Source organism: Chanos chanos, chromosome 10 (genome assembly GCF_902362185.1).
Source record: "Chanos chanos chromosome 10, fChaCha1.1, whole genome shotgun sequence".
Classification (NCBI taxonomy): Eukaryota; Metazoa; Chordata; class Actinopteri; order Gonorynchiformes; family Chanidae; genus Chanos; species Chanos chanos.
In genome coordinates this window covers 27,705,967-27,773,340 of record NC_044504.1, presented here as the reverse complement: position 1 = coordinate 27,773,340, position 67,374 = coordinate 27,705,967, and the positions used below count along the sequence as shown (strand labels likewise).

Sequence of the window (67,374 nt, the reverse complement as noted above, 5' to 3'; positions counted from 1 at the left end):
TTTCTTAATTTGATTTTTTTTTTTTTTCAGTCACGTGATCTATGTAAGTTGTGGTGAACAATGATACTATACTATGCTACACTGTACTATGCTATATTAATATAATATAATATAATATAATATAATATAATATAATATAATATAATATAATATAATATAATATAATAATACATCTCAGCTTGACATCTCAGAATGCACAAATCCATGTCATTGCTGAAGCTGACTGCTGACAGGGGATTTAATATTCAGTATTTTGAGTTTTGGTATTTGGTTAATGAAGTAATGCGTCTGTGAAATCAGCTGAATATAATGTTATGAGATAGAGACTAAATCTCTCAAAAAACAAAACACCATATTTGTCAGCAAACCAAAAAATCTATCATTTAAATTGACACTGAGCACCAGGAGATGTTATTGTTCAACTACCATTTTCTGTGACTGAAATTATTAGCTAAACTGAACAGATGGATGCATTGTTGATATGCTGATATGCCATTATTCCTGCCATTGTGTATGGACATACTTTTTTTCCTTATTCTATAAGAACTAGACTAAGTCCACTGCAGGAGGGACACATAAAGTATCGCTTCATAATGTCTGGTCTAGCAATCACCCAGAGCTGGTGTTACATTTCAAGCCAGTTGCTCCAGAACTTTCTCATTTAAAGACTAAATCTTCTAAAAGCTGAGGATATGTACATTTGTTTGTGAGAATGTATTAAACCTTGTATAAAAGCTGGAAGATAAAGTGGGAAGAATTTATGAAAAAAATAATGAAAAAACATGCCAAGAAACCTACAGTAAAATCTTTCCAAAGCTAATAAGTGGTATTTTTTTCTATACATCACTGTTTGTAAAATGTCCATGATGTACGCGGTAGTTGTAGGGAGGAGTATACTGAGTGGGTAAAAGTGGAGTGAGTCACTTATTCTGTGTAATGTTACTTTACATTGTAAACACACAGCCCTATACAAAACACTGCTTCCTTCCTCTCTGCATAACCAATAATAGCTAGTTATCACATTTAAATCTCTTTTTTGCCTCCCAAGACTCCTTTGTTTTCCTTCTCGGTCTCTTTCCCTCTGTTTTACCCCCTCTTTCAGTTCTGGGAATCTCCTGCAGGGCTTAGTATGCTTAGCCCAGTATGGCTCTGTGTGAACTACACTGTACAGTGTGTGTGTGTGCGCGTGTGTCTGTGTGTGTGAGTGTGTGTATGAGAGAGAGAGAGAGAGAGAGAGAGGGAGAGAGAGAGAGAGAGAGAGAGAGAGAGAGAGAGTGTGTGTGTATGTGTGTGTGTGTGTGTGTGTGTGTGTGTACAAAGACAGGGGGGGTTAAGATTGCTGTAATTACCTAGTCATACCTGTTCATTAAGCGCACAGTTGGACCCTCACTCATAACCGTTTAGAAACCAATTAAAGCAATGTAGGCCATTAACAACTACTGCCTGGCTCTTCAGGCACAGTGAAAGACAGAGAGATAGAAAGAAGGAGCAGTGGAGCTGGAAGAGAGCAAAACATAATGATGAAAGATAAATGGCATGGAGGCATTGTACGTTAATCACATAGGCCCCTACAGCAGCACAGCAAGTGACTCTGAGAAGGACAAGAGAAAACAAGAACAAAATGGAAAAGTGGGTTTAAAGAACAAACAAATAGAGAAGAGAAGAGAAGAGAAGAGAAGAGAAGAGAAGAGAAGAGAAGAGAAGAGAAGAGAAGAGAACTAAAAAATAGTATGGTCTTCACTGAAAATATTTTTCTTAATCTAAGTACACAGTCTTGCTTTATTCAGCATATTAATGCCCGTCACATCACAGAAGTAAAAATAAGTTGTCCAGCAGACCTATCCTTCACACAATAAGTGAAATATTTATGAGCAGTGATGTGGAAAACATTACGCATAACATTGCTATATCCCAGAGACTTACAAATATTGTGTAATTTATCATTTGTACCAGCACCACCAATTCTTGAGTAGACGTCGAAAGACTCTTTCCTCAGGTGCCCTTTCTCTGGAGAGCAAATAGAATAAATAACTGACAGCTCAGGAGAGATTTAGCCTTCATGCAGTTCTGAATAGGAAACAGGACCAGTGCCACCCCAAACTCACCCTTACAAAAAAACATCAAATCTATTGATCTATTGATTTCTGAAGAGAAGAGAAGAGAAGAGAAGAGAAGAGAAGAGAAGAGAAGAGAAGAGAAGAGAAGAGAAGAGAACCTGAGTAACTGATATCTATGATAGGTAATCCTGAGATTAAATCAGGAGGGTTAAAAAAGAGAGAGGAAATGGATAAATGGACTATACGATAGGGGAGATAATGAATGTGGGAGAAAAAAAACACAAGCTAAAGTGAGTGAATGAGAGTGATTATGATACAATGAAGCCTGGTGTGGCATCTGATTGCACAGGTATCATCTCATCAGAAGGGGGTCCACTGGGCCATTGAAGGAGTCACTACAACACACTTTGATACTGAGAGACAATTATATTCTCTTTCCCATACCACTCACTGTCTAACACCATCTCATCCTTAAACAATGGGAAATGATTTTAGGAACAACATGGACAACCACTGGCAATTGCCTGCCTTTCTAAAACAGGGATGTACTTTGGATTTTGAGACTTTACTGCTCCATTTCAAAGCACTTTGAGATCAAAGACGTCTCCAAATCAGATCTCAGCTTATATATTACATGATCAGTCAGAGTGGATGGTCATTGCAGTGAAGATTTGTCAGCTGTCAGCACTGTTAGAGCTGATATGTCACTCTGCTTCAGAATCTCCATTAGTCAAAAATGATCGACCTGTAAACCTGTGAAAAAAGCATCTGCATAATGGACGCATGAGACGAAAGGATTTTGGGAACCCAAGGGCTGGTTCACCAGAATCGATCTTGTTACCTCATTTCCTTTTCAGTCTGTGTCTGCTTGTATGTTGATGGTCCTTGTCAGCTATATTACACAGTGCACCTAAATGGATAATTATAGTGGGTATATGGAGATGCTGATATGCAATGACTGTGCAGAGACCTTAGACCTCCTCCACAGCTTATGTTCAGACACCTTCTGAAGAGGCAGAAAGTTGGGCAGAGATTCTTCAGAGCCAACATGTAGGCTAAGAAAATGAACTCCAAAAAGAAGAAATGAGGAAAGAATGGATGGTGGATACTACATACAGTTCGTGGGGGAGAGACACAATGTTCAGCGATAACAACTTTGTCTGAACAAACTTTTCAATCAGGACTCATCAGTCCTCTGGTGCCGTCTTTAATACGGCTCAGATAATGGCGAAGGTAATTGGTCACAGAGCGCTTACTTGGGAGGAAACACGCCGCGCTATTGTCGCCTTCCCTTTTGTTGTAGTTAAAAAGAAGGAAAAAATAAGATGCAATTTAGACACTTTTAACAGGTGATCTTTTCTCGCGTTTTTCTTTTTTTTTTTTTCTATCATTCACTCTCTCCCTCCTCAATCACGGTGAAATTGCAGCTCCAGGAAGACTGTAATTAAACCCAAAGTGGCTCTCCTTAGAGCTACTCGGCAGGCTAAAATTAACAGGGCCCTATTAGCGCCGTATAGCGAATAGCTCCGGCATTGGTGAACGCTTTACTGCTAAACGATTTTGCAACGTGACTGCGGCGCAAGGGCTAACTAACCGCAGATGGCAGGGAAAGACTCCAGCTGGTAATGGCCAGTTGTGTTAGCACTAGCTGTGTTAGAGGCTTTGATTGCTTCTGCCGCTGTTTGGTAAAGAAAAAAAGTTGGAGTCACAGTATGTCCCATTTTGCCCCCTGCATGTCAAAATAACTGCAACATCTGAAAAATGCACACATAACACATACACAATAAAATGTCAACATTAAATGTAGGTAGTTTTTGTAAATCACTCTGGACCAGACTGCCGACTAAATGAGAACGTTAATGAAATGCAATGAAGGACAACACATTATCTTTATGTAATCAAAAATGCTGTGAATTAGGCTACATATCTCATATAGCCTATATGAGTAACCAGTAACCATATATATGTTTATATAGGCTTTTGCAAACCACATCTTGACATTTCCCACTTAATGAGAGTTACTTATTCTAAGATATTCTTGTTGGGTTGAGGGCTGAGCTCACATCGGTTAAACATTGAAACTGATTTGTGTGTACTCAGGCCTGCCTTGTAAACCAGTCTGACTCCACAGTCAAAGCAGCCTAAAATCGTTAAATAGCATACATAAAAAGAAGAGGGAAAAGCGCTGAAGTGTTAATGAGTGGGCGAGGGAGATTGGATGACCCAGCGGAAGCTCCGTGAGTGGCACTGTGGCCTCGGGCGAGATCCGAGCGCAGACGGGCATGCACTGACACCATGCAGCAGCGTCCAGATGCTCCCTGCATTAGGATCTGAGAGCCTGTCACGTCACTTTCATTCTTACCACAAACTTTCATTTCGTCACATCTGGTCCATCAGCCCCTCAGAGACACCAGCCGACCCAGGACTAACTGTGTGTGTGTGTGTGTGTGTGAGAGAGAGAGAGAGAGAGAGAGAGAGAGAGAGAGAGAGAGGGGGGGGGGGGGGGGGGGTCGCAAAAGACGTGTAAGGTGTTAATGTGTCATAATATGTATTTAGGGCGTATTTTTTAATTCACAAAAGGATAATTGTTTCGTGAAATAATACTTTCTTGTTCTTGAAAATAAAGTTCAGAGACGAGAAACCGTGAAATGGTCGTGAAAATACGATGCGTTTCATATATCGTAACTCTATGACAAGAGCTCCACCCTAAGGAGTCGCTGGGAATGACGGTAGTTTACAGGTACATAAATCCGTGCCGTTGCATTAATTGTCGCTACTGTTGAACTGAATAATCCCCAAAAATATGACCTTATCAAGAAAAACAGAAATAATTGTCGGAAGAAAACTTTGAAAACAATGTAATAAAATTTTAGTGTTATCTAAAGCTACATAACCTTTCTTGTTCCCACAATTCTCAATCTGGCCACGGGTTTGTATGTCGGCATACAGCATAAGTCGATACATTCATAGATATACCATTTTACTTTGACGGGGAGACCCTCACTACATTCAACAGTGAGCTAGTATTCAGATGTTGAACCAACACTTTCATGTGACTCATATTTATATCCCTAGAGATTTACATACTATTTTGTTTTCGTAATGCGCAATTTATCGCCCTCTGAGTACTACAGTAATTCCTCTAAACACTCCCTACTTCATAGTTTGAATTTTACCCAGTTGGTCGGTCCATTTCTACCAGTAACATCATGTATTTTACTCACTAATACATGTTAAATTCGTACCTTTGTCCTCCTCTGTCGTAAATAAGATACTTTTTTTCTTCATAAGAGCTCTTATTTTTGCAAAAATAGCTTTGTGTGTTTCCCTCACTGAGTAATTCACCACTTAGTCAGGCATGAAAATAACCGCAAAGATTCCGATTAATCTTCGGCTGTTTCGAGCATATATCGGAGGGCAAATAGTCCAATTACAGTGCAGTTGCAGACAAGAGCACATACAGTCAGTAAAAGATATCTTTATTTAAGTTGGGATACAATCTGTTAACACGTGTTAATCAAATAGAATACAAACTAGCTTTTCAAAATAAAAGCACAGTCGCTTTGAACCTTAAAACACGCTCGTGACCTTCAATAAATATTCTGTTTTTACAAGGACATCAAACGAGTCAGACAAAACAATAATTCAAATATTGGGAAAAAACAGAGGAAAATACACATAAAACGGTGCTGACACATCAAGGAAAGCAGATAATCTAGTGAAAATGTATTAAGACAGATGGGTCGTCTTCTTCATCATTATCATCAGCATCATCATCATAATTTTCATTATAAGTATGCAACAACAGGTTATCTTATCGTTCAATACAGTGACCTATACTTAATACTGCATGAATTCAAATGATAGGTCAAAAACACAGTCTAGGTCAGACAAGACTGGTCAGACTAGGGCTTTTTGAGTTAATATTCTTTGATATTAATGTTATGGTATTTTTAATGGTGCACATCAAACCAGGAACAGAAATATTTGAGAAGAGTGACATATGTGACGACACTTGACCCTTCAGGTCATCCTTTCACCAATGACCTTACCCTAAAGCATGGGCCCTTGTAGCTCTGATCGCAGCTCCAAACCAGGACAGAGAGGTAATGCTGTAACTCGGCATTCATTATTCATACTAAGTCCCCCTATCGGGTAAGCAGATCCTCAGGGAACATGGTGCAAGATTATAGTCAGAGTGGTCATTGAGAGAGAGGGAGCGATGTTAAACCAACTTAATGTTTTTACTAAGTAATCAATGTGTACAAATCTTAAAAGTCTTTGATGAGATTCCCCATACTGAAATATCAAGGCTTGGTTAGATTTCCCTTCATTACATAATCTCATATTGTCAGTTAAGAAGCACTTCAGGGGTAAGCATCAGACCCACACACACACACACACACACACATGCGCGCACGCGCGTGTGTGTGTGTGAAGCAGAAAAAGAGACATCGTAGCAGGGCAGAAACAGTAGGAGGTCAGGCATACGTCACAGTAGCCTGTGGGTATAAATCAGCCATGCATTCTGGTAACATAAACTTCTCACTCAGCGGTGATGTCACAGGGAAAAAAAGCTTTCACAACTGTCTGCTAATATCAGAAACAAACTATTAAACATGAGAAATAAACAGGGAAAATGTCATCAAACAGGGTTAAGGCCGAGGTGGCAAGGTTTAGGTGAGAGAAATAAGAGAGGTGAGAAAATCAGCAGTGGGGCCAAAGCAACATTCAGATTCCAGGAGTGACACCAGTTCAAGTTCTCGTTTGATTTTCGATTTTGTCTTGTTCTGTTTTTCACATTATGGGTTTATGAACACATTAATGGATGTTAATATGGAAGTTTTCACACTGAAGTTTTCATGTTAATCTATTTACAATGGTCTGCAGTGTTTGTGTTTTTGTTCTGTTTTGCTTTGTTTTTTTGGGGGGGGGGTAGAAAAACAATGACAGACAATTAACTCCTCCCACCCTCTCACCCCCCAGGAAACAGAGATTCCTCACACTCTATACATTTGCATTATACCTATCCCCCCCACACACACAAACACACATATGCATACATGTATATATACAAACACGTATATATACAATTACTGATACGTCTACTCGTCAGTCATAATGTAGGAAAATATGTAAGATATGCATTTTTTCTAGCTTCCACATTACTGTATTACTACAGATAGTTTAGAAAGGCAGATTATTGCACACAAGGTGAAAATACATGTACCTGTATGTCTTCCCTTTTGGCAGCTGACCAAAAGCTGCCCAACAAATATGTCTTTCTTTAAAAATCTAAACTTGGTTAACACTGGCTATCATACACTAGTTATTCGACTGGTGTTTCTAACACTGTACTTTGATGCTAAGTGATCACTGTTAAGATTTATAATGCTTTTATTTTTTCCTGGACTCTTTGAGCTCAGTGACAAATCCAGACATACATTTTGTGTTGGTTTTAAAGTTGTTGTTTTTTTAACCTCAGAGTGGTGAAACTACTGTTTCAGATCTTCTGTTTGTCTTTCCTTCACGACACCTAGCAAGCAAGCCAAAAGGCCAGCAACCAATATGGTCTCCATAGGACCATAGTCTGTTACTTTAGACTAACAGAATTAGATTTCACTTGACACTCAATTCTCAACTTAAAGCATGCAGGTAGGTTAAAAGTGACCGCTCTCCTTTGACCTGGTCACCCTCTGACCCCGGAGTGAGATGCAGTCACTGTGAGAGAGTGTCTGTTGGCTTAGCTCACACCTTAAAACACAGCTGATCTGTGTTTGAGTGCTCATGTTCGCACTGTAACTTTAATGACCTGGAAGTTTCTTCATCTCAGGTAGGTCAAGATGGGAGTAAGGTTCTCCTTCCCTACTGGGAAGAGACATTTGAGATTCCTGGAATAGCCATTTCCCCCAAAAAAGGAGATGGATATGACAGTGAGTGGTGTCTGAGAAGATGGTTTGAGTAGGTAGCTTTTGTAGTTCTTTTCATCTGTGGGGAGAGTGCCGGGCTCAGACCTTTCCTTTGACTGACATGTAGGCAACTGGGAAGAGAGAGAGTGTACAAGCAAGCACACACACACACACACGGACTAGTGTGTTGGTGTGGATCAATGTTCAGTGTTTACATTGATGACACATCTTTTTGAGGTTCAACTGAACTGCAAACCTCAAAAACAAGCAGATACCAAAGAAACAAGCAAATATTAACATCCAAACCATGACAGAACGACAAAAAAATTAGTAGTATCCACGACTGCCTTAAAAGAGAACAGTCAAAATTAGCCCTCAAATAAAATAAAATGAAATAATAAGAAGATAAACAAAGGCCAACATTGTAGGAATGTTACTTGTTAATGTCACAGTCCATCACAAATTCACACAAACATTCTAAGAGCGGACAGAGTCTATTTCAGTCCTAAACAGACACACTGCGAGAATGTTACTGTGCGCCATCCTCCTGTATGTTTTTAGTAGTCTCTCGTCGTGCCCTCATAAACACTGTGACTCTGGTTTAAAACATTTATAACACTGTCCACAAAGTACTGCAATCACATAGAACTCTGCAGGAATGAGACAAACTCATGAACTGTACTGGCTCAAGGACCGCAACATTCTTCTCTCTTTTCTAAGTGTGTCTCCATCCCTCCGTTTGCCTGTCTATCTATCTACCGGTGCCCGCTGGTGCGGCGTTGAGTGGTCAGATGCGGCCATTGCCATGGGAACTGCCCCTTCTGGAGAGGTTATGGGAGGTGTATTGGAGGTCAGAGGGTGCAGTCAGGCCACATGCCTCACAGGCTAGCGCCAGCTGCCTCAGTGCATCGAGAGCATCCAATTTAGCACTGCGCAGCAAGTCACACTGACCCTGACAGAAAGGAGGAGAGAGAGAGAGAGAGAGAGAGAGAGAGAATTCTGAATTTCAACAGTGATACGAATAAACTGAATAAAAGAAGATTCGAGGCCCTCCTGAGAGCCTTGGTCAGAGAACTCGAATTACAACATAAATTACAAAGAAAAACAAAAAACACAGAACATTAAATAAACATAAGATGTAAATAGATATGTGACTGCACCATCTGAGTTCAATCCAACTCAGCAGCAATCATGATCAAAAACAGAACAGAAAATAAGATGTTTAGTTCTTCTTCGGTAGTTTAGGACTTTAGACATGTTTTTTTTTTTTGTTTGTTTTGGTTTGTTTTGTTTTTTGTTTTGTTTTTTTTACAAATTTTGTATTGTTTCTTATGACAATTAGTGTGATCTGCGTTTGAGTTGACACTGATATCACTGAATGTGAAACTAGAAACTAAAATGAATAACAAAGCTGAAAGGGAGAGAAAGAGAGAGAGAGAAAGAGAGAGAGAGAGAGAGAGAGAGAGATGGAAGCTAAGTCAGAGGACAGATGTCAATACGAATGATACTGACAGACAGCTAAACTGTTGCTTTATGAAACAAAACCAAAAAAAATGAAGATGCAGCTCAGTGCGGGAAGTTGAAAGCAAAGTATTAATACAGCTTTGCTGCCTTTAAAAGGAAAAAAATGTGATCACTGAAAAATATTTCAAGGACTTTGCTTTCATTTTTAATGATAGCTCAAAAAGGAAGAAAAAGAGACAGAGAGGTGTAAACAGTGGTGTAGTGAGAGAGTTGAGGAGAGAGGGGAGAAAGAGCCTTTGACGCTGAGAGAGAAAGATACCTTAAGAACAGTGATGTTCCACGTGAAACTTTCAACGGCTTTACTCTGCTTCCGTCCCTTTAGATTCTCCTTCTCTGCTAACCGTGGTAGGTCCTCATGGAAAACCATACCTGAGTGAACACACACGCACGCACGCGCACACACACACACACACACACACACAGAGACACACACAATCAGTCCAAGTGACTTTAACAAAATGTCTTTCACTGTGGAGATGAGTTAGGATTACGTTATGCTGTTAATCCAACACATCCATAAGTATAAGAATTGCCCAGTGTAGCCAGATATTAGTAACAGTTGTGTATATAATTCTTCCTGCTGGTTAGTTGACAGTTGTGTTCCCCTTAATGGGTTTTGTGATGTTTTGTCATTTTAATCTGCCCTAATCTCTCATTTTTTTCTGTTGAATTCCACATCTGTTCTGATTTTGCTTTCCTCATTTCACCCTCATGCAAACACGTGGACAAACACATCCCTCAACCCTCTGCTTCATATCTGCTGCTTTTATTTGTTTTCACTTGCAAACATGAGAATACAGAGGAAGTAGGTTTCTCTTAATGAGAAACACCTGTAGATGGAGATGAGAAAAGAGACAGAGGGAGACAGAGAAAGAGAGAGACAGAGAAAGAGAGAGAGGGAGAGAGAGGAAGAGAGAGACAGAGAGAGAGGGAGAGAGAGAAAGAGCGAGAGAGAGGGAGACAGAGAGAGAGAGAAAGAAAAGAGAATCAGAAAGAAAATACAAAGGAAACTGTACTACCGTTACATGTTGCTTTTTAACTTTTTCATTCTTCTGTTTAGCGCTGTATTCCTAAATCATTGTCAAGTCTTCACATGATAATGATAAGTGTGAGGACTTAATATGAAGTGCGTGACTTGCCGCATTGCATTTGATGTTGTGTTTAATAAAAGTGCCTAGGAATCGACAATCTCTCTGCTTTTCTTCCCCCTCTTCCTCCTCTCCTCTCTTTCTGCTCACCTTCTTTCTGCACCTGAGCAATCCTCTCCTGCACTCCATCTGCATTCTCTATCAGCTGTTTATTAGCTGAGATCATCTGTGGACAAAGCATATCAAAATTATCAACATATCAACATCCACACACAGTGTGATCCATACATGAACACATAACGTTGGGAAATGAAGGATACATGAATAGTCGCGCGTATGACTTCTTTAAGACTCCTCTCAAAACGAAACTGCTCTGACATGATACATCACCATCGAGTACAGCTGTCGTAAACAATAAACATGTACAATAAACACAGTGGTCACACACACACACACATGGACACACACGCACACACCAACACATATGCACGCTGACTGGTCTAAAGGCATTGTCCTAACTGAACTCCATGTCTCCTTCTGACCTCTCCCACAGTCTGGATATTTATAACAGGCCAGGCCAGTCCATGCTGCCAAAATCTGCCTGTATCACACACAGACACAGCTCTGGAATGAACCCTGCTCAGCCTGTGGGGATTCCCTAAAGTCAATCTCATCATTCGCTTCATTTGGTCTCTTTCAGAAGACTACTGTCCCCAGATTACCAGTTGTTACATAACAAGCCCGATTGGAGAGGTGCAGACGAAGACAGAGGAGAGTGTGGGAGATGGAGAGATGGGAGAGAAAGGAATAGAGGAAAGGAGGGAAGAGATGGATGGATGGTGACTCAGGTTTGGATTTGTCTTAGTCACTCTAAGCTTAAACTCTTTCTCTAGGATATACACAAGCACACACACATACACACACATCACATTAATGAAACTCAGTGTCTCTCTCCTACTCTCTCTCTCTCTCTCTCTTTGTCTCACACAGAGGGCACGAGAGTGAGATAAAGAGAAGAGAGAGAGAGAGAGAGAGAAAGTGGAACGGAAAGAGAAAGATAGCGGGTGCCTGAGGTGATTAATAAAAGCAGAGAGGGTTCATGACTGCAGACCATCACTACATCTGTGTGAGCATGTGTGTGTGTGTGTGTGTGTGTGTGTGTTTCTCTCCTCTGTCTCTGGACAATTATATACTGTAGAAAAAGGATAAACTCACTGAACTACACCAAGAATCAACCAGTGATTCAAAAGCAATCTTCTAAGTATAAAAGCTAAATGCTTTCAGTACTTAAAGTGCACAGAACCTGTGACAGACTGGTTAGTGTTAAAGATGTATATTTGTGTGTGGCTGTGCGTGTCTCTCACCGAATCATAGGCATTAAGCAGTTTGCGGGTGGTGTCCGTCAGATTGCCGGCAGGCTCCAGGCATGGATAGCCCTCCTTCAGAGTGAGTGTGGCGCCTGGGGGGCCATCAGGGCTCTGTAGCCGTGTGGCCAAACTCTGGATGCACTGCTTAAGTTTGGCCACTGGGGGGAGCCCACACTGCTCTTTGAAAGCCACAGTAGCACTCTAGAGAGAGAGGGGTAATAATTGAATGCTTTTGTTAAAATGCACATACCTACGGCTGTAAGTAAAACACACACACACACACACACTCACATTTTCACAAACATATTTTGGGGTCTAGCCTTTGGCGTCCACCTTACTATAACACAAAATTAACAACTTAACTCTAAAATGAAGTAAACGCAGTTTTAACTACCATTTTCCCAAGTGGGGACCAGCAGAATGTTCCCACTAGGGCAATTTGTCAGGAGTTTATGTTTTCATGAGGACATCTAATCGACACAATGCAAAAAGAAAGTAAACCACACGTGCACACACACGCACACACACACACACACTCACACAGGCACACAAACACGTGCGCACACACGCACACACACACATGCGCACACACACACACACAGACACACAGGCACACAAACACGCGCACACACACACACACACACACACACACACACACACACACAGAGTCCCCAGGTGAGGAAACCTTGCTCTCTGCCTGCAATTAGCTCTGCTGGATAAAATCTGAGGATATGAAAGCCTTTGCTGATTAATGTCTGGCAAACAACAGGAAATGCTGATATGAAAAAGTTCAGAGAATGTTTTATCCCCACCCCCACCACCACCACCACACACACACACACACACAAATACACAAACACGCATTCACACACACACACACACACACACACACACACACACACAAATACACAAACACACATTCACACGCAAACACATGCACGGAAAGACTGTGATGTAAGAGTGGAGGCATTCTGTTGATCTCACTGCTTTACTGTGTGATTGTATCTGTTCCTCTTGCCGTGTTCTGTTAGAACACTGGTATATGCTAATCATACACATCAGCATAGCATCTTCTCTTTGCCTTTAGTTTGGTTAGATGTAATCCTCTGATTAAGCATGTGGCTGATGTCCTGAGGTCACTGATTAGTAATGTCAGTAGGGAAGTTGTTGGTTAGAGGCCGTTTGCTCATGGACTGAGGGACAAATACCTTTCTATGATCAGTTCTTGGAAAGGGCTTACAGCTACATGAGAGAGAGTCAATTATTTTTGTGTGTTTCTAGACACTGACAACCTCTTTGGATGTTTAGCAGAGGAGGATATCAACCTTTATTCTACACAGCATGCATTGTTTGATTTTTTATTTTTTCGTTGTATTTTTGGGATTATTTTGCAAATTCGGATTGCAGGGATTCAGTTATATGTTTGTACCATCTTTTCTATTCTGTTGTGTTACCAGACTCGACAACTTGCCATAAAGTGCAACGGGTTCAATGACTGATTTGAATATTCTCAGCCAGATCCCAAGGTGCACTGATTTCCTTCTATATTGATGAAGTATAGTTCCTCAACAGTGTTCCAAGCCTCTACAAAACAGCACATCTCACTACGCCTGAAAATCTCTCTCTCTCTCTCTCTCTCTCTCTCTCTCTGAATGTCTAAAAAAAAAAAAAAATTTTCAAATAAACTGAGAGACTCAGCTGGGGATATGCTGAGATCACATAGACACATGTTTTGTGTATTATAGATAATGTTTTTTGTTTGTTTGTTTGTCTTTAACTACAAATAACATGTTTCGTTTTTCAGTATATTGATTGAATTTGATTGCTCTGACTTAAACCAACTAAGCATGCCTCCCGAGTCTCTCTTCTGACTAATACATCTGAATTGTATTGAAGGGTCTGGCAGCTCTCTGTAGCCTGAGGGACAAGAAGTCTGTTTGAAACCAAATCTCTTGTAAAATGTTTATCATTCATTTCTTTAAGGAACTGAGACTTTTGGCCTTTAGTTCTGAAGAATAAGGAGTGCACCCCCTAGACGTTCCATGCTGAAATCCTAAATAATTGCATCTGTTTGTATTTTTTTCTGTCGTTATTTCAGAATTAAAGGATGTCTTTAAATGTCACATATATTCTACGGTTATTTGGAATTTTGCTTGATGCAACGATTTTGAATTGATATTGTTGGATCCGACGTAGAAAAAACACAAAATAATTTAAACCAGAGGTAAATGACACACATCTAGTAAGTCTGTGTCTATCTTTCCTCTTTCTCTTTTGTGCATTTTTTGGAAATACTCTTGAATTACAACTTTCTCTACTGAGGGTTAGTGCATTTGTATACTTAACAGAAAAGGTTTTGGACTTGTATATGTTAAAATAATACTCTTGAATTCACAATCAATTTTTCTTTTGTTTGTTTGTTTCTTTCATTTCTTCCATTTATTTGTACTTGTGTATTCTCCACTGCTTTATGTGGAGGTGGATGAAAGTCCTCCGGTTATCTGTTTTACTCCTCTCTTACCAGTCCTGCCTCTCATTCTCTCTCAGTGTGTCCTTCTTCTGTCCTTCTCCTGAGATTCACCCCGCATTTCTCCTGATTTCTTTTTCTCTGTGTGTGAGCTGTTCTAAGCGTTTCTCTTACCGTCCTCTGATTGCATATTTTAGTGTATTGTAGACATAGCTCTCATTTTAAAACAGCAAATTTAGCTATTATTCAAAGTCTCAAGCTGCTCAGCATCTGATACACACACAGACTCTCTCTCTCTCTCTCTCTCTCTGTATGAATGCGTGTGTGTGCGTGTGTGTGTGTGTGTGTGTGTGTGTGTGTGTGTGTGTGTGTGTGTGTGTGTGCATGCTGTGTGTCTGTGGCACTTATTGATGTTGACTAATCTCTATGTCTTTCATTCTCTCTCTCTCTGTTTCTGTGTCTCTCTCTTTCTACCTCTCTCTCTCTCTTTCCCTCTCTCTCACTCTGCTCACTTCCACACGGAGGGCACTTTCAGGTGCAGTGTTTGATTTCATAGCTGCCACTCAAATACAACACATACAGAGATTCCATCTCAAACAAACACACATACACAGCCACTCCATCTCAAACACAGACACACTTAAACATCTCACTGTGCCAGCCACATGAATCCAGGTTCATCCAACAAAAAGGTATCTCCTCATGGTACCAAAAAACCCCCAAAAAACACTCTTACAGTTTTATTTTTTGGATTGCTCTGACCTGGAAGGGGCTTAACCATCTAAATCTCAGAATAACCGCATTTGTCAAGGGTTTTTTAATGGTTTTAACTTTACTGGGACTGCATAATTCTCTGTGATTAAGGATAAAATATGTTTTCCTAAGTTGCATCAAGTAAAAATATATAAAATGCCCACAATGATCAAACAATGATGTAGATTTCTTTAATTAGCTTCATAGGATGATTAAGATGGAAGGATAATTATTTATACATTTTTGGTCCTTATTAAAGAGCAAATCATAACTGTATGTAAGCCTGTGTAAAGCTTAAAGAGGACATTACTCTTGTTCACTATGTGGGAGGACAGGTTTAACTGGGCTAGATTCTTGACTGTGGTATGAAAATATGTAAGAAACAGCAAGCCATGTAGTGAGCATGACTGGAATGTAGCATTTTGCATGTCCTCCAGTACTATCAATGCTACAGCAGATCTGAATCTCCCACCTAGCTTTCTCTCTCTCTTTCACTTTCTCTCTCTCTATTTTCTTTCTGATTCTCTTTCCGTCTCTCTCTTTCTCACTCTCTCTCAGTCACTCATTCTCTCTCTCTCTCTCTCAGTCACTCATTCTCTCTCTCTCTCTTTCTCTCGCTCCCTCACCAGTGCATCCTCTCGCAGGTCTGTGGCCTCTCTGAGCGGAGCAGTGGCCAAACGGAAAGCGTCATCCAGAATTTTGATGCTCGTGTGGCGCAAGGTGACATACTCCCTGCCCCTCCGGACCCCTCGTCTCACAGACAGACCCCGACGCTGCGCTTTACCCCCACCACGGCGATTAGTGACAGCCACATGAACAAAGAGGCTGGCATGAGGTAAGGGGTCTCCTGCCAACCCAAGCAGGGGCACATTTCTGTAGCCAGGCTGTAGACACTCAAAGGCCACGCTGTACTGACCAATAAAGTCATCTCCAATGTAGTCGTCATCCAAGACCACAAAACGCAGCAGGGCCAGTTCAGGCATGTTTACCTGTGGGTAACACACACACACACACACACAAAATACATATATACATATATGTATTATGCAGTAAATCTTGAATGCATGACAGCAACATTTAAGCAATATTTAACAAAGCCTAACTATAAATTGAGCGAAATGATATTTGGGATTTTCTACTTACTGATATGACAGCAATGTTTCCTAATTCAAACATATCATCATTTATTTATTTGAAACAATGAACTAGTCCATCTAAACCTGCAACATTTTCTCTCAGGTGTTGAACCACACACTATCACAGCAACCTTAATGTATCAAAATCACACGGTTTCAATGTAAGAACTTAATGCTAAAAAAAAAAAGAAAACAGCTGAAGAGTTTGGAATGTTACTTACGCTTATGCATTACGTAAATGCATAATACCACAGACTTATTCACAAATGTACCACACACATGCACTGGCCTATTTACATTATGCACAGTGAAATACCGATTGTTCACCATGTGGAATATGGATGGGAACACATACACACCCCCCCCTCCTTCTACACAAAACTTAATTATTTAGGACATACTTGACATCACGCACATGGGGGGCAAAGAATATATAGGACATGATAGTTAGATCACAGACACAAATAGACACATGCGCACACACACCCCATATTAATCACTGATGAAAAATCAAATACAAAAAAAACATGAAGCGTATATACCCTTGGGTCTTCGTGTCGACAAAATACAAAATATCTTGCTAAAATATATTTCCACTAACTCCCAAACACTCATTAAATACGGACACACATGTAGTTTACACACAGACACACATACACATGCACACACGTACGCACACACATACACATGCACACACGTACGCACACACACACACACACACACACACACACGGACACACCACACAATAAGATCACAGTGTTAAGATCACATGATGTCATCTCACTCATAATGTCTGTGTGAAGGAGAAGTGGCATTATTTAAACTGTGTAACATTCTCTGTTTTAAAACCTGTAATGTGTGAAAGAAAGCTGGCATTTAGACAGTAGCATCCTCTGTTTATGGTGTTTACTGTGTGAGATATAAATGTTATGAAATATTTGTGCTAAAACTACATGTGTCTCTTCATAGGAAAAATAAAATGCTGAACAACAGAAAAAAAGAGCAAGAAATAACTTTATATATATATATATATATATATATATCGTAAGCCAATGTGCCAATTCATCTACACAATGTGAAACACCAAATGAGAATAATATCTGTAATATTATCAAATATATCAAAATGATCTGAATGCTGAAAATACATAAATAAAACTTTCATGTTTTATTTATGAATTTATGAAAGTTATTTATGAATTTTCAGTGGTAAGGCACTGGGATATGTGTATATATATGGTCACACTCTCTGACTTTGTTTGTGAGTTGTGATCGCCACCCAGTTCCAGGCATCATTAGAGTGACAAGTTCACAGGCACTGGGCTGACTGAACTGGATGGATGCGAATAGTGAGGCAGACGGGTCATACATATGGTAAAGGGATTCAGCTGGAGGAGTTTGGGGTATTGTCTGAAAAATCTCCTTTTGAACCTTCATTTTAAATTGTACTTTTAGATAATGGGACACACAACAGCTGATTACACCAGCGTATGTATAATTGTAAATTAACATATGCAGGACACATAAATGTACATCTATGCACACATACACACACAGACACACGCAACACACACACTAACACACACACAATTAAACAGCCCACTGCCTGTGTCAGTCACGTAAATGCAAGTTCAACCAACTAAAAGAATGAAACACATGCGCACACGCGCACACACACACACACACACACACACACACACACACACACACACACATACAAACATACATGCACAGAGCAAGCATGATCATCATATTTTCAGTGAACTAATGTAAAGACAAGTCTTCCATTAAGTTGAGTTTGAATGCCTTCATTATGCTTTGCCCTTCTGCAACTGTTCCTTTTTCCATTTGTTTTTGTTGTTTCAAGGTCATTTACCAACAGAGAGAGTCATCTTAAACAGAAATCTCACCAACTATGTAACACATATTCCTCACTAACTATGCAGCACATATTTTATATCACTGTATTTACTAATTTATTATTCAATCTTTTAGCATATATTTTAATCAGTTGTGGATTTGTAGCTACATAACGTTGCCCTTGCAGAAACACACATACTCACACACACACACACACCTGCATATGCACACAAATACATGCGCACACACGCGCTCACACACGTACACACACACACACACACACACATCTTATCTAAGTGACAAGACAATAAATTGTGCTGCGGTGTGCACATGCATATTCATATTACAAAGAAAAGAAGTGACATAGAGCAGTTTGGACATGACCACACAAACAAAACAGATAAAAGACACACGCGCGCGCGCACCCAAGCACATACACACACACACACAGTTAAATGTGGTAGACTACACAAAGCAGAACTGATGTTAAAGGAAGTCAGGTGTAGATATAGATAAGGAAGATAGATTACACACAAATACAGAAAGGCAAACACACATACATACACACACACACACACACACACACACAGATGTGGAGGGATCATTAAGGCTGCAGGGTTCCCTCTGATAAATTGTTTGAGAGGAAAAGGGCACAGAAAAAGAAATGTTGTGAGTTGCAAAGAATAGCGAGAGCAATCATCTATCAAAACCCTCCAGGGGCCATGCACTTGTTGATGTGCGTGCGTGTGTAAGTGTGTGTGTGTGTGTGTGTGTGTGTGTGTGAGTGTGTGTGTGTGTGTGCGACTATGGTGTGTATGTGTGTCAGTGTGTGTGAGTGTGTGTGTGTGTGTGTGTGTGTGTGTGTGTGTGTGTGTGAGTGCGTATGCACCTGTAGGGGTCTCAGTCTGACAGGTGTACCCCCTCTCCCTCATTGATCCACACCAACACACTAGTCTGTGTGTGTGTGTGAGTGCATATGCGCCTGTAGGGGTCTCAGTCTGACAGGTGTACCCCCTCCTGTGAGTTATAATTGTCTGAGATCCTCAGGCACCAGGCAACGGGACACAAATAAACTCCACCAGTGACTCAAACCCAGGAGAGAGCGAGAGAAAGAGAGGGGGGGGGGGGGGGGGGGGGGGGGTGTATATGTGTGTGCAAGTGTTAGTATGTGTGAGGATGTGCATGCAAAATGTCTTTTATCATTTGATATACACATTTTTGATACTCATCTGAGAGACCCAGCAGACCTACACAAATACACAGGGTGGTTTGCAGCATTTATGTGCACTTATGGCTTTCTGAAAAGGGTTTCAGGGTAAGAGTTCCTTAAAGCACATATGCTGCGACTGGGCCAAGATTCAAGAAATGGCTCAAATCCAGAAAATAAACTCATGCTACCAAAGAAGGCTGCTGCTTGTGTTGTCTGGGCTTTGCTTTCAAACAACAGCACAATCATGGGAATGCCGTGTTCCGTAAACACTGCTTTAAGTCTGTCCCACCTTAAAGAACAAGCATGATCATCATATTATCTGTGAACAAGCGTAAAGACAAGTCTTCCATTGAGTTGAGTTTGAATGCCTTCACCATGTTTTGCCCTTCAATAACTGTTCCTTTTTTTTTTTTTCATTTTTTCTGTTGCTGTACCAAAGTCATTTACCAACAGAGAGAGTCATCTTGAACACAAACAGAAAACGGTAAGCAGATATTTATCACTGTATTTTTCCATTTTTATCAAATCTATCACATTCTAATCAGTAGTTGACTTTTGGCTACATAACCTCCTGAGGATACACACACACACACACACACACACACACACACTCACTCACACTCACTCACACACACACACACAAACTCTTTCGAAATGTAGAAACTCACTTGTAGAAACAGAAGTCAACAGATCCCTTTTCTCTTAAATATTAACAAAACACAAACATGATATCTGATCTTCCTCATAACCACACACTCATACACTCTTGACAATTCCACTAAAATCTACTGCAACAAATGGAGACCATGTGGGTGTGGGTGTGTGTATGTGTAATGTGTATCAGAATGAAGTATACATAATGGAATTAGGTTATCCTCATGATCTGCGTCTTGAGCAAGCTGAGACAACAGCTGGCCAAACGCTGCTCTGTATCCAGTGTAATTAAAAGCATGTCTGTCTAAAGGCAATGCTGCTTTAATTTCCTACGAAAGCTGTGTTATTCATAAAAATCCAGAGTCCAGGTAACAATAACATTTGAATCCCTCAACTGAACCATTTATCTGTGGATTTCAACAGCTCAACATGTGTACAACATGTGTATGTCTACTTGTGTGTGTGTGTGTGTGTGTGTGTGTGTGTGTGAGTGTTTATGTGTGAGGCATGATGGGAAGAGCCTGGCCTCATCTGCATCCCATAATTACACTAGGCCAACTTCACTATGCTGCTATTATCAGGCTTCCCTAAAAGAAAGGTCAGCACTGCCAAAAAAGGCAGCAGAGATAAAATTGATTACACTTTCAGAGCTGGAAGGAGGGAGAGGATCCACAAACCAATTCTGACCCCTGACCGAAGGAAGGAGCGGTGGAAGACTATCAGATCCTGGTAGAGCTGGTGCCTAATTACATATCTGTGAACATTTAGGCTTTTTACAAAAAGGTGTAACTGTAACCTTTTATTCTAAGAGCTTCTACTGCCATAGCAACAGCTCTGTCCTGTTAACCCCATTGTGGGAGGACAGGACAGAGTTTGCTTAATTACTTTGCGTGTAAAAAATCAGGTCGTATACATAGGTATCGTTTTCCTTGTGTTATTTATGAGCCTCCAAGCCTCCGGTCCTCCACGCAGTACAGTTAGGAATGCAGTTTCAGATACCTCGTGAACCTGTCTAATTACTAGAGTGACTGCAATAAACCCACACACGCAAATTTGATACAGCATTAGAATAACAACAGGGAATGAATGAGAATATTTAAGTATTTAATGATGCCTAATTGAAATAAGTGTTTATGAAGTTGAGGGTACTTGTCCCATGTTAGGAATCTCACTTTGAATCATTCAGTTTTATTATCAAAGCAGGACTAACAGTTTAATTTGAAGTCTAGGAAGGGAACTAACATTGTCTGTATGTAATGAAGAAATGGTTGGATACTTTGTGCTTTTGTCTCTATTTGTGTTTGTGTGTGTTAATGTGAATTGTATTGTATTGTGTTAATATTACATGCTGAGGGCAGTTGGTATGTGTAACAGGGCACTGTTGGCCTGTTTTCTCACAGTCTGATGCTCTCTCATTAAGACACATGAGAACAGGACAATATCCCTGATGACACAGACTAATCCTACACTTCTCTCATTATCCACCATATCCTTGGTCAAACACTAGGGGCACTGTGTCTTGTCTCATTGTCAAAGTCAGTAAATAATTATATTTAAAACAATAATTATATATTAAAAGAATAATTAAAATTAATCTGTTATACTGTATAGCTACCTGTACTCATTTTTTTGCTGTGTTATCCCCTTTTCACCCCAAATTAGTAGTGGCCAATTCCCTTGTATTTCTGTATTGCATCTGTTATACACCCTCCCCCCTACCTCCCACCAGTCAGAGAGAGCAGAGACTACCACTCTGACACATGTGGATTCACTGAGTGCTTCTTTTCACCAGACCACAGAGGACTTTGGAGGAAGATGGATGCACGCAGAGGTTCATGCTATGCTCCCCAGATCCACCCACCACCAACCTGGTGCCCCCATCACCTCCACAAATAAATGGGAGTTGCTATTGCAGTGACTAGGACATAATTCCATGACGGTTTCACCGTTACTGGGAATTGAACACAGGTCTCTGCAGCGGTGAGCCAGCGTCTTTTTCCAATATGTCACCCAAGCACCCTGTTGTTGTCATCTAATAATGTAATTTGCTTATGAGAATTAAAACATGTTCAGACATGCATTTATGACAGTGGATTCAGGCTCCATCATTTACCTGAAACTCAAAGGTCTCGTCAAAAAGTGGGTCATCCTGGTTCTGGGCAGCAGTGCGGGTCCTCTGCTCAGCACAGTCAGCTGGAACACCATGCAGTTCCAACACCACATAGGGGTCGATAACCTCCCCTTTGGCTCCAGATCCTTGTGGTTTGGGTAGGCAGTGAGCACTAATCACCTTGATCCGCAGTGTCTGCGGGGGCACACCAGGTACGCAGCCCTGTGACTGCGCGCTGAAGTAGGACACCTCCTCCCGCATAACAGCTGGCCGCAAAACGTAACCACAGCCACCGTTCTGTGCAAACCGTCCCCGGCTAAGATCCAACATGGCACCAGGAGTCTGCTGATTGAGTGCTGTCAGTTGCACTCCGCACTTCCAGTAGCCCTGCGGATTGGGGTTGCTGGAATCCAGACGCACGGAACTTGGCCGAACACGTGTTAACGTACGCTTGGTGAAGCTCACCAAGTCTTCGGGGCTTTCACTGGCCAAGCGACCAGCCTCGCCCTCTCCCAGTGAACACAGTGTCCAAAAAGGTGGATCTGGAGGTACAGGAGTACCTGGAGTAGAGGGAGTAGAAGGGGGTGAGTGTTGCTGAGACTGTAGAACGCTGGCACGATGGGCATAGAAGCTCCGGCTCCCCATCCTTGCCACAGCAACTAGGTCTGAGAGCTCACGACGAAGGCGCAGTCGACGTGGCTGTGGGGGCGGAGGTACAACCAGGACCACCCCCAGTTCCTCTTCCCCAGGGATGGTCATACGGCGGCCAGCTAGAGGCCCTCCACCGCCAATTTCTTCATCTTCTTCAGACACCTCACCTTCCGAGTCTCCCTCCTCAGGGGGCAGCTTCTTACCCACTACCAGCACCCTACCCTTCAGCTGTTCAGGGGATGGTAGGGTGGTGGCCCGGCCCCCCAGGCTCACGGGGAGTGCCTCAGGGGTGTACAGGCGTGTGCCAAACACTTTTTTTAGGTGCTGTGCCATCAGGCGCTGTTGGGAAGGTGAGCAACGGTGGCACAGGTACAGGAGCAGTGGGTACTCAGATGTCAGGTAGGCATACTTGTTGACTACTTCTAGAGCACTGCGCAAGGTAATTGGGGTGTAATGGTGATGATGATGATGATGATGGTGATGGTGGTGGTGGTGGTGCTTGCCGTCCACTCCATGGTCCACTCCCAGGATTGGCTCCCCTTCTGGACCATCGGTCACGCCCAACTCAAGGCATCGGCACCCAGCTTGAAGGGCGCGGGTCAGTCCTCCAAGGTCTGCCCTGCCATGTACTTGGTCGTCCAGCAGGTAGGAGCGGTAGGAGGCACTGATGTAGTAGTGTGAAAGGGGAAGGTTCATGTCCTGGCAAACATGCTGGTGCTCGGGGTCAAAAAGCTGACATTCACTCGACTGTAGGTAGCGTGTGAAACCGTCCAGTCCCAGAAGACCACGTTCACGGCCAGCTGCTGAAGGTTCGAAGCGACGCAGCAATTCCAGACAGCCCTCTGTGGTGGCGAGTTGCAAGCCCTGTTCTGTCTCTAAGAAGAGACGCAGGTCCTGGGCATCCAGGCACTCTCGGTCTTTGGAGAGTTGAACCAGCAAGAAGTAGACATCAGGCCGCGTACACAATTCACAGTAAGCCTCCTCGAACTCCTCCAACGTCACATGTGATGTCAGCTTTTCCTTGCTACGCTGGATCTCTTTGAAGCGCTGACGTACCTAAGATAAGGGTCAGATAAAGTACACTAGAGTCAGCCCTTGACCTCCTGGAAAATAAAATATCTTGACTAGTCTGATTCACCAGTTTGGACTACATTATACCTGCAGAAATATGTTTAGTCATCTTAGAAATGACGATGAAATGCTTTTGTGCAAGTTGGACACTGAGCTATAAAACCCTATCAGTCACGATCTGATCCAACAAAACACAAATCGGGCAGTGTAAAGCAGAGACAATGCGCTGAAGTGTTAAGATATTAAGGCTGTCTAAGAAGTCACGTGTCTGTGTGTAACTTACCCGCACATAAGTCAAAATTCCACACAAATCCTCTGCTGATAGCCATGACGGATTTATGCAAAAATGTGTCTCTCAAATCAGCATGTAGCCCGAAGCGGATTAGACAGAGCATTCTTTCTCTTATATATTTTTCCATTTCATTTCGCCCTTTTCATTTGACCTTTTTGTCTTTGATTCGTGTTTCTTTCTTTTCTTGTCATATACAGCAGATACCACACATCAAATATCACATTTTGTGTTCTCATGGCTAAATATATATTCCTGCCTGTCCTCCTCCTATCTTCAGAAGAACACACACACACACACAGAGCCTATCACCCACACTCTCTCCTTATCACAGCAGGATAAGTTAGGCATAGATGCAGAGACACATTGTGAGATAGCCAACCTCTCCTAATATTTCACTTGGATGCTCTGCTCTGTTGGGTTTTATGGCTCCCCTGCTGCCCACCTATTCATCTCTTGCTCAAATACTCCCAGGTTTACGGGTCTAAGAATACCACTTACACAAATAATCAGTAGATACATAATTGTTTCTTGACTGGGCTTCATTCATTAAGTAGGGTTCTTCTCCATTCACAAAGCATACGCATTCTTAGAAACCACAGAAGGGTCAACAAGGTTTGTCACTTAACTTCAACATCATGGTGGGCGCTTACATATACTGTCAAGGACGTTAGAGGCGCACACAAGTATGATTCTTACAACTCATCTGATAGTATTTCTAGTAACTACAGGTGAAAAAATGTAATGAGAGTGGTTATGTATGTATTTTCCACCTTTTAAAGTGGTGTCATCATCTTACCTTAGCCTCTTTGATACTGGGATAGAGCCTACAGATTGTGGCCACAGCAGTGTCCTCAGGCATAATCCCATATCCATCCTCGTCACCCAGGGCAAATTCTGTTGCCAGCCACTCGCGCCGCATTCGGCTTCCAACGCTGCTCTCCCCAACCCCTCCACCCTCCCCTCCGCCTCCACCACCCACTGCCCCAGGATGGGACACCAGGTAACGCAAGCCTGTCACCCAGATGTTGGCCACATCTGCTGAGAGAGCCACCAGGTCCAGCGACTGATAATCATCTCCATGGATGATGGAGAAGGCAGCTTCTTCAGCCAAATGTTCAGCCACGGGGCCATTGTGAAGGAAGGTCTCAGTGCTCTTGCCCATTCGTACTTCTCGGATGGAGGATATGTCAAGTCGGGCACGGTCACCATCCTTCTTGGAGGGTTCCCAGCGAAGGCAGACCATGTCTGGGTCCAGCGTATAGAAACGGCAGTAGACACGTGAATTAGGTCGGATCTTCTTGAGTTCACAGCCACCTTGCATGAAGGCCAGACAGTCGGCTGCACTGCTCACCTTTTTCTCTGACGGCATGCTACTGAAGGACACTGTCTTCTTTCGACCGCCACTCACCTTGGCCACTGATGGGTCCTGAGAGGAGAGAGAGAGGTAGAAAGAATATTGTTGTGAAATCAGGGCTCAACTGAATTTCATGTCTTGTAAGAGAAACAGGTGCCAAGAGCTGTAGGATATATAAAATTGATGTAAAAGTGGACCAAAGTTAGATGTTATGTCAGAATCTGGCACCATTGGAACACCTTTGAAATTGAACTAGGGCTTCCAGCCTATTACCAATTAAATGTATGGAGCACATTTTCCTGTGAAACTTCCCCTGATCAGCCAGACAAGAAGCATTTAAGGCCAGTATGAAAAGACCACCTTACATGATCTTTCCAAAACAAATGCTAAAAATCTACCGAGCTCCTTCAGTTCCTCCTTAGTACTTCAGCCTAATATCCAGTTGGTTGATAACTCTTAAGTCTAAACCAATGTTCCTCTCCCCTTCCTGAACCTGCTGTGCTGCTCTCCAGAGTGACAACATCGGGTTATGTGCGGAAAAGTCCATTTCAGAGCCTGGAAATAATCTGCTCTTTAAAAAGGAACGTCTTTTTCAACTGATTTCAACTCATAAAATGTCAATCTCGAAAGTAGTATAGATTTTATAAACGTACTTGAATTTGTTTATTAATACATTTAAAAAATGTAACTTTCTAATGGGGCCTTTAGCAGTAACAAATGGCAAAAAGTCTCCTCCAAAAAAGTTCTTATGCTTTCAGCACATTATTAACGATTCTGTTCAGGTAGACCTTTGTCTCCGGTCCTAAAACCTTTGTAACATGCTTGTCACAGATATTTATGGGGTGCAACACTTAATGGATCTTAAAATGGCAACACAAGTGTTTTAACATGAGGCATTAGCCTTGTCTCCAGTGTAATGCATTTCCATAATTCATTCGCTGCCTCTCTGCCCCTAAGACAAACAATGAACAATGAACAATGATGAAATCACAACGTGAATGAATTGTTCCGTTTGACGACTGCAATACTGCAGGAACAACTGGGGATAAATTTTGACATTTTCAGGACAGTACCTTATCTGCCCCACCCCCCCTTCCTCTAAGAAAAATATGTACAATGAGTATATGTCAGAAACGTGAGCAGTTTTCAGATAAAGGCCATCAGCTATACCATTTCTGTCCAAAATTGAACCCCTGACAAGTTTTAAGAAACACAAACATTATTAAATGTGGTCTTTGCTGCGGCAGACAAAATAGTAATGTACAATTGTGTGTATCTATCTAAAACCTCTCTCATAACAGTCTTTCCTCTCAGAGAGTAAGTAATACGCACACACCTACTAAGGCACACCAGGACACTAAAGTGATTCTTTCTGTACGCCAGTCATCTCTGATTGTCCCTTGAGTGACCGTGTGTTTCTGTTCTGTGAAAGAGTGTGTGTGTGTGTGTGTGTGAGCAAGACTGAGTAAATGATTAAATATGGAGGTAGCGTAATTCAACGCTAATCAATGCCCAATCAATAATACAAGAAGCACAATGGAACCTGAACTGAATTCTCTATATATCAAATGCCCAATATCCAGGCAACAAACCTGCATCTAATTTGTGGCTTTTGTCACTACAACACAGTTGGTCAATGGCCAAAATAATGAGGAGGATGAACTCGCTCACCCCTCATCAGGCCAAGAGGAGACCTGGACTGGCTTACAAAGGGAAAGAGGACCTCAGGAAGGTGAAGATCCGTACAGGATCATTTGACTCAGCTTCCAGATGCCATTTCTCAAAATCGTCTCACTTCTGGATCAAGGCCTTGACAGTGAGCTGTCAGCATGACGCGAAGAAACCAGGTCAACGGACACTGAGATGAGGGAGCAGGCAGGAGAGGAGAGAAGCAGACAGACAAATACCTCAGGGTTTTGTGCCATCCGCTGGGACCACTGACATTAGGAACAGTTACCAGTTACCACTCATGGGGCTTATGTCATTAGCACCACCGTCTAGTTGACAACAGAGATGACACTAATTAAACAAAAATTGAAAACTGTCCACCTGTCCATCTTCTCTTGTGGTAGTGATGTATCGAATCTGCCCAGAAACCATGACAACGGCTATATAAAGCTTTTAATGCACAGGGTTGGCCTAAAAGCATGTCTATCAGTCTTAATGCCTCCTAACATCACTCTTTTTTGGGGGGTATATACATATATATATTCTCTCTCTCTCTCTCTCTCTCTCTCTCTCTCTCTATATATATATATATATATATATATACATACACATACATGAATATATAACGAATATATATATATATAACGAATATATATATATATTCATTTTTTCCCACTCTCTCGTTTTCTCTGTCTCCGTTTTTGAGTTGAGTTAAGGACAATGTAAGAATGGTAGTAATAAGGCAGAGTGAAATGGAGAGTTATAGATGGCACCAGGAGACAAAATGGGATTTTGACAGAAGGATCAGGTGAGGAAAAAAATGACAGACTATAAGGGAAAAAAGCAATGAGAAAGGAGCAGTAAAAGACTGAATCAAATGGGCACCAGGCGAGTGGAAAATAACTAAACAGGTGAAAGATGAATCATCCCTTTTCCCCCCCAAACATGAACTAACATCCTTATCCATTTCTCATTCCTGGTACTCCATCAATATAAGAGGCATTACAAAGCAACAAGCATGGTGGTGGAGCAACAAAAGCTGAAGTATGGTTAAATATAGACATGCTCCCATCTCTGCCTAATCAGGAAAAAGACAAAGCAGGACAGGAGGATAAGGAAGGAGTGGAGATAACATAAACTGAGGATGAAGGATAGTGTGAGGGAGAGCAGAAAGAAATTAGATTAGGACTGGAGCAAGAATGAGAAATTACTGAGATAGACAGAGCCGGACAGAGAGAGAGAGAGAGAGAGAGAGAGAGAGAGAGAGAGAGAGAGAGAAACGAGAAACCAACAAGTGTTGAAACATGCAGCTTCATAAAGAGATCACCCATTTCTTATCCGTAATAGCATATTCTGTTTTTCTCTGGTGGCTCTATCCCGATCATATTCTATAAGCACTTCATCCAAGATTGGCTCTGAAACACAGTGGAATCAGTCTCATGTGGTGTTGAGCCATTTGTGAACCCTTACTGAGCCCTCACTATGCTCCCAGAAGTGATGTCAATTCATACATTCAGACATAAAACCGTGAACATCTGCTCACGGGGAGGGAGGGCTGCGGGGCAGGATTTACAAAGCCAGTGGTCAGGGGCAAGACTTCATGTGAAAACCAAGGCAAAAGTGTGTCCTCAGCAAACAGACAGACCAAGAAATTAAAGGGCATTTATTCTACCAAGCATGAGGAAACTGGGCGATTATATGAATATGCCTTGCAGGAATTTCCATAAAAAGATTAGTTTAACATGAGTTCAGCATGTTTGGACCTCATATGAATGGAAAGAAAAGTAAAGCTCAAACGCAGCTGAATAAAGGAATCAAACTTGCTGTGTTCAAATTCAATGGGGAGTCTTTGTAAGGCCAAAGTGGATTTACATGGAGCTAGAATGTAGAGAATTTACAGAATCAATATCACATCTGAAGAGAGCATAAGCACCAGAACAAGGTTACCCAGGAGTATTATAGGGAAACTGGCCTACTGAGAATTAATGATAGATTTCAGTTCTAACTATGGCATGGCACATACCCCTCCAGCTTCTCGAAAGTCACCGTAAGCCACCCCCACCCCCAACTCCCCACCACCAGACGCATTTGGTGGTGGGCAACAGTCCAGAGAATCCATGGTATGGCACCTGAAAGTCATATGTATGCATTATCATGCATGCACTATCCATCTCTGGACTGTTTTGCTGTGCTCTTATGTGCATCAATATTTCAGTCCATCAACAATCGCTTTCACACCTCCTCTCTCTTACGCTCACATTGTCCGCCCTGCACCCTCCACCCTAAACCCATCCGCCCCTGCCTGTACACAACACCTGGTGCTGCCACTAATCCTCATTCTCCACGTGGGCCGGAATAGCACTCCGATCCAGCTAATGATCCTGTCTCTAGAATAGCAGTAGATTGCATTGCTTACACCACTCACATCCTCTGAGACTGCCAGGAGGGTAATCTGTGCCGGATGGAATGCCATTGGCTCCACAGGCCAGGGACAAATGCACACGGATTAGCTGACAATGAGTTTAGCTTCCTGTTGGACCTCGTGGCCAACTAATTGAAAATGTTGACGTCCTGGCTGAAATGGTATTAGGCTGAGTGAGAATGAGAGGCCGCACTGATCTTCTGACACTGAGCTGATCTATAAACAGCTTGATATGCAGGAATGAAATGTGTTGTGAGAGAAAACAGAGGGGGGCTGAGAACTGAAGATTATCAAACACCTGCATACCCTCCGTGCTGCAAATGAAAATGTGAGGAGATGAGAACAGAGAGGAGAGAGAGAAAGAGAGAGAGAGAGAGAGAGAGAGGGTATGAAATGAGGATTTCACACAAAAGCCCTCTGTAATTCTGATAATGTAGGGTTTGGAGGAACGGACAGTGGCGCCCTCAGCCCTGAATCCACGCTGGGCTTTTAATTACCCCTTGAACAGGACGAAGCTTATCAAACTCTTAGCAAAGCTTCAAACCCAATTTACACTCTCTCATGCCAACTTTCACTAGCAGGTACTGTCATAGCACCTGGTAAAGACACAATGCCTTCAAGAAAAAGACATTTCCGGCAGAATTTACCCAAGAAAGGTTCCATATGTAATCCTCATGTGTGCAAAACATATCACTGTTCCATTTCAGAACAGTGAGATGCATTCTAAAATTTAATTGTCCATGGAAATATATCATTATCTATTTGTCCATATAGTGCTCAAACAGAATGCTTAACTTGGTACAAGGTAATCTAAGGACTATGTGAGATACATGCTCTGCCTTGTGTTGATTATCTAGCATGGGCTACGAACAACTCATCATTATCTGTGCTCCAGAGCGAGCAGAGAATGACACCAGACAAAGTGAATGCTCTTTAACAGAAAGAAAGTTCCGGTCAGGAAATCCAGAGACTTGCTCTGTTTATAATCTTGGCTGTGCATGGTTAGTTAGACATTTCAACATTGTGTCTGAGAACAATAACAGCAAGGAACGGCGAATGCCAGATCAGACTTGTGCTGAAGAACAACAGTTGAGGTAACTGCTAGCCATTTCCACTGTCATGTTCCTCTTATCAATGCTGTGTACATTTGCCTACATAACCCAAAGAGCCAACAGCCTACACTGTTCTGTAGAATCTCCACTCTGAAAACAATCGCCTACAGCCTCAGGCACCGTTCCAACCTGCCCTCAATAAGAAGGGAAAGCACTCTGATGCCACTTGCTACAACAGCCGATTATCTAGCCTTGTGCCAATAACATTTTACAGTCATTATTCACCCTGTAAAATGACTTCATTTTTTGCCAGAAGAGATCTTCTTGACCCTGCCAAATAACTAAACTCTCAACAGAGAGAAACAGGAAAAATAAGAGGTTTGTAGTTATCAGAACTTAACCCTTCCTCTCCTATCTGTCTTGGGTTTTGTCTCTCTCACTATATTTTGTACATGTAGCAAAGGTTAAAGCAAGGATGCCTTGTATTTATTAAATCTCTTATTCACTGATTTAAGATCAGTCTTTCCTGTTGTAGCTGAAAGGGAGCAGGTAGAAATTGTTGACAGTGCTGGTCAAAATTAATGCGACTCTTTCATCACAACTCTCTTTGATCGAAAAACCATCCTTTACTCACAAACATCCCTCCATCAGTCCCCGTGTCCTCTCATCAATATTCTCTCCCGTCTCTGCACCTTCCAAAGTCCAAATCACTCGGGAATTTCTAACATTTACTTACGTTTACCTTTACATTGCCTTCATTCTCTCCCTCCATTACGAACTCAACTTGCCTTCTGCGTAAACTCCAGTCTAACTGCTAAATACAGTAATACCATCCATTTACAGTTCACATACCTTTTCAAAAAGACCTAGTTTAGCCTTTTCCATCTGTAGTCATTTTAGACATCCTTTGAATCTCCCTGGATATCTTATATATCTATTTTGTATCTCTTATGTAACGTGTAAAATAAGCTTTTTCAAGGCTTTCAAGTCATATGACTTCAGTCAACCTACTTCAACCTTTTCGAGAGGAGAACACTGCTCAAGCCAAAGGCTTTGTTGTTTTCCCTTATTCTTCTCTCGCTTTTGTGGGCATGGAGAGCCCCCACAGGACACATCCTGATTCCCCGCAGATGAACTTCTCCCAAGCAAGAGCATACTCAAAGGACTCGACAGGACATAATCCCACAAGGGTGTTAACGGCACCGTGCTTTATGGGAGCTCCTCATACCTTACAAATCTGGCCTCCGTCTTCCAAAACATATTTGGGTGCAAAACAGAAGGTGTTCATGGAGTCAGCCAAGAGATCCACGCCAGGAGAAGCCAAGTTCTATAAATTCCAGTTAGTTGGCTTGCTCTATTCCTCCTTTCCAAGTGGGATGAGGCAGTCAATGTGAACAAAAAAAGATAGTCCTCTGGATACATCTGCTTACGCATGAAGGAAGGATGGCGACAAGTCAATGATGTCATGCATCTTTTAATGTCTTCTGTCACAGAATGAAGGAGTGAGTGAAGCAGTAAGAAAGAGAGAGAATTGGGAATTCTGAATAATTAATTCTCTGGCAATAGCACATGCAAAGAATGAGAGAGTGGCTCCAAAAAGGAATAATTAGTCATGTCTGCCTAAGAGGAAAGAGACTTGATTCAACCAAAACACAATTAAAACCAAGACGGCGTTGACATTTTAAAAGGTATGGCTGTGTGCAGATTGGCAACTGGACTGTGACACAGTTTCCTGGCAAATTATGGAGAAGAACATGTACCAGAAAAATACAAAAAAGCCATAACCGCATTTTAATATGGTAAAAAAAAAACCCTTCAAAGACACATTTACAACACACCTGCACTGTGCTTCTATTTATTCAAGAGGATGACAATGACAAACAGCTTTTGTAGTGGAAAAAGCAGTCCAAGGACTTCCTGACCTGAGTTCACAGTGACACAGTAATCCAACCATTGCAGTGACTAAGCACTGGTCCTCAGGGTATCCTGGCCCTGCGGAGTTATTCTGGGTAGTTAATTAGCAAAGCTCGCACACGATTCTGCTTTAATTACAGCGGACACGGGAGGTCAAGGCATGCCTGGAGAACAGGTCACATCCACAAAAAAGGAGCCGGAGCGCTGGGATTCCCAACTAGGAATCCACAACCACAGTCAGACATGTATTCTCACATATAACACATTTGCTACAACCTCAAGTGGCTACAACCTTCAAGTGGATTCTTGAAATTACCCTGTCAAAAAGGAGTTTTTTTGCCTTATGAGTGAAAGAGCACTGAACCGTCGCAGTGTGCACTGCCACCGTCTGCACTACTGATTTTCAACCCTGACCCCCACCCTAAAAACCACAGTTCTGTACCATAGTTGTCACACCCATTTCCTGTTTGACCGCCATTTGTTTTTGAGCACTACAACTGTGTTTCTCAATTCCTGTCCTGGAGACTCACTAGACAACACAGTTGAGTTAGTGCCTAACACCAATATACCTATTTCATAAGGCCAAGGAGTCAAAAATCAACAAAGTTAGATCAGGTGTAATAATGCTGGGCTAATGAAAAAAAATGTGTTTCTTGTCGATTTCCAGTGCTGGATTCGAGAACTACTGCCTTACAACATCTCTTTCTTTTGACTACAAGATGAAACGCTTAGCAGGAGGCATTAAGCCATACTCTGCTGCTGAGAACCTGCCTGTTTCAGGTCCTTGGGCCTGTCTGAGCAAATGTTTCTGTCTCCTAACTGCATGCCAAACAATGCAGCCAAAAAGCAAGTGAGGCAAGGGGTACATGGGCAAGGAGCAAGCGAAAGTGGAGGAAAGCTGGCTGGCTGACTGGCTGACTGGTTGGCACTTACTCACGCATAAGTAACACACTGAGGTCTGAGAGTTCAGCCTGACACCACCAGAGTGTATGTGTGTGTGTGTGAGTGTGTGTGTCCTGTGTGTGTGTGTGTGTGTGTGTGTGTGTGTGTGTGTGTGTACAAGAAGTAAGAGAGGGAGGAGGAGAGAGAGTAAGAGAGAGAGAGAGAGAGAGAGAGAGAGAGAGACAGCAGGACAGAAAGAGAGAGAGAGAAAGGGAGACAGCTTTTTCTTAAAACCTAATGGATAAACACAGCCTGAGGGTGAGTGGGAACAGTGGATGGATGGCATGCTGTTGGTGAGACAGGGAAGGCGGGGGGGGGGGGGGGGGGGGGGTGCTGAGGGGCTGATGGACAACAGGGGGAAGAATCTGACTCATTTCTGTTCCCCAACACATCAGCTGTAGTAACATTCAGCATTGTAAGACATATCTGAAAAGATTTACTTCATCCTGGGTCATCTTTTGTTAAGCACTACTTATGCTTATAACTAGGGAAAGCCGGTTCCAGATCAGTTGTTAAGTGGGTCAAAAATACGTTCAATGATGGGAACTTGCTAAATGAGGCGATTTTGCAAAGAGAACTTTCTCACATTCCCTTCACCTTTATATCTTGTCACGACTTTTTCCCTTATCCTCCATCATCATTTACCCATCACCATTTACCCATTTATCCCACTCATTCCATCTCCATCCTGTCCTCCTCATCTCTCCCACTCCCTTCATCCTCTCACTCCCATCTATCCCAACTCCCACAACCCATTTCATCCACCACTGAGCTGTTGCATCACCTCTCCTCTCCAGCTGTTTCCTCTCTCTCTCTCTCTCTCTCTCTCTCTCTCTCTCTCTCCGCTCATCCTCTCAGTACAGCCTACCATCCAATCTCTCTCTCTCTCTCTCTCTTTTCCTATATACTGTCACTGCCCCCTTAACTTGATCTTTATCTACCTCTCCACTATGTAAATCACAATCTTTGCTTCCCTAACCTACATTCAAAACTCTTACTGTAATCCACATGTATTTGACGTGTACAGTGCGGTGTAAGTCAACCTTGAGAACTCAATCTCCCAGAATTCTTGGTGGGCTCCTGGTCCCAGTCACTTTATCTGTGCACAGTCAGACCCCTCAGTGGCCTGCTCATCGTCAGTCAGTGATCCGACTCCTTTTTCCAATTTCAGCTCATTCATTCTACCTGAGGCAATTTAGCATTTGCCAAGAGGAAGGCCGGCCTATTTTCCTGCTTCTGACAGTGTGATGAGACATGGGGATGCTTGGCACAGACTTTGAGGCAAGGTCACTGTGGTTTCACGCAGCAAGTTCCTGAACTTTGAATTAAGCACATCACGGTGTTCACAGCATGCAGCAAACCAAGAGTGACATGAAACAAACTCTGGAACATTTCAGGGCTACAGTCTGAAAAAACACAAGTCTTTGTATCCAAAGCTCATCCACAAGATTTTGCTTCGACCTTGAACCTTTTAGATAAGACATTTTGGATGAAAATAGCAGCTGCAGCATCCATGACTCCATTTTCCATGGGTTAATTATAACTGCAGTGGTTTTTAATCCTTTCATCGATGATACTCACAAGCTTAATGAAGGATGAGGGAGAAAGAGAGATAACTGAGCACACAACAAAAAAAAGAGGAGAATGAAAGAGGATGTGAAACTCTTATACTTGTCTTAAAGTTATCCCTTTATCAAGTCCAAGAAACATCCACTGCTATGAGATAGTTATGAGAAGTACATACATCTCTGGAAACGGTACTGTGGCACATTGGTACCATTTCAAGGACAAATGATACAATTTACAAATGCAGTCCACTTGTTTTTCACTCATTTCTTCAATAAATAGCTGAAAGCAATAAACACAGAGAGGGAGAAAAAGCAACTGAGAAATGAGGAAAAATGAGAGAGACACAGAGAGGGTAAGGAAGAAAATGGGCTGTAGAGTGACCCTTATCTCTTTAAAGATGAGTGCGAGATGGAGAATGAGCAACGGAGAGAGAGAAAGTGGGAGACAGAGTGAGAGAGAACAGGATGAGATACGGCGGCCTTGAATATGCTGAGAGAAAAACCAGGGGGAGCCAGCAGACAGATGAGGAGAGTAAGAGGGGATGTGCGTGTGCGTGCATATGTGTGTGTGTGTGTGTGTGTGTGTGTGTGTGTGTGTGTGCATACGTGTGTGTGTTGGTCCTCTAGCAGATGGATGTGAATGGCAGTACTCCAAAGTTAAACAGCTCAAAGGGAGGCCACCTCCACCCCAGTGTCTGTCTCAGCTGGACAGGCCTGGAAGGGGCCAGTGGCAGGGGTACCACGGATTTCAAGTAAGGCCGTGAAATGCCAACACAATGAGTCACATAACTCACACAGAGTGTCAGAATATGCCTTTATTAGACTCGCATACTACCGCCATAGTACCGGAGCTCAGCAGCATCCGAATGAGTTTTCAGAGAAATATACATTAAAAATGAGATTCATAAGTTGTGCAGAATTTCTTTCTGTGATTCAGTATTTTACATCAATAACCTCCAGTGTTGTTGCAGTTACTTGTGAGAGGACTTTGTTCTCCAGTTTTCTCCTCATAGCTTTCACTCTGAAGAGTGTGCACTATATAAACAGTTGAAAGAGTTTATACAATCCCTAATTACACCGTTAGAATTAATCCGACCTTGGTAAATGTGCTGTGCGAATAGCAATCTGTGTGTTAACCAAATATTAATAAACAGTATTTTACAGGAGCTGCCATCTGAAGGAGTCGTAACGAAAGAATGAGAGAAAGAAAGAAAGAAAGAAAGAAAGAAAGAAAGAAAGAAAGACTGATATGGCATGGGGCAGGATGGGCATTGATTGATACACAGATAAACAAAATGACAGGTGGAGAGATGGAGGGAGGGTGAGAGAGTTATGACTGATGTCACTGTATTACTGCTTTGGCAAGCGTTGAGATGAGAATTGAGGATGGGGAACGGGAGAGGGGCAGGTTACTGGAGCGACAACATCAGTTCTACAGACTGGAGCGCAGCCAATCAGCTGGCAATCATACAATACAGTCAGTGGAGCAGGCTGAGGGTCATCCAGTGTTTCTTAATATAGTCCCTGATGAACGGACATTCGGGATAGACCACACACAGCAAATTCGCCTCTGTTAAAACTAAACAAGAGTAAAAAGTGTTTACATTACAGCCTCTTGAGTTAATTTAGCACTGGCTATTTTTCTCTCCCGTCCATCCACAGTCCTAAGGTGAACATGGACATGCCATATGTGTGAACGACTATCCGTTTTGGATTTACGAGAGAGTGGAATAAAGGACTGCAGGGGGAGTTTCTGAGGAGGTCGTTTTCTCGGTCCAAATCTATTGATTCAAACAACCTCAGCCAATTATTTATGATGGAAAGCTGAGACAGAAAGCTTTTTGAGCGCAATGTAGCGCAAAAAAAAACTCAGGCTTTCTGACAAAGCAGAGATTCAGTCTGGATATATAGATCTGAACACCTTAGCGAAAGAATACTGTCGCTGATCAATACTCACATATTGAACTAAGGTGTCATGTGATCATATGGTTATTCAGAGACATGTCTGAGTCACTCAGAAGACATTCATTCATGGGGAAAATCTTCTGAAAACTATTGATTGGCAGGCTGTGTGTGGGGAATACAGCAATTACCACTGAGGTAAATTATGTGTGGTTACTTATTTAAATGCAAAGGGGAACAGATAAGAGGAAAGTAGCTGTGCTTTGTTCAGGGCAGATTGGCACACACTTGTCAAAGAGAACACAGTAGCCTATTATCATGTGGTCACTTATTCAAATGACTTATTGCATAAAGTCACTTTTTTAAAAAAACATGACGTCTTCTGAGACAGTTATGTTCTCCATGTTTCCACTGTTTGGCAAAACAATATCCTGGAGAGTGACGTCAACCACGGCATGTAACTGAAAGACGGTCGGTCTTTAGCAGAGCAGGAAAAATTAAAAAACTACAATACCTGTTCACATTTTCCAGCACATTTACTGATTAGAAACATCTGTCCATTACAGTGGCTTGTAAAAAGGTAAAGGACAATTATTTCCACGTATGGCAGTGGAGCAGGGCTATGTATAGAGGTAGATTGAGGGGGAGGAACACAGTTATCTATGGTGATGAGTGTAGGCAGAGTTTAGCCTGGTTATCAATCGCTACACGTGGGTTGACACTGAATGACTTGGAGCACAGTGGGAGGTGGGGGTGGTGTGTGTGTGTGTGTGTGTGTGTGTGTGTGTGTGTGTCTGCGTGTATATGTGTATGTGTATGAGACAGGGAGAAAGATAGAGAAAAGTAGCAATTACTGTCCCTTACAGCTATCTTCACACACACACACACACACACACACACACACACCCCAACTCCCTTCTGACGCATGAAAACACATACTGCATAATATATTTGTAAAAATATAGACAAATCCAAACCCAGGAGGTCTATCAGGGAGTTAGGTTCACGGGGTTGACAGTCAGGATGTTGAGGGATAAGCTATAAACTAAGCTACAGTATTTGTTTGCTCTGTTTGAAAAAAAAAAACATTATATAATCTAATCTGCTTATGTAACATAAGGGAGAGACAGCAAACCACACCTCCCCTCCTGCTCCACTCAGCTTTTCCCCCCACCTCCCCTCCAGCTCAGCCTCACCCCTCTGAGAGATGACCTGCGCTGCTGACATCACTCTCACACACACACACACACACACACACACACACACACTCACGCACGCACGCACGCACAGACAGGCACAGTTGTTAGATCATGCAGGGCCGCTACCACAGAGGCTCTTATTCCCACAAAGTACCGATATTCAAACCCATACACTCTCAGAGAACAACACGAAGACATATACTGTCCTCATTCCTATAACCCTCATCCACACACACACACATACATACATACACACACACACACAACCCTCACATACCGGCTGTACATAAAACTTGTAAACAAATAAAACTGAATAGACTATGAAAAAATATGTGTGTTCTCGCAACACTGTGCTCCAAAACAGCAAAACATAGAGGAACTGTACACTCTGATCCCTGTCCTGATGGATACCCACACGTTCGCGCGCACACACACACACACACACACACACACACACACACACACACACACACAAACTTTCAAACAACACGCAGACACCCCTTCTACTGCAAAATCCCAGGCTAAACAGATAAACAAACACAATTAAGACATATAAACACTAGGGGTCATTTTTGATGATAGTCCATTTTTGACATAGAGGTTAATGCTACCAAAAACATGAATGTGCTTCTGTATACTCCCACACGCACATGCACCATGCATACTCCGCAGTGCTTTGGCCCACTCCCTTTTCACTAACAGATCAATAGGAATGCTGACTAACTCGTGCATATATACAAACATATACTGATGTGCCCCCTGAACACACTGGTTCCAGACCGGATGGACGTGTGTGCATGTGTGTGCGTGTGTGTGCGTGTGTGTGCGTGCGTGTGTGTGGTGGGAGCGGGGCTCTGAGAATGACGTGGGAAAAGTGCCGAGAGGGAAACAGTGTTTTGAGTTCCCACAGTGTGTGACGTATGCTACAGCAAACCAGAGGGCTCATTCTGAGATTCACACACACTCAGTCACATAGAGCACACACACAGAGTATTAGTAATAAAGCCCAGATGCCTTAGAATACACTCCAACACTTTCCGCTGTGCCTAGTATTGACCTTGCCACACTCACACTCACACACACACACACATACACACACACACACACACACACACACACACAAAACAGTCTGTCCATACTCAAACCATATCAAACCACCAAACAATTAACATAATGTCTGTACATCTGTATCCATATATAACCATAAAATGAATGCAAAGGGCTTCCCAGACTGAAAGGGGCATATATGCTGTTTCCTGTCAGAAAACCCACAGGACCTGACTGATCAACACCGAATGTCTTCTCCCCACTGCTCTCTCTCTCTCTCTCTCACACACACACACACTCACTCTTTCTCTTTCTCTCTCTCTCTCTCTCACACACACACACACACACACACATGCACACAAACACACGCACACACACACACACATGCACACAAACACACGCACACACACACACACATAGACACTGGAATATATTATGATTCAGCCACATGTAAGCATGGTCTCTCATTGTAACTCAATGGTGTTAGATAGAAACAGCCTCTCAGGCCTATTAGTCCTGTTGATTACAGCTAAAGTAAGAGCCTGCTGGCTTTCAGCAGGTTTCCAGTAGCCCTGATGACTGTGCTTACAGTCATCAGGGAGAAAGAGAGGCAAGGTAGGAGGAGTATAATTGGCTGGCAAGCGTTTGTCTGCGGGATGAATGAGTGTCAATCATCAATACGATGTAATCAGTGCGCTAGGCTTGGCTGGGCATTAAGTACAATCTACTGCCTCGGGTCTACTGACGCTGCACACCTGGCATTCTGGCAATAAGACTGTGTGTGTGTGTGTGTGGTCTTATTAATTGCTCTAATTATTATTGAGTCATGTTTTCAACAGCTCTAGTTCTCTACTGCTCTTGCTATTACCCTAGTCAGACAAACACACACACACCCACACAAACACTCTCACATACACTTTTCTAAGATGAACCAGTCCGCTCCAACGCCGTAAGACTTCACTTCCCATCTCTCTTGCCCTCCTCAGATCTCCCACTTGCTGTCACGAACAGCCTCACCTTATATCCGAACCCTCCTCCATAAACCGCCCCCCGTGCTCTGTTTTACCATAAATACCCTGCTCACATGTGTTATCTACGAAATACCTGAAGCAATAGCATGATTTATCCTCTGAAATCAACTGTACTAGACTCCAAGAGAAGAAGACAGAAATAACGGTGGAAGGTAGGATGGAAAACGTGTAGTAACCACAAGGATTAATACGAATTTCACAGCCTGTCACAAGGTATATGTAGTTTTTTTTAGCATTGGTTCACTTGGGTTAAGGAGAGGCTTGTCATTTGTTGAGCTGACAGTAAGCAGACCTGGGTCAAAGCAATATTTGAGGTAGTTCTGAATGACTGGACTTGCTACTCTTTCATTGCTCTTTCCCTTCAGTCCTTTTCTATTAAAGTTACTAGAACTGTAAAAACAGTGTTTTGAAGCAATATCAAAGAGCTTCATTATGGCCATTTATCATGTTAATTAGGAGGGCAAGGTCACAGGGAGAAGGAGCACTGAGGGGAACTGGGACTTGGCCCAATCATTCAAATGCTTCAGTTATTTGACCCAATGCAGACAATGAATCAAATGGTACAAAAAGAAGCCTAAATGTGTTTTCTGAGAACAGAAAAACTCCCCCCCCCCCCCCCGATTCCTCCGTTTAGACAAAATGAGTGAAGGAACTGAAGACCACTCAGAGAAAATGAAACCCATTTAACAGACGTGGTATTTTTTTGCCCTTAGTTTGTTCTGTTCATCACTGGCATTCCCTCTGCCACTGAACAAATCTGCCAAGGAACCACTCTTTTGCAAAAATGCTCCTTATATAGACTCTTCAACGTTCAAGTCTCTTGGCCTTTGTTCTTTTTTTCCTACTCTTCCTCCTCAGTCTCATTTCCTCTTCTCTGATCTTACAGACATTATTATTTCCATTACCAATGAAAATATTAGTGGTGCAAAAGATCCATATAATATCACTGGGTCAAATGGGGAGTGATGCAACAGGGCAGAGAGACCCATACGTGGGGCTCAGAGAAAGGGATGAGAACGTTTTTTGTGCACTGAGGACAAAAGTAAAAGAACCAATATGAATAAGAGTATTCAAAGTGGAACATGAAATAAACATCTACACAAAACATCCTGTGCTTCCCTGATCCACTCTACCACTTTATCTTTCCTTTTAAAGAGAAATTGTGTTTTCTCATCATCACTCTCTATTTCAATCTATCTCACCCCCCCCCCCCCCCCACCACCACCACCACTCTGTCGGCGGTGACAGACACACACAGGGAGGTAATGAGGACCGACTGTGAAGTCCACAGGAAGCACACTTTCATCAGTGCTGCTGGATAACAGTTACCATGGCAATGGGGGCCACAATGCACACACAGATGCTCCAGTTCATCTTGGGAAATAGAAAACTTCTATTCCTATCAGTACTCTTGTTCAAAAAAATCTGAACCATTGATGCTGATTGGATCTCTGGACAACATACATATTATCTTTCATAGCGCACTACACAAAAAAAAAACATGACAAGGAGGTTCTGTTATAGTGTTCCTGAAGCGGAACCATCTTGTCAAAAGAGCGCGCCCTCGGTCTAAGAGGAGTGGTGTTATAGCTATGGAGGTGGGATTGTACACATTCACTTTCTCCCCGTACGTCCCTTGGTCCCAAAACGCCCAAATCACAACATCTCACTCCTCTACACGAGTCTCCACGCAGTCAATCGACGGCTAACGGCACGGTGTGAAAGTTCTTCTGCCGTTTTGATTACAGGGGAAAATTAAGGTTCCCGGGTGTGAAAGTGGCAAAAAGAAAGGCAAGATTTGTTTTGGAGAGTATTAGGCCAAGAGAGACTAAGGAAGTTTTACTGGTTTTTCAGTGGCGGGGGTTTTAAGAAATGATGACATGAAAGTAGCTGGTGGTTGGAAACGGACCGATGAAAGGGTGAGGAAAACAAAAGACTGAGGAAGGACTGGTTAGAAAAGGGTTTGAGGGGATAAAAGGGATCATTATGGCAGTGACAGTAGTGTGAGCAGAGGAGAGATGAGATTTGAAGTGTAAATTTGAAGGTAATGGAGAAAACTTCAGTGACACCAGAGTTGGCTCTGGGAAAGGATGATGGGCAAGCATGGTAAGAATTGAATAAAGGGGACGCCAAGGGCAGGCTTGAGAGTGACTTATGGGAAAAAAGGTGAGATTTCAGGATGAGCTCGAAGGTCATACGAGGAGATGAGTTTGAAGTTGATGCCAAGGGACAGACTTGAAAGTAACAACAGGGGACGGATTTGAAGTAACTGCAGAGGACAAATTTACAGGTGACTCTGTAGGGCAGATTTGAAGGTGACGCTAGGGAATCAGATTTAGATAGAGAATAAAAGCTTTGAAGTAATAGGACGGCCTCAATTGCCGTCTGCTGTGCATGCAAAGCATTGCTTTCAGCTATTGTTGTGAGTGTTCTTCACAGTCAGGTAAACAAAGCAGACCCTGTCCATAAAGTTACTGTACTGTGGAGGGAACCGCATCAGTATCTTTCACATCATGCACGAATAACAAACAGCAGCTGACAGGTAAATTGCGTATGCCCAAGTCAAAACTACTGAAAAATACACAACCAGAACTGTGAGCTCACACCGTGAGCTCGGTTTTTTTTTTTTTTTTTTTGGCATGCATTCACGCCTCAGCAACAAATAAACAAGGATATTTATCCAAGACAGGATACACTTCATTTTACCAGTTTTTAGACTGAGCTGTCATCATTAAAGTGCCTCACACAGACACACGACCAGATACACAGACACGGACACACAAACACACACAAAAACACATTAGGTTTGACCATAAGCAGGATGTCTTTTGGTGGTTATATGTGTGTGATCTAAGATACACAATGTCAGACCCACTTAGTTCACACACACACACACACACACACAAAACCTGACCTACTCTCTACAGTGGGCTGAACAATCTAATTGACATTAATAAGAGGTCTACACAAAGAAACAGGATGATGAGAGGAGGAAAGGAGGGCGGTGGAAGAGGAGAGAGACAGGGCACGTATGGAAGAAACAACATTAAAGGCTGGGGCCTGAAAGAAAACAGAAAATATATCAGTGAGGTCTTTTCTATCCCTACATACAGTGCCACGTCTAAATATCTTACAGTAGGACACATTTAAACAGTCTGCATATTAGCGGACACAAATAAGAGTATTGGAGATACTGATATTTTGATACAGGAAACTGCCAAAATAAAGGTAACATCTGAGTAAAAGCACATTTCATCACATATTGAAAGGTGTGTGGACAGAGGTGCCACTCCTGAGTAAATGGAACAGTTAATATCCTGTTGTGGTTACAGTCATATACAAAAACGCCGGGCATGCCCGATCGCACATTATTTTGACTTTTCGATTAAACACGATCAAACGGCAGCTTTGAAAGTTGGTCTGTCGTCAGGGCACGCTTAGGTAACAAAGGCTATTCAACTTGCGGATGATTCACAGGGAAGAGAGGATCAAAAGTACACACTCCCTAACCGTGGTGTTTTTGTATTTACTCAAGATGCAAGCCAAATCAGTGGAACAGCTCTGAAACCCGCCAGATCCACGCCACGGAGCACTGACGCTGGTCTGGTGACTCGAGGTGGCTCAACACCCTATAAAGACACCTTTAATTGGTCTCTTGGTTTGTGACTTAACTGTAAATCAGCAAATATTTTGCTTAATGGAGGCCTAATAAAGAGTCAGTTATGAGAGTATGAAAGAATGAGAGCAAGGACGGCAGGCGGTCGAACAGAAGCAAAAGATGAAGAAGGATAGATACGACTTAATGAAAACAGCAAGTGGAAGAAGGACGCTTGAAAGACAGAGAGGATGAAGGGAGACAATGAGAGATGAGTGGACATGACAGATACAGAGGAGAGGAGGGGAGAGAGAGAGAGAGAGAGACAGAAAGAGATGGATGGATAAAATAAAGGGCACGGATAAAGGCATAATGGAAGGTTGGGAAGACAGTGGGTGAGATTCTGGGACACCTGGGCTATGTCAGGGTAAATATTATGCTCAGCACCGCCGTCGTGTCAGGACGGCAATAATAAATTAAGATTTCAATTTGGCAGAGATGAAGGCAGAAGACAGCAGAGGACAGCAGACTCTAAAAAAAGAGCATTAGAAACAGAGAAGGGTGTGCGCACCAACACATTTAATGAGAGAAACTGACAGGCAGACACAGAGATGGAGAAGTACAATTAGCACCATGGCAGACGAAGAAAAATGCAAAATAAATCAGAGCGTGCTGCAGCTAAGTGTGACTGAAATGTTTACGATACGCCGTCATAATGGAGAGAGACAGACAGTCAGTGAGAGTGCACTGTCTGTAGGAGGACAGAGAGAAAGACACCAGCCAGTAAAGTGAAAGGAAAAAAAAAACAAAACAGGAAAACAAAACAAGGTATAGGAGATGGGGGTGATGGTAATTTGTGTGTGTGTGTGTGTGTGTGTGTGTGTGTGTGCGCGCGCGTATGGTGAATCCTGGTTGAGTTGAGGTGCCAGGCATTTACAGACATGTAAAGCATTCTCTTCATCACTGAACTGCAATCATAAAATCTTGTTCTCTCTCTCTCTCTCTCTATCTATCTATCTACCTATATCTTTATCTCTCTCTCTGCAATCCTCATGCACTAAAAGCCTGGCTTTAACCAGACTGATCAGATTACAACCACAAATGTGATGAGAGGTCATCAATGAAAGACTATAATCCTAATCTAATCTCTGATCAGGGTGAAAGGTGAAATAAGGCCTGGCCTATTCACGCACAGGTCAGACCTTAAAGCGCAAGATTAGGATGCCACCATGTCTCTTCAGACAGTTCATTCATCTGTTCTCATCTTCCTCAAGCTCAGCCACTGGTATCCACTATTGAGTTTTAACTGCAGTTGTACTTTAACACTCCTGATCAAACTAGAGAAGATTATTATTATTCAGTATTATAATCAGTAGCAGACAGGATGATGTAAAATGTTAAAAGACTTATTTTTCATGATCTCTCTAAAATGAGGTAGCCTCCTTCTCCAACACTGACAATGCTATACAGGGACAATATGTCTGCATGTAGTATTAACCAGCCAACATCGGGTCAAGCTTCATCCAAAGAACAAACCCGGTGAAGTGAAAAGTGGACCTTGTATTCTTCCCACCAATAAAATACAAATTTTGGCTGCAGCTTCGTGGAGCTTTTATTATAACAGTTAGTGAGCACTAAGCAAATCAGTTTACATTCATTCTGTAAAAAACATGTGAAAACAGATGGAGCTGTTCCCGGGTTGGTAATCTCCTCACTGCATACTTGCAATGATGTTAATAGCTGGTTAGGTTTAGGGGTCCCTTTGCACGATTAATGATTTGAGATGAAGAACCGCTTAAAAAAATCATCTACCTCCCTGTAACACTGACAGGGAACGGAGTTTATAGCAGCCTAACATAATCAGAGACATTCCAGGTCCCTGTTAACACTGCCCCTACGATGCCAGAGACAAATAAGTCATAACTGTAGAATTTGCTATTACAACGACAGCATTGTTTTGTCTGAGTGTACGAATAATCATCATTCAAATTTGAATGATGATAACCCCCACCTTATCGCAAAGCACACACGCACAACTGACCTCTTCTCCATGCCTCCTGAACATTAGGTTAATGCTAACAGTAATCTGTCCTTTTGTTGAGGGATCACAAATAATAAGATTAGGGTGTCTCTAGGTTTGGTCTTCTGGGTGATCTGAACAGGGGCCTGCTGTGTTAAAGCCACCACATCAGTGGCTAAGGTGGAAATAACTGCCTGATAATCAGAGAGGTAGGCCCCATTACGAGAGGGCAAAACCGAGAGTAATTCCATAAATGGTTACCTTACAAATATCGCTCACTCTGGCGAGCAAGAAAAGTTCGGGGAAATTCTGCCTTGTTGTTTTTCTTGGTATTAGTGGCAATTGGCCAAATAACCAAATGGTCCACATTAGAGACAATGGAGCTTGAGCTGCTGGAGTTAATCAAGTCACATTGGAATCAATGCACTCCTACTGATGAGAAGGGACATGTTTAGCAACAAGGCTATTTGTGCAGTTTTTGTTTTTGCACTAACATGTATTTAAATCTATGGAACTAGATTGAATTTTTGCATGACTCATGCTTGCCTGTAGGAACAAGGAAAATAGCAAGAACTTAATACACAAGAGGCTTAGTATATTATTACAGCCTCAGCCACTGGGAGATTCTGCAGAAATCCCAGTGGATTGGTCCCTATCCACATTTCATTATGATTTTTGGTCTAAACGTGGTGTGCATCCACAGTTGGGCAGGCCTGTGTAAATTCAACGTGAACTGACCTCCATTCTGAAACGGCCCATATGCGCAAATCGACAACAGAAGACGTCACATCTGCGTTGTGATTTTGCCAAATTACTCGCCTAAGTTCTTGTGGTCATCTGTACGATAATTTGCAGTGGCAGCGGTCAGCAAATTCGTTCGTTCACAATGACCAGGGCAAAAAGACAAAAAAAAAAAAACAAAAAAAAAGAAGACCAAAAGTCACAGCCTTAGCAAACAGCACATGTTATTTACCCTGATGTTTTGCTTGGATAGAAGAATTTCTCTAAATACTTTTTAAATCTATGACGTTAATGTGGTTTCACTGGTATGCTGTCACTGGTGTCCTCCATATTTTCACAATCAAATCAACATAAACTATGAGATTAACCTGTCAAAAAAGTGATGGAAAATCAACTGGAAAAACTGAAGTTTAAAACTGTTCTGTTCAAATTGCTCTAAAAACATCCAAAAGATTTGGGTTGTTTTTAGGTACAGATTGAACAAAGCCCTACACTTTACACATGACTGTTAGTTAACAATCGACAAATCTTGAAACATGGACAAATCTACAACCCCCCCCCCCAAAAAGGGAGGTAAGCGTCCAGGAATCCCAAATCTGAATTAGGTGAAAAAATCCTTCAGCGTAACTCAAAGTCACTGGTCTTAAATCGATAGGGCAACTTTGTTTATGATTAGATCAAGTATAATCATAAATCATGATCTCCATGGTTACCATAAGGACAGGTGGATTATTTTACCAATCTCTTGTATTGCGAGATTGGACAGCAGACAGATTGGAATGCAACAGAACCTTGTAAAAGTGAATCTTCTTTGTTCATTTATTTAGTTGACACCCAGGGGCCTGAAGGTCCCAGGGTGAAAATTGATCTAGCCCCTCCATACACGTTTTCTTCTTTGATGTTCAAATTCTTTTTTTTTTTTTCCTTTTCCAAAAGGTGTGAAGTGAGGAAGAAAGACAGCAGAACAAGGGATGTGTGTGTGTGTGTGTGTGAGTGAGAGAGAGAGAGAGAGAGAGAGAGAGAGAGAGAGACAGACAGACAGACAGACATGGTAGCGAAACAAATAAGACAATTTAAGAGGAAAGCTATTTATGTACTGAATAGCCAATAATGAAATCTGCACTCTCACAGCTCCCGCGCAGCAAAAGAGGAGCAGCTCTCCTCACGGTACAAACGCACTAATTACTGTAATTGGCCTTCGTTTGCATCTGAATTCAAGCCTAAGGCAGATTATGCATTGCAGTAGTTTTGCTGTGTGGCGTCTGAGTGTGTGTGTGTGTGTGTGTGTGTGTGCGCGTGCTTTGGGATTGAAACAAGGACATATGTTACATGTACTGAGGCCTCAGGTTGTGATTACATGCATACATAAAACTTGACCCTTAGAAGCAGTGAAAACATGGATATCCAAATAAGGTCAAAGAAAATGAAGTTCTCAGAGGAAACAAGAAGGTGTTTTCAGGACAACTTTCTCTCTTCTCAAATTTATTCATTACTCTTTTTGTGCTTGTGTTCATTAACGCACAGTGCAAACTCACTGATGTAAAGCCAATAAGTACTGAGCAAAATACATTTAAGAGGCTTAAAATGCTCGGGGGCCCAATGGTGCACACAATACAGTGCCCTCTGACAAGCACTTTTAACAATGTAGTTTTTAGCAGATATAACACCAAAAATAACTGTTGTGCAGTTAACAGCTGAACAGAAATATATGAAAAATGAACTCTGGAAACATTTAAACCAAGAGATTGTTTAAAGTTCTGTGTATCTGTACAAACACTGTACAGACTGATCAATACAAAAAGAACAACTGCTTGTCCTCTCCTTTTTTTTTGTCAAAGTGATTTTTTTTATTGGAAGTTTTTCCTGAATTTTTCAAGCCGTCTTCCAGTTTTCTCATCTATGTAAGGCACTAAGTCATAAAACAGCTGTACTGAACATCCATGAGTACTGTATATGTTTTTGTCTGCAGTCTCCTACTTTATCTGCATCTCCATACCTCAAGCATCTCTATCCGTCTGTCCCTTTATCTGTCTCTCCTCTGTCTATGGTGACTTGTTCTCAGTCAGTCTTTCAGTCAGTCTTTGTATCTGTTCATCTCTCTGAACATATGTCTGCCTCTGTTTGTGTCCCTTGTCCAGCAAAATCCTTCTGAGTGTGAGCCTCAGCTAAAATGTCACAGCTGAGAGAGCAGGTAATAAGACTGAGGGAGTAAGAGAGAGAGAGAGAGAGAAAAAAGGGAAAGAAAGTGAGAGACAGACACAGAGAGAGAGAGACAGAGAGAGAGAGAGCGAGAGAGAGAGAGAGAGAGAGAGAGAGAGAGAGAGAGAGAGAGAAAAGGGAGAGAAAGTGAGAGATAGACACAGAGAGAGAGAGAGAGAGAGAGAGAAAAGGGAAAGAAGTGAGACAGACACAGAGAGAGAGACACAGAGAGAGAGAGAGAAAAGGGAGAGAGAGAAAAGGGAGAGAAAGTGAGAGACAGACACAGAGAGAGAGAGGGAGAGAAATGAGAGGGAGAGACATTAACGCAGATAAGTCAGTGCTATTTGGCAGCAGCCATCTATAATTTATCTTATTCTGTCTTAGACATGTTTAAACTGTGGGACATAAGCTCTCGTGTTTCCTCTGGTTCTATGCTTAGATATTATAAGTACTGAAATATGGAAATAACCACAGACAGGTAAGAAGTGTGTGTGTGTGCGCATTTTAGAAACAGAGATAGAGGGAAATGGAGAAGCCAGAAAAGCCAGTATTTCAAATTTGTTGCTATGGTAAGGGCCCAACCCAGGTTATTTGGCAGTCACAGGTCAAAGAGTCACTGACATTTACACTCCCAGTGCCACACAGGAAATGCCTTCACTGAATATCAGTGAAAGAAACAGTGGGAAAGAACTTCAAAACTAAATGACAAGAAGAAAAAGAAAACTGACAGATTAAAGAGAAAGTTCAGACACTACATGGAAAATTGCTAGTGTTAAATTATACAGATTATGGAGACATTTAGTGCTTATATGAAACTGAATTAGATCCTGTTTTCTGAAGTTATTTCAGTTCAAGAGTCAAATGCAAATTGTGGAGTTGAGGGAACTATCCTCAGTTTGTTGACACAAGGGCATGAGCTGTTTTGTAATTGCATAGACAGGAAGTTCTGAAAAGAGATGGCAGATGAAAGAGATTAAAAACACAGAAAGACATCAAATAACATCATATGGTATCAGAGAGGCAATGCCGTTTGTCTCTGCTTCCTGTTTCCGGCGCTCATCACTCACAATGCCAGTCACATGTGGGCTAAGATACCTAACCTGACCTCGCTCTCTTTCACTTTCTTTCTTTCTCTCTCTCTCTCTCTCTCCCACTAAAACATCTGTCTTACTCCCTGTCCTCCCTCCCCACTCTCCACCTCCCCTCACATCCTTTAATGTCTCTGTCTACGTCTCATCCACGACTTCCAGAGTTATCTTCGTCATTACCCTTGTCTTTATCCATGCTCTTTAACTGCCCATACTTTAATTGTTTGACCAAACACACACCCCTAACCAATCCTTCTGACAGAATCATGAAAAAAAAATAAAAATCCCCTTACCTTCTTTATCTCTCGCTCTTTCTCCCCCCCCTCCCTTCTATCTCTCTCTCTCTCTCACTCTCTCTCTCCCGCTCTCCCCTTCTCCCACTCCATCCTTCTCTCTCTCTCTCTCTGTCTCTGACTCTCTCTCTCTCCGGTGTTTTGGCGGTCTGACGAAAGAGGCTAAATGGTTGAGGGAGCAGGGAGGTGATTAGAAGTGTAATCCCGTTATGGAGGCTGCCTACAGGAATCTCTACTTTGAGCAGGTCTTCTTCTCTCAAAGTGTTGGAAAAGACTGTCTTTCATGAGCGGAGTTTTTTTTTTTACGTGGCCCAGGAAAGAAACACGTCAGCGTCCACCTCAAAATGAGTACTGGTTTTCAGCCTGTGTGTGTGCAGAACATTTGTATTTGTGTTTAACAGTATATGCATGAGGAAACACGAATGTGAGCCATGTGTGTCAATAAGTAACGTGTGTGTCTGTGTGTGTGTGTGTGTGTGTGTGTGTGTGCGTGTGTGCGTGCGCGTGTGTGTGTGCAGACATGCATAAGTATGAATAAATGCAGGTAAGAAAACATGTATAAATGTGCCTGCGAGTGTGTCTGTGCCTATTGTTGTGCCTATTTATGTGTGTGTAATTACAGCAGTTGTAATTATAAGCATTTGTAGTTCTGTGTATGTGTGAATGTGCGTGCATGCGTGTGTGTGTGTGTGTGTGTGAGAGCGCACATAAAAGCCTGAACAGTGCAGACTCTCAGTTCTGTTGCTCAGGTCAGGGCAGCAGGCAGATTTCATGATGAGATGCAGATGTGGTAAGTTCTGAGGCTCTTTAAGTGTTCCTGTCATAAGTGCATACACATACACACACACACACACACACACACACACGTGCACATGAGCATATACACATGCATGTACACTCTACATTCAGTCCAAGCTCACATCTGCTACACTCTTCCCATAGGCTTTTCTAGGGAAATAACAATGCAGATAAAATTTAAACAATACATGCAATAAACCAAGTCTCACAGCTTGCAATATGAACCACACCGTTCACTTCATCTCCCCGCAGACCACATATCCACACGTTTTGGGTGGGACTGGTCACCCCTTTGCCAAGGTGACCAATGTATGAGGCAAAGGGAACTTCATAGCTAACTGCTCCAATGACATCATTTTTCTATGGGAGGGCAATTAAATTCCTACTTTCATACTGAACTGAAACACACTCGGTCTCTCACTCACACACGCACACATGCACTTTTCACATGCGTAACACACAAAAACACACAGCTTGACAACTCGTGGCCTGATATGAGAACTTCTAGAGCAGACACATACTTTACACACTGACTGTGAAATTACCTATTCCAGTATAATACCTGACTATAAGCTTTCCATGGTCAATTTCATCTCGCTGGCACATGTTCACTCCTCACTCTCACAGAGCCAGAGATGAATATGCATTAACAAGGTCCTCACACAGTCTTACAAACACAGCTGGCAGACTGCTTTAAACACACTAAGCCTTGGTATGATACTTTGGGTTTGAGTCAAGGGGCACTAATTGTGTTCTCCAAACCAGGCCTGACAGAATGGGAACCTGAGAAGGCCCCTGACAAACAGCAGACTGAAATGGCAGAACAAAGCAGGATTATGACAGAGAAAATGGCAAAAGGATTCAAATAGGATACAGTCGCAAATGAGTTTTGGCGGATTTGTATTTTTCGCATGGGTGTGCAGGGAGTGCGGGTCAGAGAAAGACAGAGAGAGAGAGAGAGAGAATGACTGTGCCAACACCTGGGTGTGTGTATATGTGCAAGTGTGTGTGTGTGCATGTGCATGTGTGTGTGCGTGTGTGGCCGTGCGTGTGTGTGTGGATCAGCCCTCCTCTAGTCATCCCAGGCAAGCAGACACATGGAAAAATCAGTAAATTCACAAACTCCATGTTTCACCCTGAGGTAAAACACGCACTTCACAAAAAAAAAAAAAAAAATACAAGACAAAATTTACAAACCATCCATCTTTGTACCCCTCCCTTCCCTTACTGCAACAGCTTCTCTCTCTCTGTCACACACATTCTATCTCTCCTCTCACTATAGCTTTTATGTCTGTGATGGTGAAGCACTTCCCCTCTCTCACTCTTTCTCTAAACTCTTCCCCTTCCCCTGTAACTCTCGCTCTGATGCGTCTGCACTGTGTCTACATCCTTTTATTTTCACTCTTTCACTATTCTGTCTTTCCTCTCTTCTCTTTGTTTAAAGTGTCTTCCAGGTCATGACCCAATCTGAGCCTGTATAATAACATGAATTATGCAGCAAAAGACAGAAATTATAACAACCACTAACAACATCAGCTACAAGAAGAGCTTTACTAAACAGGAAGCAGAGAGAAGATGGGGTTCTCCCAACCACCTCCTCTCTCTCTCTCTCTCTCTCTCTCTCTCTAATTTACCTCTCATTATCCCAAAGAGAGTGGAGGAGACAACATTATATGTACTTTACACAGGCTAAGCCGATGTCCTCAACGGTATTAAGAGACATCAGCAGCAGTTCCTAGTAATGAAGCTGCCATAAACAGACACTAAATTTGTTTGTGATTATCTTTGAAGCCGACGGTTTGTTTAAGAGTAGTGGGAATTAAGGGGGGGGGGGCAGTGAGCGATAGGAAGATGGATTCTATATAAAGCAAACCATATGAAGACTTTTACAGAAAACAACAGTCATATCGTTCCCACGGCTGATACTGTTTATCTAATAAACGGAGAGAGAGCTTTTGTCAGCATGTCTGGATACTCAAAGGTCTTATATAAACGTAAGATTATCAAAATGCGGTGGGTGCGTGCATGTGTGTGCATGTGTGTGTGTGTGTGTGTGTGTGTGCACGCACATGTGTAAGTGCCAGACTTTATGCAGGCTTTTGGGTCTTGTATTTCTAAAAAACAAATCAGCATGAGTAGTGGCAGAAATGGAAGGGGTCCTGTTTTAAGAAGCCCCCAATGTGCAGGGCTAACACAGAAGAGCACATATAGCAAACGTCCAGCGAAATGGCAAGACGGCAGGGCCAGCTCATAGACACAGTTATACTGTGTGAAAACAGCCCAGACAATAGTATGCAAATTTCTACATTTGCTTCTTCTTGTGTGTAGCTGAGCATACTTCCTCCGTTACCAACAGAACGTGAGTATACTCAGAACTGTGGATAGTCTCTCACATATCACACTCACATGCTTCTTATTTCCAAAATTACACAAATATTTATTTATAAATATGTAATCATTCTCTCTCTTTCTAAAACACGCACGCGCACATACACACGCGCACACACACACACACACACACACACACACAGTGATGTGTCTCATAAGTATCAATAAGGACATGATCAGATGTGCAATGGTGTCAGTTCCCAGTGGTTTATGGCACCAGAAGTCAGATGACACTAGAGGACAGAGACCCTTCTCTGCCTTCGGTCAGCACCCTGCCTGCAGCATACACACACACACGCGAGCATGCACACACTCACACACACACACACACACACACACACACACACACACACACACACACACACACACGTAACTGAGAAGTCACACAAACTGCTACAACAGTTACATTGTCATTGTTTTTGACCAGGAGCCCAGGAGCCTGTGGCACAGTGTAAACAATCATTGTTACTGAACAAAGCAGTAAGCAAGGAGAGAAATGAACAGAGCAATTTGTTTTTAAGTTTGAAATTCACATCAGGCAAATAACGAAGCCTTCAAAAACATAACAGAAGACTAACACAAAAAAGATGACAGAGAAAGAAGAAAACGGGGACTTAACGCATCTGCATTGCACAAAACACTCTCCTAATGTTTTTCATCTGTCCCTGATAGAAATCAGACCAAAACAAAGTAATCCTGGCTTCTATTGGACTGATCTGTCTTCAGCTGAGCTCTGCCAAAAATGAAATCCACCCCCTTGTTGTTTTCTCCCTCTCTCACTGTAAATACAGGCAGTAGTAAAAGAGAAAGTTAGAGATACACACAGACATACACAGAGAGAGGGAGGGAGAGGGGGAGAGGGGAAGAGAGAAAGAGAAAGAGAGAGAGAGAGAGAGAGAGAGAGAGAGAGAGAGAGAGAGAGAGAGGAGCTGGATATAAACAAGACTGAGACACACATGTGGAACCTTGAGAAGCAAATGGGGAGAGGAGGTGAGAGGAGAAGGAGCTGCTGTAGGAGGTGTAAAGGGATACATGCTGCTGTGTTACATTCAGAACTGAATGAGTTCAACAACTTACGCTCAAAAACAATAACATCCACAGAAAACCAACAACAACAATGACGGGGGGCAGAGAACTTGCGCCAGGCTCATCCATTCTCGAGCCTCTTCACGATCATTATCTCTGCCAGTCAAGGTTCTTGGGCAGGGAGGTTTCCCCTGTCACAAAGTTGCAATTTACAATACAATTCTAGTTAACTCAGAACAAGTAGTAAACCTCCTAATAGAAGAGCCTCATGGCTTTGTTTTGCTAGGAGAATGAAGCTGTAGGACTGCTCTATTAGGAGGTATATTACTCCCTCTGAGTTAACTAACTCAGAGTTTTCACTAAACCCTCTTTCTGGAATAGCCCCCACATTTTAAGTCTAGATTGTTCCCTGAATATTTTAAATCAAGAGAGAGAGTGATGAGAGAAATGTTACTGCTTGCTAAAAGATTATTCTTCTGTAGATTTATGACTAAATAATAATATAATGATTTTGTTTTTTTGCTGGATTTACAGCCACACATACAACAACTTTAGAACTCTGAACAGATGTGGAAGCAAGTGTAAAAAAAAAAAAAATTGATAGAACTCATGTGTGGCAGTCAATTAATCAAAAAATGTAACAGTGCATTCATGTGCAGGAATTTCTGTATTCACAATGCAAACCAAACACCCTTATCTTGTCATGGTGAAGATCAGTAATTATAAGCTTTATGCACAAAACACATGTGTTAATAAATGTGTAGTGCTGATTGTCTTTGCTGGTTCATGTTTTGGTTGTTTATCATTCCCGTGATTCTGAAACTTCAGCAAAAATGATGATTCAAAAAAAACAAAAAGGGAAAAAAATACCAATGTCTGAAACAGGTGGCCTTTGCTTTTAGCAAAAAAACAAAAAAAAAAACAACAACAGCTCTAAGCCAAATTCTCTGAAACCAGTAGCTAAAGGTCAGAACCGAGACACAGAGCTTTTTTTAATCCTAATGACTTTGAGCCATCCCTAACGGAGGATACGGAGAGCACAAATCGATCAGTTCTTATTATCTGTTCTTTCCCTCAGTGGGAGGCATCATACTTATCTGGGACAACATTCAATTATCCCTGTGTACAACTGTGCTGCCGAAACACTCCCCGATCTGTCGTCGTTTTAGGGAGGACCAAAAAAAAAAAAAAAAAGCATGGAGTCTGTCTGAGAACAGACAGTAGACTCATGATACTAAGCGTGTTCAACACTGATATCCACTTTGATACGGATCATTATACAAGTGTCACAGGGCAAGTGGTATGTTGAAACAATCAGAGAGGCAATAAGTGCTTATACCTCTAATGTGAGACAAATACGTTTCTCTTTTCTTACATGGCCATCTGGCACTGGTTGAATCTCTAGTAGCATTGTCAGAGATAACACATGGGGAGAGAAGAAACATGGTTCCTCCACCCTTCCCCTCTTTTCCTGGGGCTGCTATGTCAATAACTCTACTGATTAAATCAGTTGTGCCTCTGGATCCCGTCTGAGACGGGTTGGGCTCTTTGGCTGAAGAGGGAACATTACTCATACTTCGGATCTGACACGAACGGCACCAAGGACCGGGTCGGGGAAAGTCATGAGTACACTCCTCTCCTTCAGTCCTCAGACAACCGTGCCTGTCACTGACATCATCGTCCTCTTTGACATCTGTAACTTATTTTGTACCATTTCCTGTCTAAGGGAACTGAGAGATCCCTTGTAAGGCCGGTCAAAGCCGAGCTTCAGCTAAAGGACTGGGAAGCAGCTGCCCTTCCCAACTGAACACACAATATGGTTTCCACCCCAGTGTCAAAATAAGCAGTCCTCTCAAACTTGAAGCTCTTTTCTGTCTGAGTCTAACTGTTACATAGCACATCACCAGGTCTGTGGAAATGTAGGACAGTAATGGCAAAACCTTAACCTGGGGGACACTGGCCCATGTCTCAACTCTGTAAAGGATTAGTCACTGAATCTCACCTCATGAACTGTAGGTGGAAATTCAGTGGTTCACATCAGACTGTGATAAGCGTGCAGGGAGAGACAGTGATTGGATTAAATGTAAACAGGCAGACAAAGAGTCCCTGTTAGATCAGGTTTGGGTAGTTGTTGGTGGTCCCTTTTGGTTTTCTTTCTTAAACGACCATTTCTATCTCTGTGGCTTAGATTTTTTAAAAATATTTTTGGGTTTATGACAGGTGTGGAGGTGGTTATGCTTCTAAACTGGATGAACATTTTTGCTCCAAGATGAGAGATCTTAAAACCAGTACTTCAGCTCGGTTCATTTGTCAACAGCTGGTGTTTGGTGTGTCAGGAAATGGAAAGACATTCATGACCTCTTTCACGGTCAAGTTACCTGACATCTGACCACTAGTTATTGTGAACCAGTGTAATGTCACCAGGTCAAAGTTAATTTAAGTAATGGGCCCCGTGACCTCTCAAGTCAACAACAACCTTGAAATCTAACATTGATGATTGCCAAAACATATAAAAATGTGTCATTTGAGAGGCTCTCAGACAGAATCTAGGTGACAAAACAAATCAAGTTGACAAAAACCAGTAAAGTTGACAGTTGCTTTCCACAGATCTTCAAAATTCAAGACCTGATTCATGTCCAATTCATGGCCTCATTTCACCCAGCCGGTCTTGCCTGTGAATGTCTACTGGAACAGACACAGAGCTTGGCTAGAGAAACACCACATCACAATAAAATTATTTACTTTTTCAAAACTGCCAGCACATCATTATGTGTGTGGTAAGGTGGCAAGTTTGTGCAGACAGGACTCTTTCCAGGATTTCTCAACAAGTTCCTCATTCCAGCTATGCATAAGGCACATCTGATTCAGCTAGTTGAGGCGCTTGATAATGAATTTGCAAGCTGAATCAAATGTGCCAGCTCTTGGCAGGAACAAAAATATGCAGTGCTAGGGAGCCTTCAGGAATAGATTGGGCAAGAATTTTTTTCCCCCCCAAGTTGCCTTTATTTGGTTTTCCTTTCATTATATTTTTTTTCCTTCTTTGGGCACAGGCACAAGCGCCACCTTTTTTGGAATCATGCCTCCAAAGGTACTCAATCAACTTAACTAATGTAGATAATTTTCAACTCAGCCACCACAAGAGCGCCACTTATAAAACGGCACTACGTTAGCGCTTAAGCCTCCTATAATGTTATCACAAGCCCACACACATCTATGAATAATTTACAGGCCAGCCTCCCCTTACATTGACGCGTGCCTGTTGCACATCAGGTTATGAGGAAGAACTCCTTTCTTGTATGTTAGCTAACCATGTGCAATGACTGTTGCCTATTGATCAGAATGACGACAACGGTGATGATGATGATGATGATGATAATGAATCTAATTACCTGCATGTTGACAACATGAATCGAAAATTAATCGGGTGCCCCCACAGATAATTAATAATTACCTTAATAATGCTGCTTCTACGGGGGGCTGCCTTTGCCGCTTCAATGAGGACCGTCTCTGGGTCCTGACCGGGGCTGGAGCGCTCCGCCATGGGCGCGATGACTCCGCTCCGTCTACCCGCTCGGGATGCTCTCGCCGGTACGAACTCTGGGGCTCCATCCCCGCATATGCCGTCTCCACAGGAATCACGCTCCGACATCACAAGAATTGTGCGGATACGAATCGAAAATGGAGAGTTATTTAAAGGACGAAGAAGAACTAAAAGATAAGTTTGGCCTGAAGAGTCCTAATGATGCCATTTAAAAAAGCCTTCTCGCATTCATAATTTGACGCTTTACAGTGGCGGAAGATGAAAAACACCAATTGCAGTTTGCACATCTGTCGTTGGATGGATCGGTCGGGCGTAATTATTGCAGTTTTCGTAATTACACCGAAAGTCCATCACACCGAGAGTGTTTCGGTCTTGCTCTCCCGAAAGTGTTTAAGCACATCACATTACAATTGCACTCTCGGAGACCACCGTGAGACACCTTTCCGGAATCAAAACATTGTTGACTCGCAATGGCATGTATGATAACGGGTTCACCTAAAAGCATTCTTGTGCCGCTGGGTAAAGGGTTTTTCGCGCAACAAGTCCCCTCTAAAGTTCACTCGATTTCAAACTGGATGCAGTCTTGATACCTCCTAATATATATGCAGTAAAAGTTTAACACGAATCTGCAGTTTTGCTTGGAAAAGTTACCAGGTTATGTTTAACAAAAACACAATTTACATGATTCTTTGCGAGAGTCGTTGACTGAAAGAGCAAAACTAGGGTCTATCCGAAGCAAATGCACATCACTCCATCGCTTTTTTCCACACACTTCTCTCCAAAATGATCATGTAACATTCGCTTACTGGTCGTCAGTAGTATAAAGCGAATAAATCCTTATCTTGAATGGCAGAAGACTACACTTCAGCACTCGGACTCGGCGAACCTCCAGCGCGCGACTTCTTTCAGCCGTGTTTGACAAGAATGAGGAACACATATGACAGTAGCACCGCCTTTCGCCACTGTATTTACCCTCCCCCACTTCACTAAAAGCATGATGGAAGGACTCTTTAACCAATCAAGTGCACACGTAAAATAATCGTACATCCAAAATACTCTCGACTGGTAACTCACAGGGGTGGGGTTACACATCTGGCCTGTAGAATGTTTCACTGAATATCAATTTTTCAGCTGCTTGCGAAAAGCGTGCAGTTATGAGACAAGTCGAACTTTATAGTGTCCAGGTTACTTTGACTATCCGATCGGGAAAAATGTCAGGTTGCTTTTTTTCTTTCTTTCTTTCATTCTTTTAAACTTTTGTAGGCTATGTGGGAAGTCACGCTTCAGGCACAGAATGTATTTGCTCAGTTGTAATTCACTGCACGAAAAACAACTGAGGGTTGTCATCAGAGGAAGCATTACAGACTGCTTAGGCTACTAACTAGTAACACAAATTACAAGGGTGCATTGGGTCATAGCTTTTTGTCTCAACAGTTAGACTGTAAGGATTGATGCTGTGCTGACAGCGGACAGAGTACAGTCATTTATGTTCTTTTAGCAGTATCTTCTTTAGAGGCTTGATACGAGAAGCGGTTTTAACGTAATGGAGAGGCAGCTCTTTTTTATTATTTTGATCATTTGCTCACAGTAATGCATCCTGATAGTCGTTTCAGCCGTTATCTTGACTTGTCACCTCTGAACCACAAATGTCACCTCGGGTTAGTGTCTCCTCGCAAGAATAGGAATAGGCAGAAGAGACTGAGGAGCGACCATGGGTCTAAAGAGCTTACTGCTAAACTGTCGATTATATATATATATATATATATATATATATATATTCTCAAACCTAGATGAATGTTTAGTTTTTGATCAGTAGACCACCCTGTTGTCAGGCACTTTGAAACGTCAGGAAAAAAAACATATTAGGGCAAAACAAGTGTGTGCTATTTGCCCTAGCCTGTTTGAAAAGCAGATTCAATTACTCTAACACATTTTTGCAAATACCGCATTGAGACTTGAATGACCTGTAGGTGGACCTAACACTGAAATTAAGGGCCATATTTTTATGTGGCATTTGCAGGACTGCTCACAAGAACATGTGAATGAGTTCAAGAGAATAAAATAATTCTTCTGTGAACTAAGAGGGTTGAGGACAGTGGAAGGGGTGCATCAAGTAAACCGAGGCCAGCTGGTGTAGTGAGTTAACAGTGGAATGTAAACCGAGGGTGAAGATTATTAGCAAAGCCATCAAACCTGTAGCATATTGCTGCTATTCACCATGGTCTCACTGCCATACTGTTGTGAATAAACACGAACAACAGACACTTTTGTAATCGTATTTTCTAACCAGACACCTCAGAGAAGCAAGTTATAATCTGAGTTTGGAGAGCCCCTGCGCTGACCTTCATGAGTATGTATCTGTTCACACAGTCTGTGGGGTCAATTTTTTTTTTTTTAATTGTTGATGCTGGAGAATTGCAACAGCTCTAGCAAGGGCGGGGGGGGGGGGGGGGGGGGGGGGGGGGGCTGTGAAAGCAAGTTCAAGGTCTCTGAGTCATGATAGAAATGATGATTAGGTGAGAAATGTACCTGCTGTGTTAACAGGCGGACATGTGGAGGTATGAAGATGTCAGACTGTTGCATGAGGGTGGGACTAGGGAGAACTGAATGGGAAATTCACTTACCTGTCCTCCACAGTTACCTCAGCTCCAATGTGAGCTGAGGTAGCTGTGTGTAGCCAGCCACTTTAGAAGTCTGGTTAGCCAGGTGTAGCCTACAAGACACTGTGACAGCAAGGACCACTCACTGAACTCATGTCCCAGTTTTGGGAAAGAGACTACGAGACAGAGTCCGAAGTTGATCATTCTGATGGGAATAACATTTGAAATGTGGTCAGTCCCATTCGCCAGAATGCTGTTTTGCAGTCTCATGGACCTTTGGTCTCCCTTGGTATTCCGTCTCTGTCCAGACCCTCAAGGAAGTTCTACTCATGTCAGACCTTTATTGCAGTGTATTTAGGGCTTTCTGAACATTCTTATCTAGTGATGAATCTCCACATACTCTATGAGCACTACAGATGTTCCCACCTATTGATGATGTCCAACCTCTTATACTTGTTGTTTCAGGCATGCCACATCTACTCGGGATGACTTAAGTCATGCAGAGGCTCACTTCTTAGAAATATACCAGCTGAAATAAGCACACCCAAGTGCCACTCAAGGAAGCTGAACCATCCACTGAGTCCTGGAACTCACTTCACCACATGGTGTACCATAATGTCATAATGAGCGTCTCTTACCTAGACCAACACTGGGGCCTTCTCTGTTTGGTGTCCTGCTGTGATTCTGCAAGTGGCTGTTAGCAGTGACGTGACTGGTATGTCCCATCAGGTTGGATCTTTCATCTGGCAGGACATGAAGAGGAGTGAAAAGCCAAGCATCTATGAGTGGCAGCAATAATCCTTTTAACCGATCTACAGCTGTTGATGCACAGTGTTTATAGTGCGGTGCCACACCAGAAAACTTGGTAAATCTGACCCCAGTCTGAAGAGGTTATTTAAGCACGACTATATCAATGTCTCCCAGTCCTGCTCCTGGGGATGCACATTTTAGATCTCTCTCTCCTCTACCAAGCCTTATTCCACTCATTAGCTAATTGTCACAGCCTCGATTAGCTTAGTCAGGTGTGCAAAATGTGCAAAGCTGTGAATCTCCAGGAGCAGGATTGGGAAAAACTGGTCTATATTGATAACTGCCTTCAAGGTACCCACTGGACTGAGGCAGCAAGAAATCCTGTCCTGTGTCTGCATCAGCCATTATTCCCTGGAGGCTTTGTGACACGCTTGTGGGCTGCTAATATACCTTGCATCATCGAATATCTGCCTGCTGGAGCTAGATCCAAGCGCGGTGGGTTTTGGTTATCATTTGTCAAGCACAGCATCCAGTAGATTGAATCAGCTGAGTTAAATATGTATGCATTGACAGTATTAAATATTTTAAGTATATGTATGACTGAAACAGTCCAGGGCATGATCAGACAGTCTCATCAAGAACAGTTTGTTGAGAACTTCACAGGTATGTATAAACCCTGTTATGGTGTGAGATGCAGTTTCTTGGATGATTTTAGTCCACATAGCACCTATGATAAACCACAACAAATACAAAGTCATTTTGAAGATGGCATTTTGAGTGATCACCTTCATTCTGAGGTGAAGCATTTCATTCCGAAGGCAGTGATCTCTTCCAGAATGACAGTGCTCCAATCAGCAGGGCACAATTGTTACTGCACGCTCTGATGAGCATGAAAATGATGCGAGCAGTATGCCATGGATGCTACAGTCACCAGGTCTCAGCCCTCCTGGAGACTCTGGAGCAGCACCTATGACAGGATTTCCATTATTTTTTCTGCTACCGTGAAAAAAAAAACACCAGATGATTTTTCATATAAGAAGGGCGTTACAACCCTCCAACAGAGTTTTCAACATATGTAGACAAAATACTCTAAATGACAAAATACACTAAAGCTGTTGACAAATACACCAAATGACAAAATACACTAAAGCTGTTGCCAAATACACTAAATGACCAAATAAACTAAAGCTGTTGCCAAATACACTAAATGACCAAATAAACTAAAGCTGTTGCCAAATACACTAAATGACAAAATCCACTAAAGGTGTTAGGGTTGCTCAAAATGACCTAGTGCCCCATTGCCTTATTAAAACACTACTTAAGACACCTCAGAAAAACATCAGTGTTTCCTTTACTTGGGTAGTTACCTTCACATCTTCAAATTTTGTCTGGCTGGTACAAGCCCTGGAAATATCCTTTTGTGCTCATGCTGAAAAAAGTGTTATGTGGCAGTTTCCTTCTTCAGCATTTGTCTGTCCTTGGAATACCGGTGGTCAGCCTTGTTGTCAGTGTTTTGTGCAGAACCCCAAAAAATCTACTGAATGGCCAGTGCTGATACTTTGTGTCCTTATTCCAGCTTTCAGACATAATATGTTTGTTAACTCCAGCATCCACAAATCGCATCTGATTCCTTGCTGTAGACAAATATGGCAAACTATCAAACCTCATAGATAACACTGTAAATACTTCATTAAGCAGCCCAATGTTTTTCATTGACCATGAGTTATCTCACTCAACCATAATGCTAGTCAATAAAACTAATATCCACCTAAAGGCATAATTATCAGTCTTGGTTCCAGAGTTACTCCATTCATATTCAACTCATACTTATTCAACTCATAATCAGATAAAACGTTAGGATACTTAAGTGCCAGACTTGTCAACGCTTCATAATGTATAGACCAACTACCGAGAGATTCTGACCTTTTTCTTCTTCAAAAAAAACCCCCAACATTTTCTATAACCTCTGCTTACAGATCTTTTTAGCAATTTGTGTTTATCTTATTCTTTTAATAGTTTTAAATATTTTTAGAAGCACTCATGATAAATCACAATTAATATTTGCATAATATAGCGGAAGAGGGAAAGCTGTAAAGTGGAACGGTGAATTAGATGTCTGCATAGCACTAACACTAAGTTCCCCAGTAGCAATCACTGTCTGTACCACAACAATGGAGCAATAGTGTGAGCCCCACCAGATGTGCGTCTGGACCATGATGTTACTTGTTTTATCTTTCACTCCTCTCTAATTCCTGCTTCTGTCCTGCCTCATTCCCTAGCTGGTACAAAATCTTGAGAACAGACAGGTGCACCTTCAGTACATTCTAATCCTTTTCAACTATTGTTGAAGATACAAAAGAATTTTCAAATGAAAGAAAAAAGAAATGGAATGTGATGGGAGAACAGTTGTTAGATTTACATGATCTGATTTTTATTTTTTATTTATTTTTATTTTTTTACCTCACCGGTATCATCAGAAAATCATCAGAATATATATAATATATAATAATATATATTATATTCTATTATATAGAATATATATCTATATAACAGAATATAATATATTCTATTATATAGAATATAATACTCCAAAATCATCATCAAATAGATTGTTTACTATCAGTTTTGCTTATGCTTCCTTTTCCGTCTTCTTCTCTCCTCTAATCTGGAGAACATTCGGAGCGGTCATGCTGGCACATAGACACTGACACCTCCTCTCTAAATCTCTTCATCCATGTGGTTCTCCTATCTGGCTGAATCATCATAATGATGCTAGTCTGGGGAAAAAAGTAACACCACTCTCCTTTTTCAAATATCACTGGAATCCCCACTCTCTCTCTCTCTCTCTCTCTCGCTCTCTCTCTCTCTGTCTGCCTGTCTTTCTTTTGTTCCCTCACACATACATACTAACCTGTGGCCTACTGCATGAGATTCTGCAGTATTTTGCTAAATTTCTTTCCTTGAAAGAAAAGACCGAAAGTATCATAATATCATAAGGTATCGAGATTAAATACAGTTTATGTTATGCTGTGCTGATTAGATTAAATGGATTCATTGAATTTATCAATCTATATTGTTCATATTGTGATCCGTTTGGAGGCTGCAGTTATACAGTACATGTTGTGTGTATCCTGTCTGTTTGATTTTAAAAGCTGTTTCATATTGTTTTATTCTAATTTTTGTGTGAATTGTATTAATTAATGTATCTCATTTTTAAAGATGGACTGTTAGTTGTTTCTGTAGTACATTATTTTAAATGTTTGTGGGTGTTTTGAGAAAAAAGTGGGTCACATATTTTGTGTTGTGTAACCAAACAGGATTTAAGCTGTCTGTTCCATGATTTATGTTGCATAGTGTTCAAGCACTAGGTGGCACAATTGCATTAAAAAGTTACTCTTTCAGAGCTAAACATGAAAATTCACTTTTTGCTGAAGATATTGTAGAATGCTCAAAGACTGATCTGCCTGATAGCCGACAATGTGAATTTTATTCTGACTGAAAGGGGGTTGAGAAAATTTCACTGCCCGCAGAAAGCGTGTATTTTAATTCTGTTTTGTATTTGCCTGTTGTCATACTGACTTTTAAACATGACACTCAAATTAGACCTGTACTACGTCAGCTCTCAAAGTCTCAATTAATCCTAAGAACAGAAGTCTAATGCACTGAGTGTACTGGTCTTTGAACCAAGTGGAGTTAAAGACGACATGGCATGCTGCTGAACTTTATAATGTGGCTACTATATAAGACCTACTTACAGTCAAAAATATCCATTACAGTCCATTGTTTATTGTCAGTGCTCACAAATTACAAACCTCTTTACTTTGTGACGATCAAAAGCAAAGGATAAAGAAAACCCTGAAAATTTTCCTGTCTTTCACAGGACAAAAGTATTGGATTAAAAGATTTGCCCCAGTCTCCTGAGTATTAATCTGTGTAACCCCCCCCCCCCCCCCCCCCCCCCCCCCCCCCCCCCCCCCCCCCCCCCCCCCCCCCCCCCCCCCCCCCCCCCCCCCCCCCCCCCCGCCCCCCAGCAGTGCCACTCATCATTCAGACACCTGTCAATCAATAATTGACGATACAGCTCAGATCACTGCATACTGCTGTGTGATTGACCTCTTACTTACATCATGCAGGCTGCACATCACAGGGAAAAAAACCCAACACAATCAATCCTTTTGGAAAAGAAAGCCTCTCACCACTGAAACATGTCATTCTAAATTATAGCTTCTCTCCGGTCAGACATGCTCAACACTTGTAGCAAGGCAGACTTGCGTGAGATGGTGCTGTGTTGTGTTTTATTTCCTTCCGTGGCATTTTGTTTAAGAGGGCATGAGTTTCCTTCCCAGTGTCCACTGGGTGGGGCTGCAGAAAGACAGTGGTTTCCTGTTGGCTACCCAGTCTTGGTTTTTTTTAAACACTCGGTTACTTTGAAACATTGGTCTCAGAAACACATGGCTTGGCTGAGAGACATTGTGTATGAAGGAGGAATATGATCAACAAAAACAAGTATGTTTGCATCACTGTAAATACAGCTGCTTGACTGGAGTGTTCTGTGAATAATTGTCTTTTTGTGCAAATAATTAAACAATTTTTTTTTCACATACATCTGAACCTCGATGAACTTTGTGAGATGTTTAAGGCTTCTTCGAGACATCATTTAAAGAGAACATGTCTGCCACAAATATACTATAAACAACTGCAAAATCTGACATCAGCTTGTTTTCGGAGAATCAGCTTTACCGTGCCACTTCAAGCTAGCCCTCATTGTCATTCCATAAGTATAACATATGGCGAACCTCCATATTCAGATTCAGAGCCTGCAGATATTTCAGTGCTAACACAATGTTCCTGTTATTAGCTGTGCATTTAAAAGGCATTGTTGAGAAAATTTTAGTGCCATAACTGGTTCCTGTCATTTTTGTTCCATGGTTTGCTATGTCTTCAATCCTCAGCAGGTGGTTATTATTCTTAGCTGTGAAGTTTAGACGTGGTGCAGTATCCAGTTTTCAACAAGTTTCAGCTGAGGGTTTTTTTTTTGGGGGGGGGGGGTTGTTTTTTTGTTCACGTCTTGTTGCCCCGCTGTAGGTATGACTCACAGGCTGGCGGTGTATAAATAGATACAGACATGTTCTTGTTTTGGAGAATTAAGCTGTTTTTCTTAGCTTACCTCCTGTTCCCTCCACTCTGAGACCTTTGTCCTTCCTTTTTTCCAATCTGTTCTTCCTGTATAAAATACGTCTATTATGTCTTTTTATGCATGGCAATATATATGTATGTTTTATATATATATATTGAATGTGTGTGTTACTCCTTGCTCTTATCCTAGAGTCTTTACATTTGTTTTCCTTTTTTTGGTCCTCTGGAATGCTTCACTCATGTGCTACTAAACACGTCCCTATAAACACAGGCCAGGTGCTTCACTGCAGCAATCAGTTCCCTGAATGGCCCCTTAATGCTATCCCAGACTTATTTCTCCCTTAGCCACACAAAACACAGACACACACTTATACACACATACACACACAGACACACACACACGCCAAGACTCCTAACCTGTGTATAATACTGTCAAATAGACTCCTCAAAATGTTCAGACTTCACAATTTAATTCATTGTGAGCACATGTTTCCAGCACCAAAGCTCTATTGTTCAGTGAAATGGCTTTATACTACGTCAAAATGACTCTGTTTCCAGTGTTTCAAGATCCTCTTGGAACAATTCGATGACAAAATTGACAAAAATGATTTTGCTCTCAATGAGTTATATGTATCTCTCAGATGCATGACAGAAATCAAGAGCTTATTTGAGTTGTTTTGTGACTGAGAGGGGAACAAAAAGGAATTTGGCATGGAGGGAGAGAAAGAGTACTGCCCGTTTGTGGTGGCCTGTCAGTAAGAGTCTGCAGCTGGCATTTTGAATCCTTTTTAGAGACCACACTGGTTACCATTCCTCTGTGAACAGACCTGATGACTTGTGTGTGTGTGTGTGTGTGTGTGTGTGTACGCGTGTGTGCTTGCAGATGTGAGTGAGCGAAAGAGGGTTGATGGATGAATTAATAACATCACATTTGTGTTACTTCATATTCACA

The 67,374-nt window shown here is 42.0% G+C and overlaps 1 protein-coding gene across 1 annotated transcript; it reads right to left on the bottom strand.

The window, feature by feature from the left end:
* Positions 1-8,594: 8,594 nt before the first annotated feature.
* On the bottom strand, positions 8,595-58,044 carry plcl1 (phospholipase C like 1). The gene is made up of 8 exons (XM_030786982.1): positions 57,847-58,044; positions 24,945-25,574; positions 22,138-23,841; positions 15,792-16,154; positions 11,943-12,146; positions 10,729-10,804; positions 9,750-9,859; positions 8,595-8,918 (listed from the first exon to the last, which is right to left on the bottom strand). Exons 1-8 carry the CDS (start codon positions 58,042-58,044, stop codon positions 8,754-8,756), a joined length of 3,450 nt encoding a protein of 1,149 aa, XP_030642842.1. The 3' UTR covers positions 8,595-8,753.
* Between the last annotated feature and the right edge of the window lie 9,330 nt (positions 58,045-67,374).

Coding starts and splice junctions, on each gene's coding strand:
- plcl1 (XM_030786982.1), bottom strand. CDS start 58,044: ATGTCGGAGCGTGATTCCTGTGGAGACGGCATATGCGGGGATGGAGCC. Junction 16,155..22,137: donor ACGAGACCTTTGAGTTTCAG/GTAAATGATGGA, acceptor TGTTACCCACAG/GTAAACATGCCTGAACTGGC. Junction 8,919..9,749: donor GGAACATCACTGTTCTTAAG/GTATCTTTCTCT, acceptor CCTTTCTGTCAG/GGTCAGTGTGACTTGCTGCG.